The sequence below is a fragment of the Quercus suber genome, unplaced genomic scaffold (genome assembly GCF_002906115.3).
Source record: "Quercus suber isolate HL8 unplaced genomic scaffold, Cork oak 2.0 scaffold_384, whole genome shotgun sequence".
Taxonomy (NCBI): Eukaryota; Viridiplantae; Streptophyta; class Magnoliopsida; order Fagales; family Fagaceae; genus Quercus; species Quercus suber.
In genome coordinates this window covers 488126-559580 of record NW_027069836.1, presented here as the reverse complement: position 1 = coordinate 559580, position 71455 = coordinate 488126, and the positions used below count along the sequence as shown (strand labels likewise).

Genomic DNA, 71455 nt, shown 5'->3' with positions numbered 1-71455 from the left:
AAAATTTGTCAAGCCCAACGTTTCTTAAGCTTCCAAATGGTGCAAAATGGAAGGTAGAATTGACATGTCACAATGGTGAGGTTTGGTTACAAATAGGGTGGAAAGAATTTGCTGAGTGTTGCTCTTTAAAGCAAGGACACTTATGTTTTCAGATTTGAAGATAACTCTCACTTTCATATGCTCATATTTGATGAGAGTGCAACTGAAATAGACTATCCTTCCAATAGACCCTATAGTAATGAGCAAGGTAAGGTTGATGAAGAATGTGAGAGTGAAAGTTCTGTTCAAATCTTATCTAACTCTCCTCAACACCCAAAAACAAGGGATACATCATTAATCTCACAGTGTCAGGGGCAATCTCACAAGAAGAAGATGAAACGATTGAATGGCAAAGATGAAGCGCTTAAGAAGGCAAGCGGGTTCAAATCGAAAAATCCTTATTTCATGGTGGTCATGCAACCATCTTTCGTTAAGGCATGGTACATGGTAAGCTTTCAATTCAAAGCTTGCATACTATTGGGTCTAATATGCAAGCTTTGAAAAATCGAACCATGTAATTTAAAAAGAAACAAAGTATCGCTTATAGTTTCAAAAATAACAAATTAAATATTTGAGTTAGTGCAATGGTGCTCTTAAAAAATATGTTTTGCACCCTATAAGTTAAGAGGTATGAAAAATTGAACCATGTGATTTCATAATTAATAAATTAAATATTGGAATTTATAAAAAAAGAAAAGAAAAGAAAAGAAAGTATAGCCTATAGTTTCAAAAGTAACATGAGTTATAGAATTGTCCTCATAAAAAAAATATGTTTTGCACAATATAAGTTAAGAGGTATAACAAATTTTTTTTTAGAGAGTTTCAACCTATGGTGTCCGCTTCTGATGATAGCTCTTTATCATCAGATTAAGACACCAATCAGTTTTTGGTGTAAGTGAGGATTGAACTCTAGATCTCTTATGCAACCATCAGAGACTTTACCAATTGAGCTAACTGGAACCCACAAGAGGTATAACAAATTGAACCATGTAATTTCATAACTAATAAATTAAACATTGGAATTTTAAAAGAAACAAAGTATAGCCTATAGTTTTAAAAGTAACATAGTTAAATAATGGTGCTTAGATAAAAAATATATATGTTTTACGCACACCCTATAAGTTAAGAGGTATAACAAATTGAACCATGTAATTTCATAACTAATAAATTAAACATTGGAATTTTAAAAGAAACAAAGTATAGCCTATAGTTTCAAAAGTAACCTAGTTAAATAATGGTGCTCATATAAAAAATATATATGTTTTACGCACACCCTGTAAGTTAAGAGGTATAACAAATTGAACCCCTGTAAGTTAAGAGGTATAACAAATTGAACCATGTAATTTCATAACTAATAAATTAAACATTGAAATTTAAAAAGAAACAAATGATAGTGTATAGTCTCTTCCTGCTGGAATAAATTGTTTGATCATATTGAATATTTAACCGCACTTGCTGAACTTTTTCAAAATTTTAGTTCTCTCACTTTCACTCGTCACTCTCACTCGTCATTCGCAGTTCGCACAACTCACAATTCACAAAGCTCTGTTTCATTCCACTCCGATGGCCTCGAACAACTAATCCAAAGAGATGAAGAGGTTGAAAACTCCTGCAGCCGTATCCAACATTGCTGTTATCGTTGCAGACAAAGCTTCGCAATGGAGTCCGAAATGGACGCACATAATCGGCTTGTTCTTTGCGACAATAAGAAGATCTGCAACCTCTGCGGTACCATTTACCAGTGGATTTCAACTGAGTAATTGAAGATTAATAAGTTTTATGTAAAATAATTAATTCAAATTAAATATTTATATTGTATTCTTAATATTTTTTAGCTTATTTGTGTGTGATGAGATCATTTTTATATTATTTTGAAACTTTTAATCTTTTAAACATTTGAATTTATATTTCAAATAAATAACTTCATTTATTACTGAAAATACAAATAACAACTTACGGAACACATTAAACTCCTAGTCATAGCATAAATATCAACTAACTGACCCACAGATAACAAAGCAACAAGGCAATAATATATTTACCATTTAAAAGCATTATGGCTCAACTAATTGGCACCTTCTGGTATGTTTATGAAATCCTGAGTTCAAATTCCCCTGTTTTCATTGTAATTATCAAATTATAAAAAATAAAAAATAAAATAAAAATCATTTTAGAACTATTATTCCAATCAATCCCAATAAAAAAAATTGGAAAATATTTTTCAATCATTAATTGAATTTTTTTAATTTAAAAAATTTGAAGAAAATTTTATAAAATTGAAAAATCAACCACAACATATAACAAAAACTGATAAAAAACCTTTATTGAATAAACTTGAAAGTTAGAGAACTGAAATGAACAAAAGTAAAATTAGAGGACTGAAATGAAATCTTAAGAACCTGAGGGTTAATTTTACAATTTACCATAAAATTTACTACGAAAATGTTTTGAAAATATAGTATAAACATCGTACATGCGCCACTCTTACTTAACCGCACTTGCTAAACTTTTTCAAAATTTTAGTTCTCTCTCTTACTCATGACTCTCACTCATCATTCGCAGTTCGCATAACTCACAATTCACAAAGCTCCGTTCCGTTCCACTCCGATGGCCTCGAACAACTGATCCAAAGAGATGAAGAGGTTGAAAAACTCCCGCAGCCGTATCCAACATTGCTGCTACCGTTGCAGATAGAGCTTCGCGACGGAGTCCGAAATGGATGCACATAATCGGCTCGTTCACCTCGATGATAAGAAGATCTGCAACCTCTGTAGTACCGTTTACCAGCGGATTTCAGCTGAGTAATTGAAGATTCATAAGTTTTATGTAAAATAATTAATTCAAATTAAATATTTATATTGTATTCTTAATATTTTTTAGCTTATTCGTGTGTGATGAGATCGTTTTAATATTGTTTTGCAACTTTTAATCTTTTAAACATTTGAATTTATATTTCAAATAAATAACTTCATTTATTACTCAAAATATTGATAACAGCCTTATGGAACACACTAAACTCCTAGTCATAGCATAAATATCAATTATCTGACCCATAGATAACAAAGCAACAAAGCAATAATATATTTACCATTTAAGAGCATTATGGCTCAACTAATTAGCACCTCCTGGTGTGTTTATGAAATCCAGAGTTAAATTCTCTTGTTCTCATTGTAATTATCAAATTATAAAATTAAAAAAAAAAAATCATTTTAGAACTATTATTCCAATCAATCCCAAAAAAAAAAAAAAAAAAAAAATTATTTGAATGCTTTTTTTTTTTTTTTTAATTTCTTACCCATGTACTTATCAAAAAAGATTATGAAAATTTGAGTATATTAAACACATAATCCACAAGTGCATGCGGAAATTCTTTTTTCTTTTTTTTTTTTTTTTCTTGAGAACCATGTGGAAATTGAGTTGGTAAAAAAATTCATAAGGCAATACTTTATTAGTTTACTAAATGGGTATTTTATTTTGGATTTGATAGTGACTTTAAAAAGTAGAGCCTATAGTTTCAGAAGTAACAAATTAAATAAAATAAACATTGGAATTAAAAAAAAAAAAAGTATAGCCTATAGTTTCAAAAGTAACAAATTAAATAAATATTTGAGTTAGTGCAATGATGCTCTTAAAAAAACATGTTTTACGCCTTATAAGTTAAGAGGTATGACAAATTGAACCATTTAATTTCATAACTATAAATTAAACATTGAAATTTAAAAAGATACAAAGTATAGCCTATAGTTTCAAAAATAAGAAATTAAATATATTTTTTTGTGTTAGTGCAATGGTGCTCTTAAAAAATATGTTTTGCACCCTATAAGTTAAGAGGTATGAAATATCGAACCATGTAATTTCAAAACTAATAAATTAAACATTGGAATTTATTTATTTTAAAAAAAAAAAAGTATAGCCTATAGTTTCAAAAGTAACATGAGTTATAGAATTGTGCTCATAAAAAAATATGTTTTGCACCCTATAAGTTAAGAGGTATAAAAAATTGAACCATGTAATTTCATAACTAATAAATTAAACATCGGAATTTTAAAAGAAACAAAGTATAGTCTATAGTTTCAAAAGTAACATAGTTAAATAATGGTGCTCATAAAAAAAAAATGTTTTATGTACACTTTGTAAGTTAAGAGATATAACAAATTGAACCATGTAATTTCATAACTAATAAATTAAACATTGAAATTTAAAAAGAAACAAAGTATAGTGTATAGTCTCTTCATGCTGGAATAAATTGTTTGATCATATTGAATACTGTTTATGTGCTTTTTCTTTTTTTTGGTCAAGTGATTAGCAAATAAATGATTTTGTTCACCGCCATCCACATTTTTTTTTTTAAATCCACATCATCATTAGAAGACGAAGAAACAAAGCCAATAAAGGACTTCGAATTGGAAACCGAGCCAATAGAGGAGGCATTGGGCTTTGAGCTCTCTATCATCGTCTTCTTCTTTGTATCATGCGCATGGACCTTGTGGAATTTCAAATCCTGACAATGCCAGTAAACAGTCCTGCAGAGTCGGCATTGCTTAGAATCCTTGCAATGAAAGCAACGGTTGTTTAGTTTAGTTAGATCTGCTACTATAATTGTGTTTATAAGGCGTGTCGGGTGTTCAGAGTTTTGGTCGGAGTCGGACTAAAGTATTTTGGACGAATAATGATTCCTAATTTAGGTCGGATTATTTAACAAGGATTGGGTCTATACATTCAAAGCCTAGTAGGTTTTGCTTTTGTCTCAAGTTTAGTAGATCGTACAACCCAGTGATAATATTCAGGATCTCCAACATAATGTTACTTCGAATATGCCATGACCCATGCTTGTGCTAGGGCTGTCCACGGTTAGAGTCTAATCGGGTTTGGGCTCAATTTACATCTAACTCGAATGATCGGGTAGAGCTACCATCAACCCGCCACTGATCGGAAGGATGATAAGATCAGGCCGGTCAGAGCTTCAACGAAAGTCGGGTGAATCAGTCAGGGTTGAAAATTTGAAACATGGTGAGAATCCACCTATGAAAAGATGAAAAACAGCCGAATACCGATAAGAACTGGTGAGACTCCATATAAATAAAATCTCTTCCATGATACCAGGCTTATAAAACATGAGGCAAGAGGCTAATTGAAGGATCAATTTGGTATGTGCAGTTGGGTTGAAGGATGAGAAATTTGAAAGAGTTTGTTCTATAGATTGGGATTCTCCACCAAATTATGATGTCTACTTTGATGATGATGATATAGGAGTGAGTACTTCAATACATATTAAAGAAACAATTCAGCAAAATAATATGCAAGCCCCAAGAGTGTTCTTTTGGATATGGAAGGCTTGCATAGGCATGTTGATTTGAATAATCCACTAGTGCCTGTTGAAATTTGCAAGAGAAAAAATTTATTGGAGATGGACACTTTCACTTGGACAGATGTGAATTTTTGTTATAAGTAATAAAACTTCATTAAAAATGTGAAAAAATCATACAAAGGAACCAAAGCACACAGGCAAGGACTAAGGAAACAACATCTAAAACTATGGTGCATGGAAAGTACAACCAACAGAGAACCACATCTCAAGAAGCAGAAATAATTATTCAAATTTCCCCTTCCCCTTTTCTTGTAGCCAAAATTTACAATGAAAAAAAAAATTCTATTACAATAATATACAATATTTTGAAAATGAATAATAAAGAAAAAATGCTATGCATAAATGCTTTTCAAAAAAGAATGTCTGCCGACAATAAATTAAAATACATAAGAACAAGAATATAGTAAAGTTCAAAGTACAAATGAAAACACTAAAAAAACCAATAGAGTTGCATAGAACTCTAATACTGTTTTTTTATATATAATAAATCTTCATTGAATGAAAATAATCAATTACAAAGAGCAAAAGCACACAGGAAGTGTGCTGAGGTAAACATGAAAACAAACAAAATATTGTGCCAAAGACACAAAACACCAAAGCAAGTTTTTGTGTATGAACATATGCACTAACCAGAACAACCATGTTTAGTTAATTTCTAAGAAAATAATTAAGCTGAGGAAAAGAAAAGAATTTTGCTGGTGACAGAAACTTAACCGTGTGTAAGAGTACTTTGTTAGAGGCAGAACTTGGGTTATTGAAGAGAGAGAGAGGATAATTTTTCTGTTCTCAATTTATTTTGCAGAAGGACTATTAATATACAGGCACGACAGTATACCATCCTGATCCAGTATTCTTGTGTACTAGTAGGATAATCCAATTTTTGTTCAAATTTAAACAAAACCCAGCAAAAAGTAATCCAATAAAAAACCAATTTTTGATTGAATAATTAAAATGATAACTAATGCCTTTTGCATCAATATTAGACAGTACTCAAATTGAACCCTATTCTCCATCTATTGGTGCAATGAAAATAATTGATTAAAAACATAAGAATGAAGAGAACCTATAGATTGTAGCAATTAAAACGAAGAGTGCAATTCAATAAAATAGAAAAAAATAAAGATTGAGAAACTGAGGCTGGGCCTCATTGTAGCATAACTTCGCTGCAAACTACACAAGCACATCTTAAGACAAATAGTTTTGCATACATTCACTAGCTTATTTGATGCACTTCAGACATACCAAAGTGGGGAACAAAAGAAGGAAAGGGATTGGCCAGAGTAAAGTGGCTTAATTGTGGCATTTTCCATGCTAAACACGCCCATGTCAAACCCTCCACCCTTATGTGTACAATGAAAAAGGGGTAAATCATCATCTGTAACATAGATACTATGGCAAGACTTTCGTCTCAGCCCCTAATCAGGTATTGTCCTCTTTGGAAACGATATTGTGCATATCTTCAAGGGTTTGCTCAATCTCACATTGGGAAGAAACGCCTTTTTGTGGAAGGACTTTTGTCTTGGCTCCCAATCAGGTATTGTCCTCTTTGGAAACGGCGTTGTGCCTATCCTCAAGGGTTTGCTCAATCCCACTTCGGAGAGAAACGCTTCCCACTCATGCTTTATAAGCTTTTGGCCTAAGGATGAGTGTACCACTACTACACATGTACACATAAAAACAATTAAAAACAAAACAAAAGTTTAGAATTGACAAGATACTTACATAATCATGTATATGAAGACGGATTTCCAAGTATGAAGGTATACTAGTGCAAGAAATTCAATTATTATTAGATTACAATCTATACGAGTTCACGTAATCATAATTGTATTAAGATTACAATTAAGAAAGGTCATTACTTTTATGTTAGTTTCGCCAAATCAAAAGTAACAGTTAGGTTAGAACATTCTGGTTGGAGGGACTGCTCTCAATTATCAAAGCAAGACACTTTTTTTTAATAGTAGGGAACTAGATTGTAGGACCATTCAAACAACAAAATCATTCAAAGAATAGAACTTGTACAAGTTCATTTAATCATAATTGAATTAAGATCACAATTAAGAAAGGTCATTTCTTTCAACAGTTAGATCAGAAGTAATTAGAAGTAACATTCTGGACTGCTGTCAATTATCAAAGCAAGACACTTTTTTTTCTTTTTTTCTTTTTTTGTATTTTAATAGTAGAAATTCTTAACTCCTAGGCTCCTATATAGCAGAATGTAGATGACAGGACTATTCAAACAACAAAATCATTCAAAGAATAGAACTTGCATAGAACTCTGATAAAATAATTCAAATAATATTGTTCCCACTAACCAAAATCAAGAACGTTTGGTTTCTATGAAATAAAACATGTTTGTGTTTTATTTTTTTATAGATGTCTAGTGTTCAAATTCTGGTTGGACTTGGAATATAGAAATATAAAAGAGGAACCGAAAAACAAGAATTCCTAATTTGGGTCGGATTTTTTTCATTGTCAAGGGTATGGGCCTATGTATTAGGCTATTCTTTCAATTTTAATGGAACTGTCAAAGCCAAGCCTTTAAATTTTTATTTTTTATTTTTATGAAAGAAATCTATTGAAGAAGATTTAATTAAGTTGGGCTTATAAAATGTTGTGCCTAATCCAGCTGTATAAGGGGAATGGCCCGAACTCAAATATGTAAGAAAATTCTAATTTTTTTCTATATTTGATATTTGAGAGAGAGAGAGAGAGAGAGAGAGAGAGAGAGAGAGAGAGAGAGAGAGAGCTAGGATTTTTTGTTTGGGAGGCCAATTAATATTTTGATACTAGAATATGTCATAATTTACAAATATATTATATATAAAATTAACAACTTTCACATATGTATATTTGCAATATAATTTTTTAGGTGAACTTATCATCTTTTAATCTCCGAGTATAAAAAAGTTGTTTTGTTTGATATTAAATATGCATAAGAATTAATTTTTTTTATTAGGGTTTAACATTGTTGCAAATTGAAATTTTAAAATATAAAATTTCATTAGAAAAATAGGATTTGTTTTAGGTACGTCAATTAAATGTTTATTTCATTAGGAAAATATGATTTGAGTGTGTCCCAACAATGCTTGGTACTTTAAATTTTAAATAACTTCAATAATCTCTCTTGAGATTTTGGAAAATGAATTAATGAAAAGAAGTTTGCTGAGACTTAGGAGAAGTTTTCTCAAATTTTTTTTTTTAAAAATTATTTTCACACACTTGTTTTATTCTAGGACAGTAGGACTGTATTTATAAAAGGATTCCTAACTTGATATCATAAAATAAAAAATAAAAAGATTCCTTACTTTGTTAGGATTTTAACAAGGTGGCAAAATGAGTGTGGGGGCTCAATAGTGATAATAGGCCCAGATTTGTAATACGCAATTGTCACTTCTAAATTAGCATCTGGGCTGTCCAATGTTGTGGACTTGGGTTGGACCAATAGTCTCAAAACAAATCTAATTGAGTTGGACTTGCGCAAGGTTTGGGCCTACTCCACCTGCGCCGAGGGGGGATGGTCATGGCCTAGACTCAAAGTTTCTGTTCAAAACAATAGAAGGGACTCATTTGACAATGTTTCTAGTTTCATGCAAATTCTTAATTTTGATGTATTTATTTATTTCGTTAAACATTATATAATTATAGTTTATCCAACAAAAAAAGGCTTTTGTTGTTTTAAATTTTAAAATAATGACTTATAGCTTATCAAGTTTATTAATTTAATAAATCAATGTATTAATGAATATAATAGCAACTATCAATTTTTTATCACTCACAACTTGACACCTTTATAAGTCACGAAAAGAAATGTCTAAAAATATTTTAGGGGATTGTATAAATTTAGGTATTGATTCTCACATCCCTTAGTGTACACGATTATTATACATCACTCATTTCACTTTATTTATTTATTTATTTATGAAGTTTCAACTTATGGCTTTCTGATGGTTGTGCTATTTATTATCGTATCAAGATACTAATCGGTTTTCGGTGTAGGCAGAAATTGAATCTCAGATATCTTATTTAACCATTAAAGATTATGTCAGTTGAGTTAATTGGAACCACCTCATTTCATGTTTTAATGTGAACATCAATAATAATAAAAAATGACATGACATATGAAATTATAAATATTAAGTATACATTTATTTACATTTGTAAAAAATTATAATAATAAAAAAAATACATTAGTTAATAGTATTTTAACTCAATTGTTATTATTTTTATAATTCCTTGAAAAGGCCTATACTAGTCTTATCTCTGTCTTAGGGTGGTGTGATCTAAGTCCTCTGTAATTAAGCTTAAATAGAAGGAACTAGGTCCTTATCAAAAAAAAAAAAAAAATTAGTAGGTAGCATGTGTTTTTTTTTTTGGTTGCTGAATGTGTTATTTACGCTAATGTCTCCCAAGATATGGTAGTTCACATACATAACTATCACACTACTCTACACTGCACACAAACGCACACGGGAAGAGAGAGATAATGAGTGGAACAGAAAAGGTGGTGTGTGTAACTGGGGCCTCCGGTTACATAGCTTCATGGTTGGTCAAGCTCTTGCTCCAACGTGGATACACTGTCAAAGCCACTGTTCGTGACCCAAGTCAGTACACACACACTCTCTCTCTCTTTCTCTCTCAAATTTGGTTTCTTTCAGTTTTCAGTTGCATCATACACTGTTTTGGCATGCTTTAAATTCTGGGTTTGGTTCAACTTTTTCATTGATGGAATAATCACCAAGTTTTAATCCATCTTTGGATGTGTCAAATGTTGTCTTTTTTAGCTAAATAAAATATTGTCCCTTTTATTAAGCTAATAGATACCAATTTCATAAGTAATCTATACAATTTACTTATTTCCTTCCTTTGAGTTTAAATTCATGGGATAGTTTTGAAAATTGTTAACTTTTATTTTTGAAAACAGTACTTTAAATGACAGTTTCTTGAAAATTGGGGTTTGGGGACGGAGAGAGTTCACACGGGAAGAGAGAGATAATGAGTGGAACAGAAAAGGTGGTGTGTGTAACTGGGGCCTCCGGTTACATAGCTTCATGGTTGGTCAAGCTCTTGCTCCAACGTGGATACACTGTCAAAGCCACTGTTCGTGACCCAAGTCAGTACACACACACTCTCTCTCTCTTTCTCTCTCAAATTTGGTTTCTTTCAGTTTTCAGTTGCATCATACACTGTTTTGGCATGCTTTAAATTCTGGGTTTGGTTCAACTTTTTCATTGATGGAATAATCACCAAGTTTTAATCCATCTTTGGATGTGTCAAATGTTGTCTTTTTTAGCTAAATAAAATATTGTCCCTTTTATTAAGCTAATAGATACCAATTTCATAAGTAATCTATACAATTTACTTATTTCCTTCCTTTGAGTTTAAATTCATGGGATAGTTTTGAAAATTGTTAACTTTTATTTTTGAAAACAGTACTTTAAATGACAGTTTCTTGAAAATTGGGGTTTGGGGACGGAGAGAGTATCAGGGATATTATTTTCCATTTGTACTAAAAAAAAAAAAAAAAAGGTTTCTGAAAAGTTCAGTGTCAAGGGTTAACCAAGGGATTGGTCTAGTGGTTTTCAGGCCATCCATGAGGTTCTGATTCAATTTTTGTTCTAAATAAGTATTTTATGATGTTAAAGTAAGACAAAAATATTGGCTTGACTGCAATAAAAAAGTAGTTTCTTGAAACCAAAATGCAAAAAGATTTTAAGTACAAGTAGGAAGGAAAAGCTTGAAAACAAAAACTTTTACTAAATCCCATTAAAAGCACCAAGTTTTCACTTTATCACTTGGGCAGGGTTATTATAACGTATCTTTGAATGTTTTGGCAATCCTCTTTCAGAATTTCAAGCAACAGTTACCATTGTTTCAAACACATAATTACCTGTCATTTACTTACTTTTTTACTTGACCCTATCATTACTTTCACTTTATAACAAAACGTTAAGAATCTAATATAGTCGCTTTCTAGAAAAAGGAAAAATGCCTAAGCAAAAGAGCCAACTTTTAGAGTTTTTTTTCCTTTGATGGATGTTTGATACCCAAGTAAAAAGCAATACTTAGTGCACCACAGAAAGAAATTCATGTTATGTTATATCTGTGAGTCCATACTTAAATAAATAAATAAAAAAACCAAAGAAACCCTTCATATGCCTTCTTTTGGTGGTGTCCTAAAGGACCTAAACCAAAGTCAGCCCCTACAGGCACATCACAATTACATCTATCTGAGGAGGCAATTTAGGTTCAACTTCATGTACATTGCAATAATACCATTGTTTGTGGATTGGAGGCCTAATACCAGCCAACACTGGTAGATGTCATCAAATGGCTTGAGACCTTGCAAGTTGCAACACTTAAAAATATTTTATTTGTCATTTCTTTAGTTTTTACAAGCTTGTCATATAAGAATGCACTGAAAGATAGCATGCCAGACAGTAGTTGTTTCCCATCACCATATAGCTGTCTAATTGTGAATTTTTGGGGCCAGCATTCATGTCATGCTCAAGTATTGGCCATAATGGTAAATCTGTAATTCCAGGACGTAGAAATGCCTGAAAAAGGCTTCTGTGTTATTCATAGACCAACAAATAAGTGTCTGGTGAAAAAATAATAATGCTTGATTACTGACAAGTAGCAGTATTCCTTTTCCTAATAAGTAAATCAGTAAGGCATATTTTGTATGGTTCTTTTCATGTATGTTTCAATATGTTTACTAAGAAATCATTTTTCCACGAGTTCACATAAAAGGATAAAGATAATGTGAACTCTCATTCTAAGGGTATGCTTCATCTTGATTAACCATTTTGGATGTTGAAGGAAAAAAAATCAATTTGTGTATATATGTATATTACTTGAAAGTGTCGTTGTTGAACTTTCATAATTCACTAGTTATGTTTGTATATTCTATAGATAATCCAAAGAAAACAGACCACCTACTTGCACTTGATGGAGCAAAGGAGAGACTTAAGTTGTTCAAGGCAAATTTACTGGAAGAAGGATCTTTTGATTCTGTAGTTGATGACTGTGTAGGTGTATTTCATACAGCGTCACCTGTTTTTCTTGCAGCCAGTGACCCACAAGTTCATCTTATAGCATTTTTTTTCCTTGAGGCAAACTCAATCAGTTAATATATAGTTCCAATTTTTCTGTAAATATGGTGATATTCACATTCTTGCTTCTTTTTGTATGGTTGGTGCTCCATGTTGCTTTAATCAATTTACAATAACTTAGGGTCCGTTTGGATACAACTAAAAATTGAAAACTGAAAACACTATAGCAAATAATTTTTAAATGTGTGAATAGTACCGTGAGACCCATTTTTAATGAAAAAGTTGCTAAAAAGTAAAATTTGTGGTTACATGAACAGTGCACTGTTTATGGACAAAAAGTCAACAAGTGCGGCTACTGTTTATTGAACAGTAGCCGCACAGTAGCCCGTTACTCCCTCACATGCCTAAAAAAGAAAAAAAAAAAGTCCAAAACGTGAAATGAAAACGCAGCCGCAACATTCATCACTATCCAAACGCTCACTTAGAGTAACATGCATGATTACTTGATTTAGTAATCTGTGATTCTTACTTTGTGCACGTGCCCTGGCCAACATTTCAAAGGTTGTGGTGTTGATTTTATTGAAGCAAATAGAGTTTGGGGGTAAAAAGTGAAAGCCAAATTGAGCAACTAGAGTTGACTTTGGAGAGAAGAATTGCCAAGCCTTAATACTGAGTAGTGTGCTAAATAAAAAAGCTCCAAAAAAGAAAAGTTATAAGGTATGGTTTACTTTCCTAGTGTTGATAGATAGTGTGTGTGTAGAGGCAAAGGTCACAATGGTTTCATTCTTACAAAATTCTCATTCCAAGGTGTTGGCAACCAAAACTGTTTGAAAAGTTAAATGGGATTAGTTTTGATTGCTTAATTTTCCACTTTTTCCCATGTTTCAGACAGAGTTGATTGATCCAGCAGTGAAGGGAACACTTAATGTTCTTAAATCATGTTCAAAATTTTCTTCTATCAAGAGAGTTATTGTAACGTCTTCAATTGCTGCAATCATGTGCAGCAGAAAACCTCTTACCTCTGATGTGATTTTGGATGAAACTTGGTTTTCTGATCCAGTTACTTGTGAGGAATCAAAGGAGTGCATAGGCTCTACTCCCTGAATTCTTAGTATCCCTTGTTATATTTATCCCATATAGAAACTCTTATATTTTAATTTAAACACTTTAATTGGATGTTTGTTCATATGTATGAATACTACTAACTGACAAAAATCATTCTTGTAGTCCTTTGTTCATATTGCGGATATGGTAGAATTCTTTTAGGATCTTCACTGTTTTAGATACATTTTAAAAAGATCTACATGATACAGTTAGTCATTGCAGTGAAGTTGGATAGATTCACATTCTAGTGATAATATTAAACAACTTTTTAAATAGAATATAATAGATAATGCATTGTTTTTGGTCCTGAACTTAACCCTGGAAGAATCTCTCTCATTTAAAGTTTTTTTTTTTTTTTTTTCCAGCTTTGGTATATGCTCTCAAAAACCTTGGCTGAGGAGGCTGCTTGGAAATTTGCTAAAGAGAATGGGATTGACATGATAACAATGAATCCAGGGCTCGTTATTGGTCCTCTCTTACTGTCAACTACTACATTCAGTGTGGACACAATTCTGAATCTCATAAATGGTACTCTTTGCAACCCATAAGGATATTGTGTATTTTCTATTCTACTACATGACTTTTAAATGTTCAAGTATCTGTTTTGCTCGATCTCAGAAAGACAACAAAAAGTGCAGAATTAGTTCTTTTAGTGTTTGAACTGCCTTATCTAATAAGGTAGCATATGGTCTAAGCATAATTAGTATTGATATAGGGCTATAAATTGTAAGTGCTGGAAAATTTTCTCTAATACTAGGATCCTTGGATCTAATATTCTAACTTTCTGGTTTGGTTGTTTGAATGAACAATAACTGTATCAATAGTCGAGCTAGGTAAATGTTCGTAAGTTCCTGATTTTTTTGATAGGTATAAGTTCCTGATATTTTGTTATGATAAAAGGTTTATTTCTTGGGATACCTTATGCTACCATTTTTTCCCCTATTCATTACTGAAATCTAGTTCTAATAATATGGAATGTAAATCAATTATAAAGAAAAAAAATAAGGTGAAATATCACCTGATTTTTTTAGAATGCACCTGAATTCAACTATTTTGACCTGCAAAGTGCCCTGCCTGAAATACGTAGATCAGGATTATCCTATATTCCGTGGATAGAAATAACTTGTCTCAAAATACAGTGCTCAACAATGTGCTTTTTAGCAGATATTTAAATTGTATAATCTGAGATTAACCAACTTAACTTCTGCATATTAGCAGATGCACCTACTTTTCTCCCCCTTGCACCTCCTCTCTTTTTAGCTTCAATCATTCTGCATAATTCTTCAATAATTTCCTGTATTGTTTTCTGGGTGCAGGATCGTACTCTTCTTATGATGGAATTTATAGATTTGTTGATACTAGAGACGTGGCAAATGCACATATTCAAGCATTTGAGACTCCATCTGCTAGTGGCCGATATTGTTTAGTTGGAAGAGTTACACCCCATTCTGAGACTCTCAAGATATTGCGTGAACTTTTCCCTGCTTTGTTCCCAACCCAAGAGTGAGTTATGTTACTTACATGGTATGGAATGTTCCTCTTTGGTGCCGTAGACAGAGGCAACTAGGTTCAGTTTGCATATTTTACTGTTCCCTGCGAGGTAATGTTGCTTGTTTTTGATTTACTGGTTCTCTTTATATCTGACGAGCTGTTCCCATCAAGCAACAGATTAGATAGAAGCCATGCCCAACCATTTTTCTAGATCTTTTTCGATTTCCCTCCAACATTCTTTAGCTGTCAAATACCCTGGTAACATTGAAGTTTTTTTTTAGTTTATATGATTCTGACTCATTACAGGGAAAAGTAGCATGGGTACTTTGATCGTGGTAGCCACATGTTATTAGGAATAGTTAGAACTTAGAACTTCTTCATTAATTTGTTAGAAGAAAATTGTGCCAGGGACTTTAAGTATAAAACTGGATATTACAACATGTCTCATAGATTAGGCACTATATTTACAAAGTTTCTGTTGATGCTGGAGAATGAAAACTACAGGAGTTGGCCATATTTCCATTGAGATTTAGAATGGTTGAAACAAAAATCTGTGAAATAAGTTTAAGCTGTCTGAGGAAAGCTGAAGAAAGACAACACAGTTTGGGATTGTACATAAAAAACTAGTGGCGAATTTTGACCCAAGGGCAGAGGAAGGCCACAATGAGTAGATTAGCCCATGGTTCAACTACTATTTAACATGGATAGTGCTGTGCGGTGAAAAGGTATTCTTGTAATTGAGCCTACCTAAGATATGACATGAGGCTCTATTTAGATTCATCAATTTGGTAATGTCACTGGGATTATGATATGATTTCCAGGAGCTATGAGGTCAGTGAGGGCACAATATTTGCTTCTTTGAATGGTTTCTGTAACTTGTGATGTAACGTACATTCTAAGACGTTTTGACCCCGAAACAGAAACCTGAAGTAGTTCCCCCCTCTTGGGATTCAATTGGTTTGCAGCTGCCAGCTTTGATGTCTAAAGCCTGAAATTTATTTCAAGGCACTGCAAACCTGTCATTCAATGGTACATGGTCTGTAAGAGTACCATTCTGGTCAAAGGAATATTTTTCTTCTGTAATATAATCCATCAATATGTTTTTTAATAGAATGCTTGAGATTGTCGGATGTCTTGTTAATTTGTGTATGTAACTGTGTTGGAGAAAAAGTGAATGACACAAGTTATCATAAAATCGTTTGTACACTTGCAATTTTGGGAGTATATGTGAGGACATGCATATAGAATGATGTTTTTCGGTAATGTCTAACATTCTTTTTTTTAAGTAGTAATGTCTAATGTTCTCAAAGGGTTTACGACTATGATTCAACTGTCCGTATAGAAAAAAAGGATAACTTTTTTTTTTGGCTTACAAATTTTTCTCTCTTTCTTGATGTTGATGATGTCCTCCATTATCCACTTCATACCTGCATCAAATTTTTGTCCTAAAAAGAATTCTTGAGTTCCTCTTATTTGGTAATTCCAGCCATCTTCCAACAATTCTTGAGTCCCTCTTCCAACAGCTCAATCGATTGAAGTAATCACACAACGGTAATACTGTGCAGCTAAAAGGCTACAATTGAGCTAACATAGTAAGAATAAATTGTGCAACACTCTCTATTTCTATGCGAAAAGGTCATCTTTTAAGCACCCTATAATCCTTGATAGTGTCTTAATTGGCAATACAGTAATTGAGGTATTGAAAGTGATCCTAAACTGATCTACCAGAAAGAACTAGTGATGTGAGAAGGGTGAAAAATTGAGAGAGAGAATTTTTTTTTTTTTTTTTTTTTTGAGAAGAAGAAAGAAATTTTTTGATTTGGAAGGAAAATGACAAAATAATTTATTAGAGAGCTATAGTGAATTTCACTACCATGTATCAGATACATATACATCTAGCACCTCAAATGCATACCATCTTTTTTCCTCACTCTGAGAGTTGTTATAATTAATTTTAATTTTAAGAGGGTTGTTGATACCCATTTCTGTGACACATTTTCTACGAGCCCAATTCAATCAAGCCCAACTTCTTTGTGAGCTCAATTCATGTATTATATTATATTTTATTTTTTTAAGCATGATCCAAGCCCATGTGACTTATGGGGGAAATTGAGGAAGTGTGGTTTGGAGGGTATGGATCGGTTCCTTTCGGAACTTTTGCATGAGTCTAACTCATGCGTGCCACCAAGTGGGCAAGGGACATTGGCAACACCTCAGGCTCATGGAAGAGGTCTTGTACCCAAAATTTCTACCTTAAAAGAGTTTTCATGCTCTGGGTGACTGAGCTCCTAATTTTCAGCCCATCTCCATTTTCCACACCAAAACACAATTGACTCTAAGAAAAAGGCTGAACAGCCTAACCCACTCAGCCACCCCAATGTAGTTTTCCAAGGCCTGCAAAGACCAGAGATAGCAGCCATGAAAAGGAAACAACTTTGTTTCCAAAATTATGCTAAAAGCATGTGAAACTCTTTCCTAAACAAAAGCAACTCAAGCCAAAACACCAAATTAGTATCATGGGGGATGAAAACCTCTTCCACTACTCAAAAATCAGTTATTAGCAACACCCCAAACTCTATATAAAACTCTCTCATCAGTTCAAAAAAAGACAAACCACGTTCTACCTAGAGACCTGAAACTTCAGAGCAAAAGCTCATTTAGCTAGTCAACAATCTCACAATTCCGAACTTTAGGGGTGGAAATATGGATACAGGAGAACCTTTCCTCTCTTCCACACGACCTCTCTCAATTTCCTCTTCTCAGTGACTGTAAGTCAAAGTTTCAGATCTGTTGAATCACGTTTTCCCCATAGAGCTAAAACTTGAGAGCAAAAACACACCGAGTCAGGAAACATTCTCACAATTCCGAAATTTAGGGGTGGAAATATGGGTATAGGGGAACCTTCCCTCTCTTCCTCACAACCTCTCTAAATTTCCTCTTCTTGGTGACTGTGGGTCGAAGTTTCAAACTTGTTATGTTTTTATACTTTTTCTACACTTTTGTTATTAGCATTTTGATTCTCTCTTGTTAAAGCACCATTAGTCTTTTATTTATTATACATTTGGAATTTTGGGCTTGATTATCCACAATGAACACTTCTAAAGAACCCAAGGGGAGATTTTGGTCATTCTCGCATTTTCGGCCCTTGTCGCATTTTCGGCCCTTGTCGGGGACGTTTTGTGACAAGGGTCTTATAAAATGAGAGTTAAAAGTTATAATAGAGGCTAATTGGAATAAGGTTTTGGTTTATAACTTTGTAAAAAAAGAAAAGAAAAAAAAAAAGCTAAACCGACAATATTTTTACAATATTTTTTTTTTTTTTTTTTTTTTTGATTGGAATTTTACACTTCTTTTGTTTTTAGCTTTCGTTGGAGAATATTAAATGTGGTGGAGATAAATGAAGGGTTTGGATTGTCACATGCATATAAGTTTAGGGTTTAAATTGGCATAATAAAAAACATATGGTGAAACAGACCTAATAAAAAACAAACGTAATACGATGTACTATTTTGTTTTCCCTCTCCCAAATATTTAATTCATTTGCAAAAATAATTTAAAGCTAATTATTTTTTTGGACTCCTGCCCCAAAAAATGATGAGCTCCGAAATTTGATTGGATTTCTTCACAATTGTACACCGGCTCATTACATTACAGTAGCAGTTTCCCTATTTCATCACCTTCAACAAAGCTTTTGCGGTGAGTCTATGTTTCTCTCAAGCGTTTTTAGTGTTGTATGTGACCAAAAAAAGACATCTTTTATTGTATACTACAAACCAATAGATGAGCTTTGCTAATACTAAGTAAAATTGAACCATTTGATTGCTAATTTGGTGGAGTTAATGAGGTTTATTGACTGGTAGTTGAAAATAATTAATGGGTTTTGTGTGAGATGGATAGATTGAGCAAAATTTTTGGTCATATTTTGATGGCCAGAAAATATCATTTGAAAGGCTTTCAAATGATTGGGTATAAGCTGGACTGTGATGGGTTTAACATAAAATTTTAGAGTTACTTCTTAAAAAATGATAAACAAAAAAGTTTAGAGCTTCCTTTGGTGTTTGTGTAAAGTGAGTGTTTATTGGAACTGGTATTGAAAACCCTCCAATGTTTTGGTGCTTATAGCCATACGAGCTTAGATACTCAGGGGATAATTCACTGAATATTTCCAAAATGATGGACTTTAAAAATAAAAAAATAAAAAATTTATGTACATGAGTTATTCAAGGTGATACTGATTCTCTAGCAATGCAGATTTGTACACATTTTTTGTTTATATCTTATAAGGTGGTACATCTTTGAAGTAAATGGCGTGTAAGGCTTTGTTTGTGGTTTTGAAAGAGTTTTTTTTTGAAATGGCAAAACTTCTACTAATCTTGTGCTTCTACTACTTGAAATACATATTTGATAATTGTTTAAAGAGTATCAACAATGAAATGATGAATTATATGACATGATGTGAATTGTGAAGTGTCTTCTTTTAAATTAGAAAATGCGAAGGACATGTTAAAAGAACAAGCTTCAAGTGTCTATGATCTCAATAAAGTTGGCTTTAGATGGCTACACATGATTGATATTTGATCACTAATTTGCTAGCAGGACCAGTTTGTAGGGAGCTTAAGGTGACAATGGAAAGCCAGGACAGAGATGAAATTCATAATTGTGTGATCAAGCTGGTAGTTTGCATTTCTTTCCCTTCAATTGCTTTCATTTTGGTTGTTGTTCATTTGGTATGGAGAAGCAGTGGAAGAGATGAGTATGTTGAACGTTAACTGCAGAGAGTTAATCCTCAAAAGCGAAGGGAGAAGGTTTATATTGGCTGTGGAGCTGGGTTTGGAGGTGACAGGCCAATGGCTGCTCTTAAGTTGCTTCAGAGAGTTAAAGAGCTAAACTACCTTGTACTGGAATGCCTAGCGGAGCGTACTCTTGCTGAACGGTATCAGTTTATGGTGTCTGGTGGCGATGGTTATGATTCTTGGAGTATGTGTCTGCTATTCATACACGGTTCTAAATTCTAATATCCTTTTCAATAAAGTTCATATATAGTCCACCTTCAATCAACAAATTTTTTTAAAGCTCAGTGACATTTAATTAATGGTCTGGTTTATGTCCCCTCTAATGTTGCAAAAGTTGGGATGTGCACCACCTAGCATAACCATTGAGAGGAAGTCTAACCTTTTTGCTAGATTTGTGGACTCCTTTAGAAGTAAGTGTTCAGTTGTTTGTAAATAGGCAATTTACATATCGAGAGTCCAGGGTTTCGTAAAACTCTATGTGTGTTCACTCTTAATTGCAAAATACGAGGGTTATATCATAAAAAAGCTATGACATAAATCTGTAAGTCGTCCATGCATGTCTTAATTTTGCTATGCTAACTGTATCTAGTCAGTTTTGTGATATATAGTTCTTATACTTTTTTTCCCTGGGGTTATTCTCTGATACTTTTTGATGGTTTTGCAGTTTCGCATTGGATGCATTTGCTTTTACCTTTGGCTATGGAGAGACGAACTTGCTTAATTACAAACATGGGTGCAAGTAAGAAACTAATATTAGCCAATAAGCTTTAACTTAAATGGCACATCTCCTCCTATTGTAAGAGAAAGGTGGAGGGTAAGGTTATGGGTTCAAGATCTATTGGGTGCATGTGTAACTTCCTATAATAAAAAAATTATAATGCACTTTGCTTGGTACTTCTTTATGCTTTTAATAGATGGCTTATGTATTATTCTTTGCCTTTTGAACCTTTCTCGTTCCCTTTCTGGAAAGTTGATCCTTGTGGTGCCCAAGAAAAGGTTATGGAAATAGCTAGCAGCCTGGGGCTTAGTGTCTCTATTGCCGTGGCTCATGAGACTTTTGTCAAAGAATCAGGTACTCTTAGTTGCATAAGAGAATGCTAAATGAATTATATAAAGATTGTCACATTACTGAAAAACCACTATCGTGCAACCTTTATATCTATCAAGGTCAATTAGGAAATTGAATTGAATACCATGCAGATGTTTCTTTCCCTTTATGTTTTGATGCAATGACTTTCAACTTACAACCCAATTATTTTCATTATATATCCAGGATCACCATCCTCACTCGAGAAATCGTATTTAATGGAAGGTGTAAGATTCTTGTCTTGCATGTTCTCTTCATTAGTATTTGATGTTCAAATAACAAAAACCTTGTATACTCCTTTTTATTTTTAAAATTTTCAAACTTCTGTTGTTACATGTTAGCCACATACAGTGTAGTCAAAGGCCATCTGGGCACTCGCCTAGACTCTTGCCTTCTAGGCAACCGCCCGAGCACCTTAAACAGACTGTAAGGCATTTGAGGCCAGAGTCTCAATGAAATTCAGCAAAATGGAAAAAAAAAAAAAAAAAGAAAAAAAAAAAAAAGGCAGTTTTGTAATTTGGCAAAAAAGGATAGTTATATACTTCAATTCAAGTTAGTGGGTGTGTCTTTCTCTTGCGTTCTTCTTTCCCACCTCTCTTTCTTACTGCATCAATTTAGAAATATATATTTTTTAGATTTCAATCATAATCTTTTAGCTTTAATAGTTGGTTATCTCCTTTTTTTCTTTTTTTCTTTTTTTGAAATTGTATATATGAGATTACTGTAAAGTTTGAAAAATTCGAACCGTGCCTAACAAGCATTAGATACATACAATTTATAAATTATATTTAGAGTTCGGTACCTTGGTTCACTCAGGTGAGCACTTTTTTGTCAACTCACGAGGATGTGCCTTAAGGTCATTTTTTCCCTTTGACTACACTGGCTACATAATCTGAGGCACCTTTTCATTGGCATGTGATGCTTGCCTAAATAAACCTTTTCTTTTAATGAATTATTTAATCACTATTGAAATTCCCTCTTTTTTAGTACTATGTTGTAAATCTGAATCTTATCTTTTTGTCTTAATCTATTAAGGGTGCTAGTACATATCTGGGAGCTGCTCCTATTGTTGAATGTTTGGAGAAGTACCAGCCAAATGTGATAATAACTTCCCGGGTTGCAGATGCTTCCTTATTCTTAGCACCAATGGTATAAAACCTAATTTCTTCATATCTGCTCTTCTATATCCTCTTTTTGAATAAATTAGTAACATGTTTACTGAATTTTCTGAAACTGATTTTTATCAAATTTGTAATGTCGTTTCATGCATGCAATATTGTTTCAGTTTTAAATACTACAAATGATACCATCTATCAACTATGCTGCTGAAATATACCAGTCATCAGTGTGTTCAATGATTGTAGTTTTCTCCCCCTTCTCTTTTGGTCCAGATTATAAGTTGAAGTTAATGTTCTGATATATAACCAATTATTGAAGATGAATATTTGTTAGGTTAACATAATTTGAATACAAAGATCAAGTACAAATAATTTCTTACTTCCTAGAAGAATTTTGCAACTTGATAAAGACTTGGGTTTACACATGATGAAAGATTGTTGTAGTTTGTACCATGTAGTCAATTATTTGAGTAGCTATTGACCTTTTTAAGTTTTCCACTGCAGTATGGAATAATTGAGTCCTCTCATCTTGTCAACATCGCTGTTCTCTAATTTCCTTTTGGATAGTTAGTTTAAAATCACATTGGTACATGATTAGGTCTATGAACTAGGTTGGAATTGGGATGACCTACAGCATCTAGCGCAGGGGTCTCTGGCTGGCCACCTTCTTGAGTGTGGTTGTCAACTCACAGGGGGGTACTTTATGCATCCAGGTGACTTTCTCTTTTAGCTTGAGGTGTAATCAGGCGAAAGTGGTGTTCTAGTATGAGTTTTATATGCGTGTAATGTTTTTCATTTTTGCTATTGCAGGAGACAAGTATCGAGACATATCTTTCCCTCAGCTCCTAGATTTGTCACTTCCTTATGCTGAAATTTGTTTTGATGGAAATGTATGTGTGGCAAAGGCAGAAGGTAGTGGTGGGGTATTAAATGTCAGTACTTGTGCTGAACAACTTCTTTATGAGGTTGGTGATCCAGGTGCTTATGTCACCCCTGATGTGGTAAGTTGGGTGTGTGTGGAATCAGTTTTTATGATTGTGGATATAAATGTGAAACAATTAAAAAATTGTCCTTGAACACAGATCATTGATATTCGGGATGTTTCATTCCACCCATTGTCAAGCTCTACGGTTCTATGCATTGGGGCAAAACCATCTGCTGCATCAGTGCCTGATAAACTCCTGCGGTTGGTTCCAAAGGTATCTCTAGTATGCATTATTCTGATTTGGTTATATAGGAGTTAAATGATAATTTAAGGACCAATTTTTTTTTATGGTCTTTGATGGAGTAGAACATTCTGCCTTTGTAATTAAATAGCATATGTTGAGTGCATTGTTTGATTGGATGCATGCTCTAGGCGGTATCCTCTCCATGTCTTTTGTTGATTTTATTGACTTTCTTTTCTTTTGAGTTGCACTCTTTGAAAAGGGCTAGTGCACATCCATTTTTTTTGTCTTTCCCTTTTATTTTTCTAATAAAATTTTTACTTATAAAAAAAAGGGACCTATTTTGATGATTATCACGTTTCTAGCTTGCAAGTTCAAGTTGGCTGATCTGATGCTTATGTACAGTCTTCTCACTTAAATTATATCATGTGTTTGAGTGATGTCCCAGCACATTCCTTTGTTTTTTTTTTTTTTAAGCATTCCCCTTGTTCTTAAGTCATATATATATATATATATTTTTTTTTTTTTCCTTTTTCTAATGTTTTAATATTTCTAGTTTTCAGGACTGTGGATGGAAAGGATGGGGAGAGATATCCTATGGAGGATCTGAATGTGTTAAACGTGCTCAAGCAGCTGAATTTCTGGTAGATAAGCTTGCTAGCTTTATATCTTTTAATAGTATTTTGACATAATTTAAGTGTGAACTAAGTTAAATTTGACTTCTCAGAATGAATCTATATTGATTCTGCTGTTTGAAGGAGACTACTTGGAACATCAAATTAGTTTTGCTTATACCTTTTCTGAGAAGTAATATTTTTTTAATAATTTATTAGGTTAGATCATGGATGGAAGAAGTATTTCCTGGTGTTAACTGCCATATACTTTCTTACATAATTGGACATGATAGCCTTAAGGCAACCAGCATCGATGACAATGCTTCATTGTTGAAAACCATTGAAGATATTAGGTTACGCATGGATGGATTATTTGAGTTTAAGGAACATGCAGTCCAATTTGCTAGAGAGTTTTCAGCTTTATATACAAATGGACCGGCTGGTGGTGGTGGCGTCAGGTCAGTTACTTATCAGCTTGTGCATCCATGGGTGTTACACTTAGCGTAACTCTTTGTAATATTACACCAGTCCATAATTCTTTATTGGATGAATAATTTGAAAATCCCACCATTGGTTACATGTTCTCGCTGTTCTTAATATGCATGCCAAGTTTCATGTTATTTGCTATCTGATCTACAAACTCAAGTTTTATGTATATTTTGAACGTTAAAAAAATTAAAATTTAAACATTTTATGATGAGATAGTTATTGAGCTTTAGATCATATTGATATTTTACAAGCATAGAGAGTGTATGGAGATAATGAAATCCGACTGTTGATTTGTCGAAAATACTCTTTTAGTGAAAAGTTGTGGAGGGATATAGCATCACAAAGTATTAAGAAATTTGAACTTGACCTATATATATTGAGAAATTTACTGTGAGACCTTGCTACCTGTAATGATGATAGATTCACTACTATACATGATTATTCTGTTTGTTTATTGAATGCAGCACGGGACACAAGAAAGAGATTGTTCTTCAAAAACAATTGGTACTCTTTTCTCTCTCTCTCTCTTCCCCGCCCTCCCCCCAGTAAAAAAATGAAAGTAAAAAACAATATATACATGCAGTCAAGATCACAGTGCTCCTAGGATTAATACCTGGAGAAAAATTGGTCCAAGAAGTCAATTAAGGAACATGAAACTTTGTTGTTATTAAGATATAATCTAATAGTTTTACTCTTCCTCTTATTTCTTTGAATACTTTTCATTTGCAGTCTATAATGTTGACTGTCAATTTTAATTGAACTAAAACCTGTGATAATCTTCGCTAAGCAGGTTGGCTTGTCAAGTATATTCAGTTATTGATCAAAACCTTATATTTCACTTTGACATTATGCAGTACAAGTGAAGAAATTCTTGATAAAATGTTTGGTTATTCAGGTTGATCGTGAACATGTTCTATGGCAAACTGGAGTGAAACAGTCTCTAATAATAGAATCCAGTGGCCAAGGAGCTGCCGTTGAAAGTCTAACAAAAACACATGTTTTGCATGAATCTGTATTGCCACCAAAGACACATGCTGATACTAGTAACCTTTTCATGGATTTACCGTCTCCCAAAATCAACCACTCTCCTGCTCCATCTGGCCAGAAGATTCCACTCTATGATGTAGCGCATAGTAGAGCCGGTGACAAAGGAAATGACTTGAACTTTTCCATCATCCCACATTTTGCTCCAGATATTGAGCGGTTGAAGTTGATCATAACACCCCAATGGGTAAAGGAAGTACTCTCAACTCTTCTAAATACCTCCTCATTTCCTAATTCAGATTCCAATGATGAGGACAAATGGGTCGATGAACATGTCAAGGTGGAAATATATGAAGTTAAGGGAATACAATCTTTGAATGTTGTGGTACGAAACATTCTCGATGGTGGTGTCAACTGCTCTCGAAGGATTGACCGGCATGGAAAGACCATCTCAGATCTCATATTGTGCCAGCGAGTTGTATTGCCTCCCTAATAGGGTGGTGCAAGCTACAATGTAGCACACTTTTTTCTTATGGGGTGAACAATCTGCAATATTACCTTTCTTCCCCTCTTATTTTCAGTACGTTTTACACAATACAATGTTAAAACTTTGTCATACAATAAGTGTAATGGAACTTCGGAGCTGCTATTTGAATGTTTAAGTACACTGGATCTTGTTTCTGGTAATTTACCCTATGCATAAAAGGGAATTAAATTTTTTTTCGGAGTTTTTAAAAATTCACTACTGTTAGTGAGGTTCAGAGGCCTTTTGTATTTTTCTTCCATTTTCCCCCATAGGATACATTCTAGTATGGGATTTATTATATAATTATCATGAAAAATTACTTAAGAGTATTCCCTTGCCCCTATTGAAATTATTATGCAATTATCATGAAAAGAAAAAGTGGATGTTCTTAAACTTTGATTTCTTAGTATTAGTGCCTCTCCAACTGTTAATTGATTATAGGCAGTTGGTAACTGAAAAAGAATAAAACCTTTATTTCTTTTCAACCAATACACTTGTCATCGTTTTCTTATTTCATCTTCATGCTTTCATTGATGTTACAACAAAATTATAAAATATGTGTATTAAATTTTATAAGTTGTCTTTGAGATTTTTAATGGTCATAATATAATCAAATTTCTCATGTGCCTTGCACTTAAACTAGTTTTTTTTTTTTTTTCACCTAGTGGCACACTTTTTAATGCTAATATACCCTATTAGCTATACTTTTTTTCCCCCTTCAATGAGTCAAATATTTTTGAGGAATTTAATAGAATTGCAATGTATGACATCCGTTCCATGATAATTCCTCTTTTTCAGCAAGTTAGGATATCAATTGATTGATGAATTAGAATTGGCTATACATTCTTTTGTTGCTTCTCTAAAACTCTACCTTGCAATCTAGGATGCCTCTCAAAGTACCACACAGTTATTGCTTGTGGAGGGAATTTCAAGTTAAACTGACTGGAGAGTAAACTTTTGATCTATGTGATTTCACTGCTTTACCAGAAACCGAGCATACACAGGCAGATCAAGGGATGTTGGTCTTATTTCAGAAACTAGCTAGTCCAAATTTCAATCTAAAAAACGCCAAGAATAGTAATCCTATTTGTATTGAAAAGTAAATTTCAAACATTGGATTTGTGTCAATTTGGAAATAACTTATTTAGTTTTTGGCTGAAAATGTGTTAAAGTATACTTGTACTTTGACAAAGAAAAAAAAAAGATTTTAAAAGGCTATAAAAAATAAAATAAAAAACAAACTTATAATCCAGTGCCAATTGCAACCTAAATCTACGCAGATTTTCTTGCTGTAGCTTAGTTTGTTTGCTCTAGCACTTCTTGCAAGTTACAACCCCTTAACGTTTAATGGTTGTACCTTTAGAATACAACAAAGTACACCCCTAAAAATCGAGGAAAGAGTGGCAGCAGATAATAGCAGATAATATGAGACACAATTATCTGATCAGACGGTTGGCTTTCCTATGAAGTATGAACAGTCTGGAGTGACTCACACAATTAAGACCGTTCGCATATTATGACACTCAAAACATTTATCTATAGCAGACGTAACTACCTACCAAATCAGCCAATAATAAAAACAGTTGGCTTTAATTTTTCATCCCAAATTTTTTTTAACCATTGACAAAGTCAGAGTACCTACCTTATTTTGCTCCATTCATTCTGAGTATCCACAATTACAGCAATAAATTTCCATCTTTGCCTCGTAATAATGGGATCTCCAGTCACTTGTCCACCATGAACTAACACCGATTAAGGATCCGTCATAATCTGATATAAATGAGTTTTGTTTAGAAAAATCAAAGACTTTGTTCAATCCCATTTGTCTGGGGTACCTATGACCGTGCTTTCCTATTGAACCTCCCTTTGATCCTCAGACAACTTGAAATATATCAAAATATTTCATTTTAATATTTTATCCTCATCTTCAAGAGCATTCAGAGTTTCCTATCTTTGCCTAAAAAGAAAAAAAGAAAAAAACATAATGGCATTTACAGGAACTCTAGATAAATGCAAGGCTTGTGACAAGACTGTGTATGTGGTTGATATGATGTCCCTTGAAGGGGTACCATATCATAAATCATGCTTCAAATGCAGCCACTGCAAAGGATTTCTTTCGGTATACATCTTTTATCACAGTTTTCTTATTTTGGTTTCAACTCCCAATATTCCTGTAATAATTTAGTGTACCCGATCTTCCAATGTTTAATGATGTTTCTTAACCCCCCCACAAAACAATTATTCTATTTATCATATAAATGTGGATCCCATATGCATAACCCACAAGTGTATCCACCTTTATGTAAGAGGATGATAAATGCATGATTCACAAGAGAGGATGCTAGTTATGGACCACAAAAAAAATAGCTATGACAAATAGGCATTTGGGTTGCTTTTGAAACTAAACTGATTTTCAATTCAAAGATACTTTAAAATTTCTTGTTCATATGGTGTTACTCTGACAAACTCGCGAACCAGTTTAAAAAAATTTCAAAAGTAAAAGCTTCAAATTGATTTTTACATTATCCTGAAAGTGCAATGATTCAAATAATTAAAGAGGGGCTAACCGTCCTATGGTTGACAGATGAGCACCTACTCCTCCATGGATGGAATCCTGTACTGCAAGCCTCATTTTGAGCAACTTTTCAAGGAATCCGGCAATTTCAGCAAGAATTTTCATCCAGGTAAGACTTTTCTTTTAGGCCATTATATTTGCTGTTTTAAAAATTTTATACATATTTTTTTTCTTGGTGGCTAACTATAAGCTGTATTGTGTTGTGTTCAAAATTGCAGGAGCAAAGTCTGCTGAGCAGATGGTATGTTTATCCTTCACTCTATTAGCTTTTGTGTTTGAATGTCCTGTGAATTAAAGGTCTTTATTTTTTCTTTTTATGGGGGTGCCTTTAAATGCTATAAAAGATCTCAAGGGACATTCAAATACACCTACAAATTTATCATTTCTGTTTGCTTTTTTACTAACAATAACATATTCAATTTGATATCTTTATAGGCTAGGCGTCCAAGCAAACTTTCTTCCATGTTCTGTGGAACCCAAGACAAATGTGCCGTTTGCACAAAAACGGTGTATCCTCTAGAGAAGGTTGGTTTTACTTTCCCACTTACATTATTACATCCCATCTTGCTTGCAAATGGTAACAAAAATGTGAACATTGAGGTAAGTTATAGAAATCATAATAGTAAGGCATGCTAAAAGAAGAGAAATAAGCCATTGTTCAAGTAAATGTAACAGAGTAATTTGCTTGAAAACTTTTTTTTTTGATGAACATTTGCTTTAAAACTTGGTTGATGAATAAGTGGATTGTAATCTGACCCTGTCAAATAACTTGGTGTAGTTATGAAGCTGGTTGATTATTATTTTTTTCTCCACCCAAATCAACTGTCTAATTTTCTTGGTTTCCAGGTGACACTGGAAGGAGACTGTTACCACAAGACATGCTTTAGGTGTGCTCATGGTGGGTGCCATCTAACACATTCTTCCTATGCTGCTCTTGATGGAAACCTCTACTGCAAGCACCATTTTGCTCAGCTCTTCATGGAGAAAGGAAACTACCACCACGTTCTCCAGGCAGCTGCACACAAGAAGAATGGAGCCACACCACCTACTCCATCAGCAGACTCGGAGCCAAAGCCGGAAACCGAGAGCAACGTACAAGAGCAATCGTCTTAGAAAGCACGTACTATGAATGGTTCCTCCCTATCTTTCAGAGTTCTTCAAAAACAAACGTAGAAAAAAAACAAAAAAAGGGTGCTGACCCTCTCATGTTGTTGAAATTCATGTCAAACTTTGTTTACAAATTATTTTCAGTTAGTAAGCTTATATGAGAAGTTATTAATGTCCTTAAAACAAAAACAAAAACAAAAGAATGGAGCAATGTAATTTTTTTTTCTTTTTTTTTTTTAAAACTGTATGTTATGGATTAATAATCAGCTTTAGTTTTAATTGAGTTTAGATAACATTATTCAATTTCATGTCAACTAGGGGCAGAATCAGAAATTTTTGTTTGGGAGAGCCTTGTTGTGATAGTAAGTACTAATACTTTAGTCATGATAATCTTGAGGGTTCCAAAAAGTAGCAATTTAAACCTCAAACATAATGGGTTGAAGTTTAATATGGTTCCAAAAGGTAGCAATTTAAACCTCAAACATAATGGGTTGAAGTTTAATATATTACTTTTTGAAATCTCAGAATTTAATTTGTTACTTTTGAAACTATAGGGTATATTTTGTTTCTTTTTGAAATTCCAATATTCAATTTATTAATAAATGCTCAATATTTTAACATACCATGACCCCCCCCCCCCCCTCCTAAGTTGATTTTGCTGAATTTCTATGAAATTCCACTTCTTGCATGTGAAAAAAGAAAAATAATTTAGAGCTACTATACTAAAAATAGGGAGTTCATTGCAAGCATAGATCTTTGGTCTAATCCATATATGAACAAAATCCAAAACTAAAAATTTAAGAAAAATTAAACTGACTGATCAAGTTATCTGAAATTAATTTGTGAAACAAATGTTGTGGTACTATTTTGTATTATATGCAAGCTTATATAGATCATGTTTAGATATTAGCCATAACTCTGTACTTCGCTGGCATGGGAATGAGAAAGAATAGGTAAAATTCAAATCCCCCTTCCCACTTTTCTGTCATGCGGGGCCAAAAAATAAAAATAAAATAAAATAAATTAGAGTTGTTGATGTTGGGCTGAGGGTGAGGGAGGAAAGAGAAAGCGGAAGTAAGGATTAACGGGCAGAAAACCCTAAACAACTACAACTTTTTCATATATGGAGCCATTGTGTTACAATGAGACCATTAAGGGTAAGTGTATATAGAAAGTCTAACCCTAAGTTAACCTTAAAGGCTTAAACTTATCCTAAGCTATACTAAAAGTTAGGATATGCAGTTTGAGCTGTACAATTACATTGAATCTGAACTATCATTACTCTATTTCTAATGGGTAAATACTAGTACACGCAACTTATTTCACATAAACGTACATACACAAAAATGTGGGTCCTTTCTGTTCCTTTGATTTGTTATGCAAAAGAGGAGAAACATAAAAATTAATAAATTCTCAAAGATAGAGTTACTCATTTCTATATATTAAGAGGATTTAGAAAGTTAGTTATAATTTCAAAAAAAATTAAAAATATCCCTAATCTAATTAGATAATCCTTAATTTAAAAAAAATGGGGTAAAAATTGTAATTCAATAAAATTCAAAAAAAAAAAAATCAAAGAAACTTTTTTCCTAAAAATTAGCACACTCTAGGATTTGTTGTAAAAATGTTGTGAACATATCATTTCTCATTTAAATATATCTCATGCACGTTTGATATATTTTTTCCTAAAAACTAGCACACATTAAATCCAGCAGTTTACTCCATTTCAAATCTTAAATTTTAGTTTCTTAAAAATTATTTCATGTGTTACCTTAATAACAATAGATAAATTCAAATTGAAAAATTACATTAAACTCAAAATAAAAAAAAAGAGCCTAATCGCACGTGTGGAGTGCGTGTGATGAGGCTAGTGTATTTGAGATGTAATAATTCATCCAGCTGAAGAAGTGTTTTTTGCTGGGACTTTTCTAATTGAACTGTTGGGGCAAAAAATAAATTGTTTAGCAAAATGAGGGCTTTCTGCTTGATGAGGCCTGCTGCTGCAAAAGTGATGGATAACAATGTGTGAGAGCTTACTGTTGATCGAACCCTTTGTTGCTGGGCTGCTGGATAATAATAGATTTGCCCAGGTGTATGAGGGTTTGCTGATAAGGCCCTCTAATGTTAAACTGCTGGGTAATAGTGCAGCCAAAGAAGGGTAATCTGTTGCTAAGACCCTTTACTGCTGGAGAGATGAACATGTCCAGTGATAAAAAGGGTTGCTGTCGATGAGACCCTTTCTTATTGAACTACTGGGTAATAATAGATATACGCAGCTATATGAGGCTCTCTCTTGTTGAAGAGATGAATATGCCCCGTGGTAAAAGGAGTTTCTACTGCTGAGTCCATCTGTCATTGGAATGATAGATAATGATGGAGACCCTCAGCGGTAAGAGAGGTTTCTGCTGCTAAGACCCTCTATGGCTGGAATGACTGATAATAGCGAATATCTCCAGTGGGAAGAGGGGTTTTCTGCTGCTGAGGCCCTCTATGGCTGGGATGATAGATAATAGTGAATATCTCCAGCAGTAAGAGGGGTTTCTACCGTTGAGACCCTCTATGGCTGGAATGATGAAAGAACTTCTTTGATGGAGTCAATAAGCTCATAATAAGAATGTTGCAGCCGTGGAGCTTCTCGAATGATAGAGAGACAAGTGGAATAGCATTTTCATGAATAATAATGAGATAATATTATTATGACTCAGCGTCATGAGCTGCTGGATCAAGTGATTTTGATTATTGGGAGTCAAGTTCTCCTTTATGACATGTAATTCTAGACTTGGGGGGCATGATACAACAATACATGCAACATGTGGTCTCTTTCAGTTACCCAGCCACGTGTGCTCCGTTGGAAGGATGACCTTATTAGGCCCAAGTTCTTTTTGGAGAGTTGCGTCCGAAACTCAACATTAGGCCACATGGTCCAACGGCTATCGGCGTACTTTTAAGCCTACAAAGTCATTAAAGCCAAAGTCTAAGAATCACGATAATGGTTGAATAAATATGTAATATGTGTTTGATATGATAGTTTTGATTAGTAATTGTAATAGTAGTTGAAATAAAGCAATTTGTATTTAAAGGTGAAGTAACCATGGAGTCAATGATGTAAATTTAAAGATATGGAAGTAAAGTCACTTATCTTTGTATGGTTTGTAGCCCAGCTATGTAGCATCAATGAGCTGACAGGATTCCAATAGAATGCCAGCGATAGAGGCTAGTTAAGCTTACCCCTCTTATCATGCATTTAAATGAATTTAAGCATTGATTAACATTTGTAATAGTAGTTGGAATAAAATAATATGTATTTAAATGTGAAGTAGTCATGTAATGATATAAATTTAAAGATAAGGAAGCAAAGTCACTTATCTCTAATGGTTTGTAGCCCCAGCGGTGTAGCATCAGTGAGTAGACAGCATCCCAGCAGAATGACTCTGGCGGTAGAGAGGCAATTTGCCATAATAACTTCAAGATTGAAGGGGAAAAATGGGTGCAACTAGAGGGAGAGAGAGTATGCCCAGCTGTGTGTAGGGGCTGGTTAAGTTTGCCCCTCTTATCATGCACTTAAATGAGTTTTTCCCTTGACAATGCTCTTTTAGTTGTTGTGAAGTTATAAATAGTGTTGTCTTCCATGAGAAGAGCTTTTGTATGGAGTACTTGTGCCTTCTAAGAGAAGAGTTTTATGTAAGATAAATTTGTGCCTTCTATGAGAAGGGCTTTGATATGAGATCTTGGTGCCTTTTAAGAGAAAAGGATTTAGTAATAAAAGTTTATGGCTTCCATGAGAAGGGCTTTAATATGAGTGTTTGGTATCTCTTGAGAAATGTGGAGATAGCAAAAGATATAGATGCTTTGTGGGATGTAGCATTTGTAATATGTATGATATATGGAAGTATGAGAGATATGTAAATTAAAGATAGTAAAAATATAAGATTATAATTGCTAGAGAAGTTGTAGAAATTGCTTTCCAAGAAGAAAGATTTTGTAAGAAAAAAGTATGAAGATGTGTTTAGGCATTTGGAGATAGGACCAGTAAGATAGGTGTAGAAGAGTATTGAGATGTGTTTATGGGCAGCAAAACAGTATAATTTCAGAGTGAGAGAGTATGAAAGTGGAGTTTAGAAGAGTTGTGGTGTGTTACATATAATGGTGTAGTAAGTGTGTATAAGATTGTGTAAGAGAAGTGAAGAAATGGATGCTTAAAGATATGGGCAGCAAGATATATATATTTTCAAAATATGGAGAGTGAGATAATGAGTATAAGAGAGTAATAGTATTGTAGTGTGTTTAGCAAAGTTACTGGGATTGTATAAAGGCTTATGAAGGGCATTTATGAGCTAAGGGTTGAAGAGTTTAGTTCCTAATTTAGAAACTAAAAACCCAAAAGCTCAGTACTTCATTAAGAGTTTCAGAAGATCATTCAAGGGAAAAAAAATAGGGAAGCTTATGAGAGAGTTGTTCTCTCCATTGGTGTCCCTTTGAGGTGTTGATGAAAGATCCCTTTTAGAGTTGAGTTTAAGGGGGTATTTTAGCAAATAATCTTAGCCAAAATCTGTCCCAACTAGCAATGAATCTTCAAAAAATCCCTCTTAAGATTTGGCCAAGAATGGTATGTTTAGCTTTAATGTATTTTTGCTGTTTCGGGTAAGGGTTGCTGGGGAAAAAGTAGCAGAAAATGAAAGTATTTTAGCAAGAGAAAGGTAGTTTCTTTAGTTGATTTTGGTTTTAGCCAAATGAGGAAAAATTAGTAATGCTCAGGCTACTGGGTCAGCTGTCACAGCTGTTCTGAAAAGGCTATCCCAGTTGTCAGAAAAAACTGTGACAGCTATCACGAAAAAGCTGTCCCAACTGTTAGAAAAAATTGTGATAGCTATCATGAAAAAGCTGTTTGCTTTGGGCAGAACCAATGAGGTCAGATGGGTCATTTCAGACTGTTGGAGAGGTCATTTCAAGGATTTAGCTAAAAAATGGTAAGATCTCTTTGAAGGGTATCTTACTATTTTGGGTATAGCAGCTCGTTATTGGGATTTCAGCAGTAAATGGCTAATGACATCAATTCCAACCAGGTGTCAAGTGTTGAATACAATGCTAAGGTTCAGCTAGAAATGTTTCCTTTTTCGGGTGTTTGTGTTTTCGGTCCAAGGTTCAATTACAACACATTTTTAGCAAGTAATAGAAGGATTGGTTGAAAGTTAATGAAACTTTAGAGAACTCGTCAAGGCCTCATTGTGTTGTGACATAATATTGGTGAGTAAGAAGAGTGTTTAATGCTTTGCTCTAGCAGCTAGCAGAGAAATATATGGTCTAATTGTGGCAAACAACAGCTGGGTATTAGAGATATCATGAATATTTTGTATAAAGAGAGATAAAAGATAGCCAATCAAATTAGGCCACGTGTTTGAGTTAGATTTTAGCTGAAAGAAGTAATGAGATTTATGTAGAATAATATAATGAAATTTCTAAATTTGTATAGCAACAGCTGGGGATTAAATGAACAGATATTTTCCCAGCAGTTAGATGGCTGGGGATATTGAGCATTTGTCATATGATGAAAGTTAAGTTTTAGGAAAAGAGCAATAGAGAATTTTATCATCTAAAGTGCTATACGATAAGAGATGCTTACCATATATTACTCGCCACACACGGACTTGTCAGAATTCAGGGAGTTAGACAAGACACGCCAAGCAACATGCCTCTTTTATCAATTTTAAACCACTGAAACTTTACTGAACATACCTCTTAGCTCTCCAAATCACGACTCCCAAAATTTTCCAAAAGAAACTTATGAGCTTGGATCATAAGCCGAAGATGAGATGACGTACCTTGGGTTTTGTTGTCATTTTGTGTAAATATGGGCTCTTGTTGAAGAAGCCTCTTACCATGAGTGTAAGAGAGGTAATATGGGCCGTGAGTTTTGATTCATCGTTTAAGCCCGATCCATATGTTGATGTTGATGATGTCGTGGGATTATAATCCCAATTGATAAAGAGGAAATGTGGACCATGAATCTGCCTCTTGAAGTAAGGATCTCGTGGGCCATGTGAGCCCAATCCATCTAGTTGAATGAGATATGAGCTTATTCTAGGCTTTAAAGAGATTTACCCAAAAAATCAATAATATGTTGATGTGGCATGGGTTGCCAATGAAATAATGTCACGTGGCCGAAAAAACGGTCCTCAACAATCTTCTAACAGTCACCATGCGGCATTGTTCATTCGTCACTATGTACTATGCACTATGCAGTCACTATTCACGCAGAGATTCTGTCACTGTGCAAGAATATAGAAGCTCATAGCAAAAAAATTATCAATCATTTTCCCTCTATCAGTCCCGAAAAAATCCTTCCTTGTATTAGAAAAAATAATCCCTATATCAGAAAAATCATTCTTGTATTATTTTAAAAATTTTGAATAAGCATCAGTTTTTGGGATATTATTCAAGTAAGTTTTAATCTTGTCAAGATAAATTTTCATTGTCAGTTTTTATAACTATGGTTTCTACAGCTTTTTTTTTTTTTTTTTTTTTCCAAATAACAGAAGGAATTTTCTATGTATGCGTTTGGATAAAGATTATCGCGTCTACGTTTTGGGGGGGGACGCTTTTCAGCCTCTTTTTTTTTTATATTTTTTTTTCCTTCTGCATGCGTTTTAGCTGGGGACAAAAGTTACTGTTCACGCATTGTTTTGTACTGTTCATGCGCTGTTTATGTACAGTTCACGCACTTTTCAGCCACTTTTTCATTAAAAATGGATCCTACTGCACTATTCACACATTTAAAATTTATTTTGGTACAGTATTTTCAGTTTTTAATTTCAATTTCAGCAAAATTAAGTTATATCCAAACGGATATAAGCTCGTCTATACCATTTTGCACATAAGTCAACAAAAGCTAGGGTGGTTTGCAAAGGTGGATAAGTTTCCAAAATTTTAGAAAAGTTAAATTATTAACCGTTACTACTATCGATGTGGATCAGATTGAGATATAAAATTAGATATATGTAAAATTAAAAGACTTTGTTACACCTGATTTGATTTTTTAAGAAAATCGATTTCAAGTAAAACCATAAGGTTAGTTTTGGAAATAATGTAAAAAAGACATCAAGTGTCATATTCTATTATTAGGCATGTAGTGCACTAGATCATTAAGATAATAACATGTGTTCAAAAGTAGATACGTATTATAATTTTAATGGGTCTAGTACAACTAGACACTGAACCCAAACCTCACCCCATTTTTACAGACACTTTTACCCTAGGTCCTAATAAACTTCATTTTGAAGTTTTATCCTGAGATTCAATATAGACAACGTCACAAAAGTCAATACATTTTAAAAGTATTCTAATTTGATTTAAAAAGGAATTAAATTAAATTTTTTTTATCCAATGATTTCTTATTTTAATATGTATCTTGACGGCAAAAGTAATATTTATTTTTGGCCTTGTTAAAAAAAGTATTTTATTTTTTTATATAAGTTTATTTTTTATATAAGTAAGTGATAGGTAACATGTATTTGTAGCCTTGTTCATGGAAAAAAAAGTATTTTTTTTTACTATACTATTATTCCATTTTCTACTCATAAGACACTTTGAAGTGTCATGAACCAATAATGTAATGGATTGAATTTGTAAACTTTGAATTTACGTTATGAGCCAATCAATGAGTTCACCACCCAATTATCTTGTGGAGAATAAAAATATTAAATATGTATCTTTAATTCTTTACATTGATCACTGATGAAATTTAGCCATTTTTGTGCTACTTAGTCTTTTCATTTAATTGTAATTTTTTTTTATGTTTTAAATAAATATTCAAAATTTTAAAGTTTGTATTATTTAAGATTATATAATTATATTTTTGCTCAATTATTTTTTTGTACAAGAAAAAATCATTTAAAATGAGCTATGCTTTTTTTGGGGATATTTTCCTTTATGTTTCGTGTAGTTCACAATTCTCTTGCTTACCTTTAAAACCAACCAATTTCATTCTCTATGTTTAGGAAATGAGTAAATACTCTCAAAAAATTACATTTTTTTAGTTAAATTATTATAAATGTAATCTAAGAAAATAACAATACCATATAAAATTTTTCTCTTTCTCAATAAAATTAGGTGCATTTGTTCATTTTAAAAAAATAGTTGATTTAAAAAATAAGGAAATAAATTGGAACTACTAAAATAAACAAAAGATTGCGTTAACAGCAACTTTTGACTTTTTTTTTTTTTACAATTTTATCTTTTTCTATAGTTTTATGTCATATTTTTTCGGTGTGGAATCAACTTTATAAAAAGAAAAAAAAATATTAAAATAAAGATAAGGATTTGTTTTACGTTTTTATTTATTTATTTATTTAATTTTTTTATTAAGTAAAACCCACTTTAATACGACTTTAACAAGCTCCTATGCTGCCGCCACATTTGCCATAAACAAATAGCTCCACATAAGGATGATGTGTACTCTTTTTTTTTTTTTTTAATTTTAAAAGGATGATGTGTACTCACTATCTGACTATCGTAAGTACCGTTTCTTTGGAAAGATTTGGCAAAAAAAAAAAAAAAAATAAACAAGAGGTTCAGCTCACGCGCTATAGAGAGATTGGTCTAGCCCCCTGGTCCGTGCTAGGACAAAATACACTGTCCGAGCTTATTTCGAATGCATTAGCCGACAAGCTCAGTCAGGCAGCACAGCTCATTGCACCATTGGACGGTGTCCTCCACGCGCATCCAGGTGCGCGTATAAATTTCATATCTCAAAGAATATCCATCAGTATATATCTGCGTCACCTACTATTTGAAGTATTAATATCACGCATCCAAGCCCATTCTCGTAAATTCCTTCCACAATTAAAAAAAAAACAACTAACCTACCAATAACCACATTTTCTCAGCTAGCTCTCATTTTCTTGCACTTTCTCACCTTCCAAACAAACAGAGCGAGAAAGCAAAAGCTACAGAGACCAAAAAATAAAATAAAATAAAAATAATAAGCAAAAAATTTGTAATCGTTAAGTATTAAAAAGCGAAGTCCAAGTATAAAAGGTCAAGTCGATTTGTTTTCAGCTCCGTCATTTTTTCTCAAACACTCCGCCACTGATTTTCTCAGCTCGATCCTTCGAAGTTGCTCTGTATGATCGGTTAGTCCAGCACATTCGTTTACATATGTATCTAGCTATGTATTACATGCATGTATATGTATTTGTACGCATGAATGTGTAAATATATTGTTTAAATTGGATTCAATCACATTTTTAGTTTATGTATTGTTTGAATACATGTATTTAAGTATGTGCGAGTGTGTGTATGATATATCTCTATGCTATGCATGTATACGTGGTTTTTAGGGTTTAAGAAAATTCAGTTTTTATGTCTAAGTAGTGAGGATTGGCTGCGTTGTACTGATTATTCGTTTTTTTGTTTTTGTTAAATTTAATTTTGAATCACCAGGTTGTTTTGAGTAGAGGAAAAAGTGAGTGTGTGAATGGATTTTAGTGGGTAAAGTGAAAGATTGTGCACTGTAGAGTATTGGTCTCACTACTAAGGTTGAGAGAATATGGATATTGCCTGTGGTTTTCGGCAGCCTAGTGTGTTTCATGGCTGTGAAGGCATGAGTTGTAAGACTTTGAATCGTTATGATTTGCATTTGCAATTTAAGTGTAGAGGTTTCGGGTGTAACTTTCTGGGTGATTCGAAAATTGTTTTGAAACCGCATTTGAGTAAGAAGATTAAAAGGAGTATTGTTTCTAGTGGTTATAGCAATTCAAGTACGGTTGCTTTAGGAGACTTTGATAGTCAATTGTGGAGGTCAAATCTGAGACGTTCTTTATTTTGTAATTTGGACAATGTTTTTAAAGGGTCAAGAACAGTTCGGTCGTGGTGTCAGGGTAATGATTCTTTAGCATATGTAAATGGGAATGGTCGAAATGTGGAGTTCATTGAAAGTAGTGATGAGAGCCAAGGGGTTGATGGTAGTGAGCTAAATGATTCTAGAGAAGAAGAGGGACGGGGAGAAGAAGTGGATGTGCTTAGTCTGGATGAATTGAGGGAATTGTTGCAAAAGACAATAAGAGAACTAGAAGCTGCACGACTTAATAGTACCATGTTTGAGGAAAAGGCTCAGAAAATATCGGAAGCTGCAATAGCCTTGCAGGACGAAGCAGCAAGTGCTTGGAATGATGTTAATTCTACCCTTGATACTGTTCAAGAGATTGTGAATGAGGAGTGTATTGCCAAGGAAGCTGTTCAAAATGCAACAATGGCTCTTTCATTAGCTGAGGCAAGGCTTCAGGTGGAAGTAGAATCTTTGGATGCCGCAAAAAGAGGGAATGATTCTTTGGAAGGTTCTAGAGAGAGTGATGAGGAAAATAATATTGATGAAGAGAAGAAAGCACTTTTAGTTGCTCAGGAAGAGATGAAGGAGTGTCACAAGAATTTGGCAAATTGTGAGGTTCAGTTGAGACGCCTGCAGAGTAAAAAGGAAGAGTTGCAGATGGAAGTGGACAGGTTGAATGAAGTTGCAGAGAAGGCGCAGCTGAATGCTTTGAAAGCGGAGGAGGATGTGGCAAACATAATGCTTTTGGCAGAGCAAGCTGTTGCCTTCGAACTTGAGGCTACACAACGTGTGAGTGATGCAGAGATTGCATTACAGAGGGCAGATAAATCTCTGTCTGGTTCTTATCTTGATTCTCAAGAAATTATCCAAGGACAGGTCTTGAGTGATGAGGTTATTGTTGAGGAGGAGAATGTGGTCCAAGGAGTTTATGAAGTTTCTGTTGAAAGAGACAGTGACGTGCCACTTGATGGTGAGTCTTTGGTTGTCAAGCCATTACCAGATAGCCCATCTCAACAGAGTTCTGAAGATTTGAGTCAATATGATGATCTGAGTGATCATGAGAATGGAAAGTTAAGTTTAGACTCTCCTAAAGAAGCTGAACTAGAAGCTGAAAAATCAAAGACTGCGGTTCAAATGAAAAAGCTGGACACACAGAAGGAGACTTCACCCTCTAATGTTCCCAAGGCATTATTGAAGAAATCTTCTCGCTTCTTTTCTGCATCATTTTTCTCTTTTACTGTAGATGGGACTGAGTTCACACCAGCATCAGTTTTCCAGGGTTTCATGGAATCTGTGAGGAAGCAATGGCCAAAGCTAATTGTTAGTTTGTTGCTATTCGGTGCAGGGTATGTATGAGAATTGCAACTTCTTGTTTCACTTATTATTACTATATCTTTTGTTTTCTTTCCTGTACTACTGTTTTACTAAAGGATAATTCATATGTCATTGTTTGCATTCATGAATCATCTGATCTAATGGCATTGCATTTCTGTGTTTTAAGCAACTCTGAGAGAGTGAAGTTTAGTTCTTTACGAATATTATGTGTTGGTGCTTAGGATAGACTATTTTTTATTCTAATAAAATTGATCTTGTTAATTTCATCATTTCTTCATATTTCTAGTTTTTCGATTTGTGCTTTCTGTTGTATAATTCTTGGGTCATTTACTTGGACTATGCCCTTTTGGTGTTTTCTAATAAGGTTTTTACTTGTTAAAAGAATAAAAAAGGAAGAAGTCAATAGTTGAATGGCTTTACATATATAGATTTTTTTTCCTCAATTCTTCAGAAGGCCTACTTTTTGCCTTGATTGTTTCATTAGGGTGTTATGTACAGTGTAAAAGGTGGTCTTCCATTGATCACAAGATGCTGAAATTTATCACAGGGTCACCTTTTTTGCTAATCGAGCAGAGAGGAATGCTCAGCTGCTTCAGCCTCCAGATGTCATCACCACCAGTATTGAAGCTGGTATTGAAGAAGTTTCCTCAAGTGCAAAGCCTCTGGTTCAACAATTACAGAAACTACCGAAGAGAATTAAAAAACTAATTGCGACACTTCCTCATCAAGAGGCATGCAATCATATTTCTCTTCATTACTTCTGCCTTTTGTTCTTAAGTCCTGCACATCTAGCACTTTGTGATCTGACCATCAATTCAATTATTTCTTAGGTGAATGAGGAGGAAGCTTCCCTGTTTGACATGTTGTGGTTATTGCTTGCTAGTGTTATATTTGTGCCGATATTTCAGAAAATTCCTGGAGGTATTTGAATTCATACATACATTTCACTAGCCTTGGAATTTTTATTAACATTATTGAATTTAAGAATTTGAATGCATTTAGTGCAAGATTCCATATATCAATGAACATAACTATTAATCTTTTTTAGTATTCAGTACCAAAATTTTATATATTGTTACATTGTGGTGTTTCTTATCTGCTGCAACGTATAGGAAGTCCTGTTCTTGGGTACTTGGCTGCTGGCATCTTGATTGGGCCCTATGGTCTCTCGATTATTCGTCATGTGCATGGGACAAAGGCAATTGCTGAATTTGGAGTTGTTTTCTTATTGTTCAATATTGGCCTTGAGGTGGGGTTTATTTTTATAAGTCTTGCTGTTGCCTTCGCATTTTATGTGTCCTCATGAAAAGAATTAAACTGAAGCCTTGAACTTGATGTTTTAGCTCTCTGTTGAAAGGTTAAGTTCCATGAAGAAATATGTTTTTGGATTAGGCTCTGCTCAGGTGATTGGGAAATATAATCTTTTTTTGGTTATTATTTGTGCCTGGTGACACCTTAGATTCTTAATATGCTTACAAATGCAGGTTTTGGTGACAGCAGTGGTGATTGGCTTGGTTGTTCATTTTGTTTGTGGGCAGCCTGGCCCTGCTGCAATTGTCGTTGGGAATGGCCTGGCATTATCATCCACAGCTGTTGTCCTTCAGGTAAGAGGTAACAAAAGGTTGAAATCTTGCTTCCGTTTCCAAGACATTCCAGTTTCCTCGTACTAGGATTTCCTCCCCTCCTTTATTTATTTATTTAAGAAACAGATGTTATAATAAGTTAATACCTATTGTGATGTAAGCCTTCTAAACCAAACATTTCACTAGAGTAATATGCTAAAATGTCTTATACCATTGAATAGACTGAGTCATTATTTGAATTATCTTACATGTTTCCAATATCTGATGTCTTGCATAGTCCTTTAAAACCACTTGTTTTACCTGATCCATTATTACATAACCATGTGGTTCATCACTGCCTCTGATGCCCCTTGTTGTACTTGTCAGTCACTGAATTCTGTTTCTAAATCAGTCAAACCTGCACGAATATACTATTTGAAATTTTTATTTAATAGATAAGTTAATTAAATTTTGTTGAGTTCCTTTGCAGGTGTTGCAGGAGCGAGGTGAGAGCACATCACGACACGGACGCGCTACATTTTCTGTCTTGCTTTTCCAGGTTGCTCTACAGTTTTGACATTCTTTTTTCAAATGCATCTTGTCTGGAAGCAAATGCCATGTGCAAGATATTGCAGCTCTTTTATTTAGTCAATATGCCTGACAGAGCCGCTTCTTACTTGTTGACATAAATAATGTCACTTTCTCTACTATACTGGTGTGTGTATCTTCACAGTAAGCTTGGATAATAGTACCAAACTAAAACCTAAAGGTGCATGATTCTGTAATTAGCTTTGAAAATTAACATATGTTCACCCTATGCGTCAATATCCTACCACATAAACTTAACAAGAATTTTGTTTTTTAAGATGATTTTTATTTTATTGGTATAAAGGTTCTTTAGACTGTATTTAGCTTCCATGTAGCCCTGATTTTTCAAAATAATGTGTAGACATAGGTTCCTTGTGTTTTCATGAGCTACACTTTGCTCCTTGAATTATTTCATACATTTTGAACTTAGAGGAAAAAAAAAAAAGAATTTTTGACTCAAATGATTTGTTTTCCTTTTCTTTTGTTTCTTTCAGGATTTGGCTGTTGTGGTTTTGCTGATACTCATTCCTCTTATTTCACCTAATTCATCCAAAGGAGGGGTAAAATTTTCTTGTACTTTAATTTTCCTTTTTATCATTTTGTCAAATATGGTGATGAATGTTTTGATTTTTTTTCAACTATTGGTACTTTTATCGTGATTCAAATATGTTCTGATCAAACGTAGTTAAAACCATTATGATATAAATATATATAGGTGTGTGTGTGTCTAAAGGCTAAATGTAGTTGATGAGCAATCAGATGAAAGCATAAGAATTTTTTTTTTTTTTTGGATAAGTAAGAATGATATATATACGAAAGGCTACTCTATGCATGAAGAGCATATAGAAAACCCAAAAATTACAAAGAGAAAAAAGAAGAAGAGAAAAGACAGAAAAGAAAACCAAGCAATAGATTAATTACAAAAAAGTAGAGAGCTAAGAAAAGAGGGAAGAGAATCACTAATCATGAGTTCTCAAGCCTGAGACCAATCAAAACGAGTTCCACTAAAAGAACAAGCATCTGATCACCGGAACTATCCAAATCCTCAAAAGTCCACCGATTTCGTTCCTTCCAAAGACACCATAGCAGGCACAACATAACTAAATTCTAGATCTGAGACGAATGCTTCCCCAACCAATTCCACCAACCAAAAAGCAAATTTGGAATCAATTTAGGTATGACCCATGACAATCCAAAAGTTATGAAAACAAAGCTTCACAACCGATAAGCCATCTCACAATGAAGAAGTAAGTGGTCCATTATCTACCCACAGTGATGACACATAATGCACCAGTTTACAAAATCCAAGCCCCTCAATCTCAGGTTATCACTCGTTGGGATCTTATTCCAAGCTACTGACCAAATGAAAAAGAAAACACGCCTAAGGACCTTAACTCTCCAAATACCTTTCCAAGGAAAGACAACTGAGGGAGAATCTTGCAACTTGAATACGACCGGATGTCAAAATCCCCATTAGGTTTCAACTTCTATCTCATCTGGTCTCCAACGTCCATTGAAGGAATATTGGCTCCCAAGACATGAAGAAAATACAGCCCTTCCTCCATCTCCCAATCATTAAATTCTCGGATAAAACGAACATCTCAACTTCTTCTATCCTCTGTCCCCTGCCTTGACAAAGAAGCTTCTACAGAGGCCTTCTTGTTAATAGCAATACCATATAGCCTCGGGAAAGCCAATTGGAAAGGTTGATTCCCATACAACCCATCTTGCCAAAATCTCACTCTATTCCCCATCCCAACAAAAACCAAGTATTTTTGCTAAAATCCTCCCAGCCCATACGAATACCTACAAACTTTGAAGCTACCACCGTCCTCCATAGTTGATTCTCCTCTTTCCCAAACCGCCGCAACCATTTCCCCAATAAGGCCTTATTGAAAGTAGCAAGTTTCTTATACCTAAACCACCGTTGGCTATAGGCGCACAAACTTTATCCCACCCTACTAAATGATTCTTGCTATCACCCCACATAAAATCCCTTTGCAACTTTTCAATTCTATTAGCCACATGAGTAGGAATGGTGAATAGCGATAGAAAATAGGTTGGAAGACTAGATCATAGAAAATAGGTAGGAAGACTAGATAACTCACTCTTGAGTAGCGTCAATCTACCCCTTAGAAAAATACAACTTCTTCCACCCGACCAACTCCTACTCAATTTTTTCCAGTATAGGATTCCAAATTGAAGGAGATTTATGAGAAGCCCCTAACGGCATGCCAAGATAAGACATAGGCAAAGTTCCAACTCTACAACCCAAAATTTCAGCCAAGGCATGCACATCGTCTACCTCCCCTTTTGGAACCATTTCATTCTTCTGCACAATGACCTTCAAACCTGTCACAGCCTGAAAACAAAGTAACAACAACCGAGTGTGAAGAATTTGCTCTACATTTGCATCACAAAATAAAATAGTATCATTTGCAAACAATAGATGTGAAACACATTCCCCACCTCCTACCCTTAGCTTTAAAGATCACGGATTAAGTTAGCTCCCTCCACTCTTCTCAACATCCTACTGAAAACCTCCATCATAATCAAAAATAGTATAGGAGATAGCGGATCCCCTTGTCCTAAACCCCTTGAACTACCAAAGAAATCAGCTAGAGACCCATTAATCAAAACAGAGAATTGAACCGTGGATATACAAGTGCAAATCCACTTACACCACTTCACCCCAAAGCCCATTCTCTTCAACAAATCTAGAAGAGCCTCCCAATTTACATGATCATAGGCTTTCTTAACATCAAGTTTACATATAACCCCAGGAACCCGACTCTTGACTCTTCACTCAACTGTCAACACATTCATTCACAATAAGAATCGAATCAATGATTTGTCTTCCACCCACAAAGCTATTTTGAGTTTCAAAGATCAATTGATCTAAAACCATTTTCAAACGATTTGCCAGAACTTTAGCCAAGATCTTGTACACACTCCCCACTAAGCTAATAGGCCGAAAATCTCTAATATTAGATGCATAATTCTTTTTTGGAATTGAAGCAATGAGAGTAGCATTAAGAGATTTTTTAGACTTAAAATGTTGAAAAAGCTCTTCAAAGACTGCTAAGACGTTGTTCTCTACTACTCTCCAACAATGATGATAATAAGCCATAGTAAAACCATCCGGACTTGGAGCATTGTACCCTTCCAAGTCTCTTACAACCTGAAAAATCTCCTCTCTCTCAAACTTCCTTTCAAGCCAAACCCTCTCCATATCCCCAATACAATCAAACTCCAAACCCTCTGCAAAAGGCCTCCACCCTTCGGACTCCTGATACAATTTTTTATAAAATAGTACTACCTGAGCAGTTACCTCGGATTCCTCCTCAAAAGCCACACCATCCACCTCCAAGATCCTCAAATGATTATACCTTCTATGGGAGTTTGCCATCTTGTGGAAGAACTTGGTGTTACTATCCCGTTCCTTAATACATAACATCCTAGATTTTTGTCTCCAGGAAATTTCTTCCAAAGAAAGAAGATGATCCACCTAGGACCTCAAATCTACCCTATAACACTTCTCCCCATTAGTGAGACCAAGCTCCTCTTCCTTAGCATCTAAAATTTTCAACTCTTCCAGCAATTATTTCTGTTGACGCTCTACATTACCAAACTCTCTATGATTCCATTGAATTTTGTCCTCTTTCAATGCCTTTAATTTGTTGGCAAGCACAAAACTAGGTGTACCTACAAATGAATGCCGATTCCACCAGGATTGAACTCTATCCACAAACCCATCTGTCTTCAACCACATGTTTTCAAACCTGAAAGGACTTTTCCCCCTCACCATTCCCCCCGCCTTCAAAAGAATTGGACTATGATCTGAAATGGGACAAAGTAAAATCCTTTGAATAACATCCAGGTAGTGTTCCTCCCAATCATGAGTGATCAGAGCTCTATTAATCCTAGACATTGATGGTTGATTTGTACCGCTAGACCAAGTATAGCTACCTCCTTCCAGCAGCAAGTCAATCAAATTAAGATCCTCAATAAATTTAGAGAATCTTTCCATAGCCGGAGTTAGATGTGTCCCACCCAAACATTCACGTGGAAACCGTACAATATTAAAGTCCCCAAAACAACACCACGGTATACTCCAGTATTGCTGAATACTGACCAGCTCATCCCACATGTGTCCCCTTTCATTGTTATCATTTGGGCCATAAACCCCAGAGCATTACCATATAAAACCATCCACATGGCAAAGTCAAGGTAATTTATTAGTGGCATCCAATATTTTCATCTCTGTTTCCCTTTCCCTCTCCACGGAATTTTGTTGGCACTGCATCTACATTTCATTATCAAGGGAAGTAGAGACTTATGGATGTTTTTTTTCGGGTCATACATGTTTAGATGCCAGGAATTACATGCAGCCTCTGTTGTTGTTCCTTCTATAAGCATGTGGTGTTCATAGGTCAACCCTAAATTTCCAGGTCCATCCTTCTACATTCAGTTTGATGTTGATCATAGGATGCAGATTAATGTGTGTGTTCTTTTAGAAGTATAAATCAGGACATTATGTACTTGCTTCTGTAGCTGTTGCTGTTATTATTGTTATTGACATGGCTATGCATTCTTGTGCCACTTATTCTGTCAATCTGGGAAACATTATCTGTTGTTTTTCAGATTGGTTTTCAAGCCATTGCTGAAGCTCTTGGACTGGCTGCTGTTAAGGCAGTAGTTGCCATTGCTGCCATAATTGCTGGTGGACGCTTGGTAAGTTTAGATATCTCTGAGATTAATATGACATTGGCTGTAGGCACTACTTTTCAGTGGATACTTCTGGCCATATTATGACTTAAATCTGCTATAGATCTATGAAATGCTAAAGTTCAGAATTAATTTTGTAGATTTGATATGGGGTTATTTGTTACATTAAATATTATCTTAGGAGATCTTGATAAAGTTTCTTTTTAATTTGTTGAGCCATTTTTATTTTTATAAGTTTTATTGTGTTGATCCATTGGGAATTTGGGATTTGCAAGTGAAAAATGTACCTCTTTGGGTTATTGATGTATGAATTATGATTTGGATCAAAATCCTGTTGCTAATACTTTTGCTCAGAACTGTTAAAATAAAACAAGGATTACTTCTCCTTTTTGTGTCTATTCATAAGATGATGTCTGGGATGGTTGTCTTTCTGTTTAGCACTTTGATTACACTGGCTGCTAATTTTTATCTCTATGATATTTTCATATAATGAAAACAGCTTGTGTATCTCCTTTATTTTCCTTTTCTGTGGTTTTTGCAGTTGCTTCGACCTATCTATAAGCAAATTGCAGAAAATCAAAATGCAGAGATATTCTCTGCCAATACGCTCCTTGTTATTCTGGGGACTAGTCTCCTCACAGCCAGGGTATGACTCTGCATTTTATTAATTGTTTTATTGTATTCTCTTTAAGTAACAAACTTCCCTATTGTAGCGCAGGCTGGGCTTTCCATGGCATTGGGAGCCTTTTTGGCAGGTTTACTTCTTGCAGAAACTGAATTTTCCTTACAGGTTGAGTCAGATATTGCACCATATCGTGGCCTTTTATTAGGTCTTTTCTTCATGACGGTAGGTACTTTATGTTGGCATTCTTTTGAGATCTTTTTTTTTTGGGGCATTCCATAAGCCTTGTTTCTATTGATGATAAAGCTACTTGTTGATCATCTGTATTAGATAATAATTCCTAAGTGAAATTTGATGTAAAATTCTTTCTTTGTGTTGCTTAATATCTTCCAGCCTGTTGGCCATCTGTCTGTAATGCATCATTTGGTTATTTGTGGTTCTTTTATCTGATACTAATTATCACGCTTCAGCAGCTAGAAGAATGCTACTTGGATATTTGACTGGGACATTGTTTATGATTTGAGCCCATTGATATTGTTAATTTATTGAGCAGCGATGCTTTGTTATGTGCACTTAATGAAATCAATTTGTGATTTTCAGGTTGGCATGTCTATCGATCCAAAACTTCTTGTTTCAAATTTTCCGGTCATTAGTGGGACATTGGGTCTCCTGATTGGTGGCAAGATGTTGTTAGTTGCTTTAGTTGGTAGAATTTTCGGTATTTCAATCATATCTGCAATAAGAGTTGGTCTTCTTCTTGCTCCGGGTGGAGAATTTGCATTTGTGGCCTTTGGTGAAGCTGTTAATCAGGTTTTCCTTCTTAAAAACTAGAAGTTTTATCTGCAAGACTTAGTGGTTTGCATTTGACAGTTTATCCTGCTTTACTACAATTTTCAACTGTGTCCTCTCCCCCCACACCCCCCCTCCCAAAACCCTTTTTCTCTCCACAAAAATGAAAAAAAAAGAGGCTAGCAGAGTAACTAGTTGAGATAAGGGAATATAGATTGTTTTCTTTTTCATGACTGTCAATAATACAAGTTCTGTAAAAAAAAATGATATTCTTGCTAGCAGAAGTTCTATTTCTCTAACTGGTATTTGCTGCAGGGTATAATGTCTCCTCAGTTATCATCATTGCTGTTTCTGGTAGTGGGAATTTCAATGGCCCTCACACCTTGGCTAGCTGCTGGAGGCCAGTTAATTGCCTCTCGATTTGAGCAGCATGATGTTCGAAGTTTATTACCTGTTGAGAGTGAGGTAAATGTCTAATATGAGAACACACTACTATTGGTTGCAAAGATTGTGAAGCTTCAGCTAAATTGGGTATTATCACTAACAGTACATAACTTCATATATTGTTTCAATAGTTTAAAATTAATGGATTCAGTGAATTGCAATTAATGGAGCCCAGTCATATGTTGACCATTATGATACATTTAAGTGATTTTCAGATACTTGAGAAGATAAAATTTAACTGATTCCATGTAATCTAACTATATTAAGTGCTAAGGGAGGGGCCAAAATAATGGATAGTTTACAGATTGACCATTTTGCTTAACTGCATTGCTATAGCATTGTCTTGATCTGCTCCTAAATGCTTTCGTTTTGAGGTTGTGGAATTTTTTTTTGTATCCTCTTTACAGAAGCATATGCCCTTTTTGGAGTTTCAAATGTCCTTAGCTGTGGTAAATCAGTAAAAGTACACTATGAAAGTACTCGATATGTAATCTAATTCAGGTCCATACATAGGGTAAAATTCCCTTCTTGGTTTGTTGCTGGTACTAGTTCATTGAAGTAATGAACTGGAATTATTGTACGTTTCAGAAATTCTCTAACTGAAGTGCTGGCTACAAAACTTTTAATTGTACTTCTAAAGAGAGATGGTACTTATCGTTTGGGGGGTGGGGGGGGAGGGAGGCAGCAAAAGTATAAGTCCATGAACTGTTGTCAGTTTACTATGATCTTCACTTGTATATGAATAATCTTATTGGGAGGTTGGTTGGATTGAGTTTCTTGATAGTAGGTAGGGTGATATATCCAACTTTAAGAAGGAAGTTTCTTTCTTTTTTTCCTTCGTTTTTTTTGCCCTTAATTTATGAGGTATGCTCGTGACAAGTCACTGGTCAGTCATGACTTCCATGCTTTCATAGGTCCAGCCACACAAATGGGCTCCAACAGTAATTCAATTTATGTGTGGGCTGGGGCTCTGTCCCATTCAAGATCTGGAAGTTTGATTGGCTCTCTATCATTTTCTATATTTTATTTTTGACGACCTAACATTTTGACATCTGACTAGTTTTCTTAATCTTTGCATTTCAAATGGTAGTATGTTCTCCTGTTATGTTTTATGTAATTCACCCTTGATTCATTTGATTTTATTATTCTTTTTTTTACTTAAAATGGTGACTGCAGTAGCCATATTATTTGTCCATATTTTATCTGTTTGACATGGCAATTATATAGATATATTAAGTCATTAGTCTTGATTTTATTTTTCAGACAGACGATTTGCAAGATCACATTATCATTTGTGGATTTGGACGGGTTGGTCAGGTATAGTCATAATTTGCAGTTATTGTTTTAATAAACTTGTTTTAAATCATTGATGTGGCAAATCTACCATGTAGAAGAACATACGAGCTTTCATAACAGCACTATCTTTTTTTCCTTCTTTTGGTTCACAGATCATTGCCCAGCTTCTTTCAGAGCGATTGATTCCATTTGTTGCTCTTGATGTAAGGAGGTAACCAATTGACTTTTAAATCTCTTAGGCATTATATTGGTCATTGCTCTTCCAGGACTAGTAATTATTATTATGTTAATGTGGTATTGGGTTGCCAATGAGTTCTAGATCAAATGGTTCCCCTCCGGCTCCGCCCGTGTAAGAGCAAGGTGGACTGGAAGGTGAGGTTGTGAGTTCAAGACCCACTGGGTGTGTACGTTACCAATAAAAAGAAATATTGGGAATTGGATTGTGTGGACTTGTGTCTTCTCTATTAGAAAAGGATACATTCATAATGTTGCTAAAGTAGAATTCTGACTTAAATGTGTTGGTTTAATAGCATATATGTGCCAACTTATATGTCACAGTCAATTATGTGTCTGCATGACTCTGCTTATCTGAGAACATTATATCTTCACATGTAGGGGAATTCAAAAAATAATGTTTCGTGATATTTCCTTTAGCCTGAAATGTTATAACAAGTAGGTGCCAAATAAAATATTGCTGAAAGTAAATAACAAGGATTGACCATTTGAGGACTGCTAATTTTTTTTTCTTTCAAATTTTTCTTTTTACTATGCTCTTCTGTACCATCTTTAAAACCTTGACTGAATACAACTTTGAAAGAAAAGGCAAAAAAGTGAATGTGATTTTTCACTTATGTTCTCTATTGTCTTCAGTGATAGAGTGGCAGTTGGACGTGCCCTGGATCTTCCTGTGTATTTTGGAGATGCTGGCAGTCGAGAGGTATGGCAAATTGTATCAGAAAGTATCTTATGTGCATGTTCATTATCTGACTTGCTTTATATTGGTTACTAGGTCCTTCATAAGGTTGGTGCTGAGAGAGCATGTGCAGCTGCAATAACTCTAGATACCCCTGGTGCAAATTATAGAACTGTTTGGGCTCTGAGCAAGTATTTCCCCAATGTGAAGACCTTTGTCCGTGCTCATGATGTTGATCATGGCCTTAATTTGGAAAAGGCAGGGGCTACAGCTGTAAGTTGTCTTCTGCCCATGATCAATCAATTAGTTAAGCAAAGAGGAAAGGTTGTTCTAGATTTCATCTTCCCTACAGAGCTCATGCTTTCAAATAACTTACAGGTTGTCCCAGAGACCTTGGAACCAAGTCTACAGTTAGCAGCTGCTGTTCTTGCTCAGGTAAATAACTTGAATGTCTCTATAGTGCGTATAATTAGTTGCTGCAAAATAAGTACTGGTTTTTCATTGGTGCTTTGTCATGTTTTTTGTGTTGTTGAGTGATGGCATGCAATGTGCAACGAATTGGGGTGATGGCAATTGTATGCAGTTGATTGAGTTGCATATTTTATAATTGATGGAGGAGATATTATTCCCTTCTTGTCAGTTATGCAGAGATTCTGTCTCATGGAAAGGAGCTGTTACCCACAGTTCTCTTACTAATATTGACATTATGATAAATGAGCAAATTGATCAGGTTTTGGGTTTGATGGTCCAATGATAAGTATCAGTTTTCTATGATAAATGGTAGGATAGCTCATGCCTATTAGTTCAAGATTGTGTGTGTTTAAGAGGGGGGCAATGGTTCTGGCAAAAGGAGGAAAGGGAGAAAGGGGGGGGGGGGGGGGGGGTGTTGGTGCTAAGAGGGACTTAAGCTTACTGTAAGATGTATTGTTTATCCTGATACAATAGAGCTGACATTGGGGGAGGGGGAATTTGAACCCTGGTTCTTTTCATAAAGGAGAGCATACAATGCTATTGAGCTATAAGACTTTCGGCAAAGGTCTAATTTGTCATTTGGTCACCTCAATATATTTTTTGTGTCATTTGAACATCGCTCAAATAAGGTGAATAGGAAGCATATGCCTCCATGAATAAATTAGGAAATTCCTTTTAAAAACCTTTTCTCTTCTAAAAGCAAAAACCTCCACTTTAAATAACATTAATTACGATAGAAGTAGCTTAAAAGTAGAATGGGCTTCACAAAATTTTTAAGTTGGCTATATTATCGAATATTGATATTCTTATTTGACAGTATAAGTAAATTATGGGGAAATCATCCCTCATTGATGCATATTTTAAGAGAGAAAGTATTCAAGATCCAAAGGTAATGTCAAATAAACTATGGATACTAAAACCCTTCAAAGTTTCAAAGATTTGAACCTAAATAAATAGATTATTACCTCCTTGTAACGTGATTCTAGATTGAGACCACATATTTTTAGCCATTAAGATTGACAAAACAAAAACTTCAGAAAAATGTGGAAAAGAAAGGGGGGGGGGGGTGGTGGGTTTTGTGTGATTGTTTTAACTGTGTATATAAAAAGATAGATTGCTAGGAAATTTAGTACAAAATTAATTATAGATAATTTAGTACTATAAATGAATGTACAGCTCAACTTTCTTAAGCTAACACTGAACAATTTATGGAAGAAAATATTTGTTTGAGTCACAGGAAGGTTATCTTCATACAGGTTTTACTATAGATTAAATAATAACATATATTGAATTGTGTTAAAAGACATGCTTTGTGTATATACCCACACGCATGCGCACACACACACACACACACACACAAAATATCACCTCTCTTGAACCCTGCAAAAACTGGGAGTTTTGTGCACTGGGTACTGCCTGTTTTATACAATGCATGCACACTGCTCTGACACTGAACAAAACTGTGGTTTGAAATATGAAAGAGAGGAAAAGGTCTCCTTTTAGCCCTACAGAAAAAGGTAAGATTTAAGACAATGATGTCGTGCAGATGAATGCTTAAATGTCTCTTTCTGGCGAGCTTGTTTCTTTCATCTTAGCTTTTCTTGTTTCCCTTCAGGCAAAACTACCCATGTCAGAAATTGCAGCGACGATCAATGAATTTAGGTCCCGGCATCTTTCAGAGCTGACTGAGGTAATATTTTTCGCCAAATATATATTACCATATTCAGTATGCCTTTGACTAGGAAATGCAGAACCATGTACTTTGTTTGTCTCATATAAGAGTGATTTCTGAAGGAATATAAGTAATTTTTAACTGAATGAAGGGATATATTTTATACTTATAATTTATGGTTTTGTTTGTGCAGCTATGTCAAACTACTGGAAGTTCTCTTGGTTATGGATTTTCTCGGGTTGTGCACAAGCCCAAAACTCAATCCTCAGATTCCTCAGATGAGAACCAGATCACAGAAGGGACGCTGGCAATATAGAGAAATATAAACCGAGTAGGGAAAAAACTAGAAAAAGGGAAGAAGAAAAAAAGAAACATAAAGAACTGTACAGCGGATTACATGTTTTTGTAAATTGTACAGATATATACTGAAAAGAAAAACACAGACATACTCTCCATTAATCATTTTTTTTTTTTAAAAAAAATTCTAGAATTCCCGATAAATTTTGATATACTTTTGTCATTGAAGTTTTTGTTTTAAACGGACACGGGACACCTTTCCTTCTCGTTACCGATACTCGTTTCTATATAATCATCCTGTTATTTTTAGTTACCACGAAGACGTAGGATTAGGAAAAGGGCTATAAGTCTATAACTTGGAATCGCAGTGTCCAGTTCAGACTCAGAATTGAAGAAGAGTTATAGAGAAACAGAAAGATGAATGGACAGATAGGTAATAGGCTATCTGTAAGTGCTGTGGAGGAGTTCAACCAATTCATCAGTAAATTCCCATCCAGATAAAACAGAAGATGCACCTAAAAGATCGTTCTATTCTTGTGGCAGGGGCATGCGATGCATGAGGGTTTATTGTTTTTATTTTTATAAATGCAATATGCGATATCAATAAAAGAGGGGGAAATAGAAAAAAAAAGAAAAAGAAAAAAAAGGAACAAATCTCTTGGTTTGTTTTGTTTTGTTTTTTCCTATTGAACATTGTTATATACATTTTTTTTTAGAAACCAGACAAAGACTTTATTCAAATTGCAGTAAAATTACTGTCATACAAAACAAGAGGCAAACTGTAGCGGCACGGTTTACAGCCTAAGCCTAATATGCATGGGGTTCTGGGTTAACGAGCCCAGTACAATAAATTTGTAGAGGGTGAGTTGGAGAATTAGGTCCTAGTGAATCTAACAACGGCTAGGATAGGTTTGAAAGACCATCATGCAAGAGCAAAACATGTAAGGCTAGGTGTATGTGTTGTCCGAATAGGCAAATATTCTTATAGACCAATGGAATTGATTGCAAGTGTAATTCTGGTTGCTACAATGTTCTTTCTCTATTTTTTACTGATCCCACTTCTCATGGAGGGTCTCTCTTATTATATAGTCCATCTTGGATAATCTTTACTTTACACTTGTCGATAATTTGGGTTGCTACTTGAGTACTTGTCCTATCAGACATCTCCTCTGGCCTCTTTGTGAGTTGCGGTGACCAAGGAAACACTATTCAGGGGTCTTCTTTACATAAATGCGGCCAAAAGTAACTGCAGTATATTTAGTGTGCGTTTGGAAAGCGCGTTTTGCGCTTCCCACGTCCATGTTTTGCGAACCAGGTGACACTGTTTTTCCAACCGGGTGACAATGTTTTTCCAAACAAACTTCTTGGCGTCTACATCCTTGATATTTGCCAAGGGCTCGGCTTTTACCCACTTGGTGAAGTAGTTTGTGTCAACTAGCAGATATCTCTTGTTTCCTGCGGCTTTTAGGAAAGGGCCTATGATGTTTAAGCCCCATTGAGCGAACGACCAAGGGCTGGACAGGGGGTTAAGGACTCCTCCTGGTTGATGTATGTTCGGTGCGAACCTTTGACACTGGTCGCACTTCTTTACATACTCTTGTGCATCCTTTTGTATGTTTGGCTACTAGTAGCCTTGAGTGATGGCTCTGTGTGCTAAGGATCTACCTCCAGTATGGCTTCCGCAAATTCCCTCATGTAATTCTTCGAGGAGTAATTCTGTTGCCTCGGGGTATGCGTATAGTAGGTATGGCCTGGAAAAGGACCGTTTGTACAGTTTCTGATCTTCGGATAGCCAGAATCGAGGAGCTTTTCTTCGTACTTTATCAGTTTCGGACTTCTCTTTGGGCAGGGTATCTTTTTTTAGGAATAAAACAATAGGGTCCATTAAGCTAGGCCTCATTCTAACTTGGTGAAAGTGAACCACCTCCCTGCACATCTCCGTGGGCTTGTATAGGTCTTCTATAAGGTTGACACGGGGTAAGCTTTATGCTGAGGAGGTTGACACGGGGTAAACTTTGTGCTGAAGAGGTTGCAAGTGTGGTCAGGGAATCAACATGGGTATTTCCACTCCTGGGAATATGTAACAGATCGAAGGATTCGAAGTCTGACTTTAACTGCCTAACCTGGCTTAGGTACCCCTGCATTCTCTCATCCCTCACTTCAAACTCCCCTTTCCCTTGGCCGACGACCAATATGGAGTCTAAGAACATCTTTATTGCTTTTCCGCCCATTCTTCGAATCATGGTTATTCCCATCAGCAGGGCCTCATACTCAGCTTCGTTATTGGTGGCTAAGATCCTAGTCTTAACGATTTCTTGATGATGATCCTTTTGGGGGATACTAGTACTAACCCCACTCTGGAACCTTTCTGATTTGTTGCACCATCAACGTACACTTCCCAAGATAAGGGGCCCTGTTGGGAGACTATGCTAACTGATTTTCCATCCATGGGTTGTGCTTCCGTTTCTTCTTCAAGCAGGGATTCAGCAAATTCGGCTACCAGATCTGCGAGGACTTGTCCCTTGATAGAGGTGCGAGGCATGTATTTGATGTTGAAAGCCCCTAGGATCGTGACCTATTTAGCGATCTTCCCCGTGTAATCGGCGCTCCGGAGCAAAGCTCTAAATGGAAGCTGGGTTAGGACAACAACCGTGTGTGCTTAAAAGTAATGGGGGAGTTTGCGTGTGGCGTGCACGACTGCCAAAATAGCTTTTTCCAGCGGCAGATAGCGGATCTTGACTTCATATAGTGATCTTCTCACATAATAAACTGGCCTTTGTGTGCTGCCATCAACTCGTATTACGACCAAGCTTACCACATGAGAAGTCACAGCAATATAAGTGAATAGGACTTCGTCAACCTCAAGGCTGGACATAATAAAAGGTCGAAAGAGATAATCTTTAAGCTGTTGGAGGCTAAAGCACACTCCTCGGTCCATACAAACTCCTTCCACTTATTCATCAGTAGGAAGAAAGGTCAGTACCTATCTACTGACCGAGAGATAAACCAGTTCAAGGTAGCAGTCATTCCGGTTAGTTTCTGAACCTCTTTGGAGTTCTGAGGTGGTTGTAAACTGTTGATTGTCTTAATCTGGTCGGGGTTAATTTCGATTCCCCTATAGGTCACCATGTAGCCCAAAAATTTGCTTGATCCCATACCAAAGGAACACTTGGAAGCATTGAGGCGCAATTTGTGTTTCCTTAGAATTTCGAATATGTTCCTGAGATCTTCTAAGTGCTTAGATATTACCTTACTTTTTACTACCATGTTGTCTATATAGATCTCAATGCTCTTGCCTAGCTGCGGTTCAAACATCCTAGTTATCATCCTTTGGTAGGTAGACCCTACATTCTTTAATCCGAATGGTATCACTTTGTAGTGGTAGTTTCCTGTAGGAATGACGAAAGCTGTCTTCTCTTGATCATCCAAGGCCAGTGGTATTTGATGGTATCCCTGAAAGGCGTCCAAGAAGCTTATCCGGGGATGGTCTACGGTTGCATCCACCAGTTGGTCTATTTTGGGCATAGGGAAAGGATCCTTTGGGCAAACCCTATTCAGATATGTGAAGTCCATACATACTCGCCATTTTCCACTCTTCTTCTTCACCATTACAGTATTGGCCAACCATTCAGGATATAATACTTCCTTGATAGCCCCTGTCTGCTTTAGTTTCTCCACCTCCTCCCTGACTGCATCAGAGTGGTCCCTGGACGAGCGTCGAGGAGGTTGCCTCTTGGGAATGGCGGATGGATTGACATTTAGATGATGGCAGATGAAGTTCAGATCCACCCTCGGGGCTTCTTAAGCACTCCATGCGAAGATGTCCATGTTTTTTCTAAGAAACTCTACTAGCTCTTCCTTCTCTAGAGGAGGTAGTTGAGCCCTGATCTGAAAGAACTTCTCCGGATCGTCACCAATAGCAACTTTTACCAAATCCTCACATTTAGCCTCCTCGGCCGACTTATCGACAGGCAACGCTGGAGCCTTTAATTGCTATAAACCTCCTTCGGCATGGGTCGAGGTCTTGGCTTTAGGTTGGTGCCGTATGGCAACCACTAGGCATTGCCTAGTCACAAATTGATTTCCCAAGATCTCCTTAACCTAGTCTCCGGATGGGTATTTCACCTTCTAGTGCAGAGTAGAGGAGACGACTCCTAGCATATGAAGCCAAGGCCTGGCCACGATGGCTGTGTAGGGTGAATAAGCGTCCACCATGATGAAGTCTACCTCCACTATTTCTGAGCCGGTTTGCACGGGTAGTCTAATTTGGCCCTTCGGGATGACGACTTTCCCGTCGAAACTCACCAGAGGCTAGTTATAGGGTGTTAAGTCCTCAAGTCTCATGTTTAGCCCTTTATACAGGTTTGGGTACATTATCTCGGCACTGCTGCCTTGGTCCACCATCACTCTTTTCATGTCATATCCCCCAATTCTGAGGGTAACCACCAAGGTATCATCGTGGAGTTGGATGGTTTTGATTTTATTCTTGTCCAAGAAGCCTAAGACCAACTGGATTTCCAGTCTTGCCCTCTTTGGCTCTTGATTAGCGTCCTCGGTGGACAGCTGAGCCACAGACATCACTCATGAAGGGAAGGAGCCAGTCCTCCCTAGAGCAGCAAAGATGACATTTATCGTTCCCAAGGGAGGTCTCGAAGGATCATCTCTTTAAGATTCTGAGCTTGCCTGGCTCCTTTGACCACTAGAGTGGTGCAAGAGTTGTTTTAACTTTCCTTCATAGACAAGTTGGTCCAGGTGGTCTCACAAACTTCTACAGTCTTCTGTGGTGTGTCCGTGGTCTTGGTAGTATTGGTAATAGAGGTTGTGGTTGCACCTTGCGGGGTTTCCCACCATTTTACTTGGCCATTTGAAGAATGACTCATTCCTAATCTTCTCTAGAACCTGATGTATCGACTCTTGGAACACGGCATTAACTGCCTGAGGGTTGGTAGATCTTGTCTGCCCAGCAAAATCTCTTCGTGGCCGGTTGTTATTGTATCGGTCCGGCCTGAAATCCCTTATCTCTTGAGGGATAACCTTCTCCTTTCCTTTTCCTTGTTGTTGGTCTTCCTCGACTCTTTTGTACTTGTCGATCCGATCCATGAGCTGGCGTATGCTGGTGACAAGTTTGCCAGTCAGAGATGTCCTCAAACCATGCTTGGCCGGGAGGCCGAGCTTGAAGGAACTAATGGATACCTCATCAAAGTCATCATCTATTTCGTTGAACATCTCCCAGTATCTATCCGAATACGTCTTCAAGGTTTTTCCCTCTCGCATGCTTAAGGATAAGAGGGAAGCCAGTGGCCAAGGAACCTTGCTACAGGTGACGAAGTGGGAACAAAACGCCTGGGTGAGCTCCTTGAAGGAACTTATGGAATCCGCCCTTAGGTTGTCGAACCATCTCATCGTGACAAGTCCCAAACTAGACGGAAAAACCTTGCACATCAAGGCTTCGTCTTTGGAATGGACACCATTTTCTGATTGAAGTGGCTCACGTGTTCCACGGGGTTTGTTCTGCCATTGTACATGGTGAACGTAGGCTGAGTGAAGCATCTAGGAAGTTTAACTCCCTCGATTTTGCGTGCAAAGTGCGACTTGGAGATTTGGTCCAAAGCCTTGCTCATAGCGTTGTTTCCTACGCCTTCTCGAGGTGGGCTTCTAACTCTTCGTTCACAACGGCATTCCTTTTCATAGGAGAAAGATTCGCTAAGTGAGGTTCAAGAACTTCGTCTATGACTGACATCCTTTTCGTCATCAGAGGAAGCATCCGAGTTAGGAGGGGCCGCTTTCGTCGTGCATGGCGCAACTCTTTCTTCAACCGGTCATTCTCCAATTGCATGCCCTTATTACTCTTTGCATAAGAGATATGGCTTCCTCGAGGTTGATTCCTGTCAATGTGTGTGGTATGCATGCTCCTTTCACGATCATTTCTTTATTCAAGGTTGACAAAAGGATCGTCATGCTTGGATCCCAAAGATTCTGCTTCATGTGAACCTAATCCTACTATAGTTGATCATTGTACTCACTATTATACAAGTTCTTCTCACAGACGACGCCAATTGTAGGGGTACAGTTTACAACCCAAGCCTAATATGCATGAGGTTCTAGGTTAGCGAGCCCAGTACAATAAATTTGTAGATGGTGGGTTGAAGGACTAGGCCCTAGTGAATCTAATAATGGCTAGGATATGTTTGAAAGATCATCATGCAAGAGCAAAGCACGTAAGGCTAGGTGTATGTGTTGTCTGAGTAGGCAAATATTCTTATAGACCAATGGAATTGATTGCAAGTGCAATTCTGGTTGTTACAATGTTTTTTCTATTTTTTACCAATCCCACTTCTCATGGAGGGTCTCTTTTATTATATAGTCGTTCTTGGACAATCTTTACCCTACACTTGTCAATAATTTGGGTTGTTACTTAAGTACTTGTCCCATCAGACATCTCTTCTGGCCTCTCTGTAAGTTGCAGTGACTAAGGAAACACTGTTTAGGGGTCTTTTCCACATTAATGCGGCAAGAAAAGTAGCTGCAGTGCATTTAGTGTACGTTAACGCGCTTCCCACGTCCACGTTTTGCCTTTTTTTTTTTTTTTTTTTTTTTTCTTTCCAAAAGTGGTGATTGTTGACTTTGGGGTGTGAATAGTGCTCTCACAGTAACTTTTGCAACAACTATTCAGCCACTTTTCAGTAATTTTTCAGCAACTTTTCAGTCACGAGACCCACAAACTTCACTTTTTAACAACTTTTTTATTAAAAATGGGCTTCACAGTACTATTCACACATTTAAAAATTATTTTGCTACAGTGTTTTTCAATTTTCAGTTTTCAGCTGTATCTAAACGAACCCTTAATGTGGAGGTAGCACCCTTTCCTTTGATATTTTTGGATCTCCTTCCTTCTCGTGAGTTTATGTAACATGCCTCTGACACTGGTGCCTCTATTGAGGTCATTTTCGTTGCTGGAATACGTATCGGAGCAATGTTCGCCCTGTCCGAGGAGAGATTCCTCCTTGGACCGTCTTCTACTCCTTTCTTACTCACGAGGCACTGAGCTGGAATCCTTCTACTATTTGTCTCTCTTCGAACATCCCAAAGTTCTCGGATAAGACCCAAGACCTAATATACCGTTTTCGGGCCTTGTCCCTACACATACCATCACTATGGATGCCCTCTAATCAGACCTGGGGTACAAGGAGAGCTTAGCTAGTTTGGCTAAACTATCAGCTACCACGTTTCCCTTTCTATGAACATGGGAAAAGGAAAAAGAGCTAAGTTGCAAAGACAGAGCCCGAGTGTCTTCAATGACATTACCAAACGAAGCTTGACAGGCAGAGTCAGCCTTCAGGTAATCAAGGGCTGTCTCGGAATCCCCTCTTAGTTTGACATATTGTTTTAAGATGGAAATTGCTTTAATCATCATATCATTATATATAATTGACCAGAAAACATTGTATAGTTTGCTTTAAAAAATATTTACATAAATGCATAATATGCTTAAAGAAGGAGATGATATATATTAATAAATATAAATAAAAATGCTTATTCTCAAAAAGTATCTCCGTAGGCACCACCATCCTCACTAAAACATGCATTATAATAATATCCAAGGCTGCCTTTGCCCCCACGTTCACTGGCAGTACCAAAACATGCATTATTATAACTTAAAATGTATTGAAGACGGGTTTAAAAGCATATTATCAAATGGTAGACCCATCTCCAGGAGCATAGCCAAGAATAAATACATGGGGGCCGGGTTGTAACATAAATATACTATTATCAAAAACGCCAAAAGAAACGCAAAAAAAAAAAAAAAAAAAGTCGTCCCCTCATCGCAGATCAGAGATCGTAGATCCGATATTGGAGATCGCAGATCGAGCTCTGCCTCTGCTCGGTGGTCAGTGCTCGGTGCTCTGCTCCTCCGGCCCTCCCTCAAGGTAATTTCTCTCTTTTTCTCTCTAACTCTCTCTCAGTCTCTCTCTCTTTATCTCACTCTCACTGAAATGAAATTTTCGCGATCGCCGTCGCCCGTCTGATCTGCTCGCTCCGGTGCTCCCTCCGGTCCGGCCCTCCCTCAAGGTTTTTTTTTCTCTCTAACTCTCTCTCAGTCTCTCTCTCTTTAGTCTTTATCTCACTCTCAAATGAAAAATGAGATGAAATAGATTGAACGGCTCTCTAACTCTCCCTATTTATCTCACTACAAATTAAGTCAGCCAGCCAATCAGAGATGAGAGACCCACAGTGGGTCTCTCATCTCTGATTGGCTGGCTCTTTTTTTTATCTTTTTGAATTTGGCTTTATGCCTTTATCTTATCCGTTTGGGTTGGTCAGTGTGTTGGTGTTGGCTTTATCTTTTCCGTTTGGGTTGGTCAGTGTGTTGGTGTTGGTGGGAATGGGATATTGATTGTCATTTAGTGTAATATGTGTTGTGATTTGTGATTGGCATTGTGAAATTTTCTGATTGCAGCTGGCTATTGTGATTGGGGCACATGTTGTGCTTGTCTGTTGTCTGTTGAGTGGGGACCGTGGGGTGGGGAGAGAGTAGATGGGCTCATGGGGCCGAGTAAACAATAATTAAAGCAATGTAATGTGCAGCACATTACACTGCTTTAATTATTGTGCTGCACATAGAATGTATAATGTTCGGCTCTTTTAGTGTAATATGTACAAGGGGCTAAACAATATAACAAATTAAAACAGTATAATTAATGACAAATAAATTAAAGCAATATAGTTTATTGTTACGCTAAACAACAATAATTAAAGCTATATAATTAAATTAACCAATACATTATAAAAGACAAATTAATTAAATTATTTTTGTTTTCATTTGAGGGTTATTATTAATTAAAGTTGTATTAAAAATAGGTTGACTGTTTAAATTATAGTGGAATTTTTTTTTCTTGAGTATGAATAACATTCATATAACTAAGTAAAAATTTCTAATTAAAATTTTATTTTTTAAAAATTCTTTTCAGGTTAATTTTTGAGTCATATTCTTAAAGCTAAAAGAATTATGAGCAAACGAAAAACAATTAATGCATTCTTTAAGAAAAAAGATGTTAGCAATTCAGAAATTAGGACACCTGTGGCTGTAGAAACAAATGTTAATACTTCAATGCCTGATAATACCCCTCCAACGTCCAAAACTTCAATTTGAAGAGATAGATCGTGATCAGGATCACGTAAACAAATATGTGAATTTCCTATCAATAAACAAGATGAAATCCGACGAGCTTATCTCAAAGAAGTTCCATATCAACCTAAAACCCCTGCAACTCCGTGGACGTAGGCAAATTGCCGAACCACATAAATATTGTCTTGTGCGTGTGATTNGTATATATAATCTTGTATGTTTATATTTATAAAGTTCAAGCTATATTTATATATCCTTGAGATTGGATAATATAAGTTTATAAATAAGTTTATAAGGTATCAAATTATTATTGTGGGGGTGGAAGCCCAAACTTATGTATTGGGCCTAAGGCCCTATTTAAAGGATATTGTGTGTTCGAAGAGGTGAAGACTGTTGAGAAGGAGTCCGTATGAAAGAAAGACACCTAGAAATGAAGGGGGAATGGTCCGAAGAGAGAACCAGTGGTCCGAAGAGGTCATTCTCCTCGGATGCAAAAATTCTTGGTCAAGCAAATATCTAGAGGGTTCAAGTGATCTTCCTAGCGACTTCGGTGATCTGGATAAGTTTTGGGCATGCCTGGAAATGAGAAGAATGGAGAAATATCTAAAAGAAAAAGCTGCCACCACCACATTAAATGCATTGCATCTGCTTTTTTAGCCGCATTAATGTGGAAAAGACCTCTAACAGTGTCATCTCAACTACTACCACTCATAGAGAGCTAAAGAGGAGACCTGACGTGACATATACTCAAGTGGACACTTAGATGGAGAACAAGTGGACGATAAAGATGATGAGGAAGGGTGCTATATAAAGGAAAAAAGCCTCTGGAGATGGGAGAGGGGGAGAAAAGAAGTGAACTATAACTCTAGGAATTGTATTCATCTTTCATTCAATAATATTTCTCCTCGGACATCAAATTGAAAAGTTTTGAAGTGTGTTTTTATATCAGTTCATTCATTAATACCATAGTTAACTATTGTTTAGTTCACAATCAGCCTAGTCTTTCGCCCACTCTCTACAAATTCATTGTTCTGGGTTCATTGGGCTCATAATCCAAACAATTTGGGCTTGAGCTACAAAAACAGACCCTACAATTATTTATAATATAAATAGTCCATTTATAGTAAAATTATATAGTATAATATTTTGTGAATGTATTTTTAAAATACTTAGACTTTTTTTTTTTTGACATCTTAATTATATGGTACATAAGCTTTAAACTCCTCACAAATTTACACATTACCACTATTATATATATATATATAAATATGATTTTGGCTAATTTCTGCCTGAATTTATTCGCGAAAGTGCTCATTCTCTCTCTAGCAGTCAACTTCCTTCACCGATGGTGTCACAAGAAAAGATAGACATATCGAATTTGATTCTTTGGTCTGCCAATTATTTCACGTGACAACGACATCCGTATGTTTCATTAGTTTAAACTATTCTTTGGTCTGCCGATGCATGCGTACTACAAACGCTGGATTTAGCATTTCTGTCATTTGACATTATTCAGCATATATTATAAGTAGAAGCAGAGAGAGATGGGCAGGGGCAGAGCCACGTAGTGGCTTGGGGGGGCCGTGGCCCCTGCAAAAAAAAAAATTTCCCATTAGCCTATGAAGAAAAAATAAATTGGCCCCCCAACGTTAAACAGCAGCCCCCCTATCCTTTCTCCCAGCCCACTCCCAGCCCAGGAACACCCTCAATCAAAAATTAGGAAAAAAAAATTTATCTGTTCTACTTTCAAGCAAATATATTAAAAAAAAAAAAAAAAAAAAAAAAAAAAAAAAAAAAAAAATTTGAACTAAAATCTAAAAAAAAAAATGTAACAGAGGGAAGCCCACGGCAAGCCAAGCCCACGGCGAGCCCATTACAGAGGTAGCTCGCTCACGGCAAGCCCACGGATTCTCAACCAAAAAAAAAAAAAAAAACCACCGATACAGAAAATCAGAAATCAAACCCATCAGTCAAGTAATCACGTCGCTGGCAGAGAAATCCAATCCCCAATATAGCAATATATAGAGCAAAACCAAAACAAAATCCAGCAAACAAAGACAGAGGTGTTTATCAAACAAAAAAAAAAAAAAAAAAACCCAGAGCAAACCAAAACTGCCCCTGCCACTCTGCCAGCAAACAAACCCACGGACCACAGTCACGTCGCCGTCGTCGCGACAGCAGCTTGCTCGTCGTCGTCGCCGCAGCTCACATTCGTCGTGTCCCCTCATCGCAGATCAGAGATCGTAGATCCGATATTGGAGATCGCAGATCGAAGCTCTGCCTCTGCTCCGGTGGTCAGTGCTCGGTGCTCTGTTCGGCCCTCCCTCCCCCACAATAATAATTTGATACCTTATAAACTTATTTATAAACTTATATTATCCAATCTCAAGGATATATAAATATAGCTTGAACTTTATAAATATAAACATACAAGATTATATATACTTTATGAATGAACCTAAACAAACTTTGGTTGTCTCATATACTTGCAAATTTGATCAAAATCATATTTTATGTTTGACTCCTAGTTTTCGGCTTGTTTAATAAGCTAGCCTAAATTTATGTTTGAGCTTAGCTTATTTATATCTATATAGTATCTAAAAACTTGAGCGTATAATTTATTATTGCTATGGACCTATGGTCCTATTGAATTATATTAGTGTAGCATTTTGGTGCATTTCGGTTCGTTTTAGTGAAACTCTGAGAGGAAAGGTCGTCACTTCATATAGAAGGAAATCTATTAAGTGAGGAAGCAAATTTCAAATTTCAAATATAAATAACTTAATTTTGAAAACTTTAATATATTGTATTAACTATATATACTTTGTTAAAAAATAATTATATCACTTTAAGTAGGGTAAATGAATTAAACTTTTTTTTTAAAATTTTTTTTCGAAAAGGGGTCAATGAATTAACCTAAACAAACTTTAGTTTTGAATTGAAACCTCTACCGTAAAAGGACAAGATTTGTTTGAATTACATATATATAAATTAAAAAAATATTAATACCTATCTCAATATTCAATAGTAGTCTTACAAAGTGAGTATATTGAAGGATTTTTTTTTCAAAATAACCCCATTTTCAAACAATTTTGTTAGTTAACATCATTTTAAAACTATTTAGCAAACTAACATCTCGAGTCTGAAACACTCGAGTTCAATGTAGCAAATCGAGTATCATAGACTTGATTTCTATTAAAATTCACAAGAAACTCGAGTATTAAACACTCAATTTCCACAAAAGAGACCCAAGATACCTCAATCTCCCTCTGAAAAAACATCCATGACATCTGAAAAAAAGAAAAAAGAAAAAAGAAAAAAAAATCAACGACAACCATAGTTGGCGAAACACCTTAGTTAGTTCTTCCTCTTCTCCATTTGAAAAAAAATCCACGACATCTAAAAATAAAGAAAAGAAAATCAAACTTTGGACAAGTTAACCATTTTTAGAAATTTGAAAATCGGAACTAGTTTTGAGCAAAATGGAAGTGTTACCGAGAATTTGCCTCTGCCAATGGCTTGGTAGATGTGGTAGTGGTTCATTGAGCTTCGCTAGGGTTTCGATTTGGGAGAATCACCAAAGAGAACACAGAGAGAGAGAGATTGAAAATGTGAGAGATGGAGAGAGGAACTGTGTGAATGAGCGGGAACATAGAAATGAATGAAAAAATCAAATCTTAGAATTGGACAGGAACATAACGGTGATAAGGTAGGCCGTGTATCCAAACGGGAAGGACAGTAATTTGTCCGTTGAAATTTGAAAATGCGGGGAGGACGGGAGATTATGGAGGAGTTTGGTTCAACTTTTTGAATTTGGGGTTTTTAAAATAGTTGAGTTTTAAAAAAGTGTAGTATGAAAAAGTATATTTTCAAAAAGTTAAATGTTTGGTAAAAACTGTTAAAAAGTATTTTTTGAAAAAGCTAAGTGTTTGACTAGCACTTATAAAAGTGGTAGTTTGAGAGATAGATTATCAAAAAGGAAAATTTATATATAAAAAAAACTGAGTGTTTGACTAGCACTTATAAAAGTGGCAGTTTGAGTGATAAATTATCAAAAAGAAAAATTTATATATAAGATAGTTTATTTCATACTTAAATCAACTATTTCATATACTTACTAAAAATAATAATAAAATGTGCCACGTGTTCACAAATTCCTAAATTCACGATTCTTATTTCAATTAAATACATATTTTTAGTTTTTAAATAATATTATACGTACTTTTACACACTTTTTCACCCACACATATTTTAAAAAAATACAAACAATATTACTCAAACTCTTTTACTAAACCTTTATCATTTGTGTTAGTATTATTTTAATAATTTTTTTTTAAGGTTTGGTACTTGAATAGATACGGCCCACATCAAAATCCATGCAACAGACACATAATAAGAATGAAACATTAAAGTTCAGCAAACCAACAAAAATACCATAACAATTAAGAATTATAATTAATATACATTCACCGACACTTTACACACTTTTTCATCCACACATATTTTTAAAAAATACAAACAATATTACTCAAACTCTTTTACTAAACCTTTATATTTTGTGTTAGTATTATTTTAATAAATTTTTTTTAAGGTTTGGTACTTGAATAGATACGGCCCACATCAAAATCCATGCAACAGACACGTAATAAGAATGAAACATTAAAGTTCAGCAAACCAACAAAAATACCATAACAATGAAGAATTATAATTAATATACATTCACCAATACCACTACAACAAAAAATGTTTATTACAACAAAAAAAATCGTTGCAATAATATCGAAGTCATTGTAATAGTTTATGCAAAGTGTTGCAATAAAATTTGAGGTAATAAGTTTGTGCTACAAAAAATTTTTGTTGCAATAAACCTTAAATATTTTAATGAAAATTTTGATGTAATAATATACTTGCTATTGTAATAAACAATTTATTACTTCGAATATTTTGTAACAATAGGCTATTATTTCATGAATTTTATTACAATAGATTGTAAAGAATTGACAAAAATAATATGGTTTCAAATTATTGCAACAGTATATTTGTCGTAATAGTTATTTTTTCATATTTTGTCTTACAATATATTGCAAAATAATTGGAATTAGATCATTGTAATAATATATTCATTGCAACTTAATGTTTGTCATTGCAATAGATTGTAAAATAATTGATATTTTAGTTTTTGCAATGTTAAATTTGTTGCAATAAGCCATCTCTTTGAAATTTCTATTATAATATATCGCAAAATATATAATTGATATCAAGTTATTACAATAATTTCTTCAATTTAAGTTATTAAAAAAAAAATTGATTTCTTCAATTTAAGTTATTGCAAAAAAATTCCTAAATTCAATTTATTATTAAAATCTCTATTGCAACTAAAAATTATAAATTAATACAACTAATTATTATTACTATAATAATTTACTATTTTTAAGTTACTATTGCAACGACTTTTAATTTTTAGATGTGATATTATGTCTAATACCACTATACTAATTTTGTTGTATTAACACTTGATATAATAGATTTATTTTGGTGTAGTGTGCATTGCAGGCATGACCTCAGATAGGGATGGCAATTTTTGCCCGATCCGCGGGTACCCGGCCCGGCCCGACCCGACCCTAATGGGCCGGGTTTTACCCGGTCCGATTAGAAATAGAGTCGGGTATGGGTTTTAAAAAAAAAACCCGAAGCGGGTCCGGGTCGGGTCCGGGTTTTATAAAAAAAAAACCCGAGACCCGCCCCGTTTAAAAACCCGGTTGCTAAAATTACTAAACTACCCTTTATATATATATATATATATACACGTATCTAACCCTAATTCCCTCTTCATTTCTTCACTCAGCCTCCCTGCCTCAATCCGAAGTCCCTCACTCCCAGTCTCCCACCCTCCCTCACGCCTCCTTCCCTCAGTCCGACCCTCCCTCTCCCTCATTTCAGCTCAATCCCACACTCCCTCAACCTCCCTCAGTCCGACCCTCTCGCCGTTTTTCTTTTTTTCTTTTTTCCCTTCGCATAATCGGTCTCGCCCTCGACCTCTCTGCTTTCTGCTTCTCGGCGTCTGAAGGTAATATTCTTTTCTTTTGATTACTTCATTTTGATTTTGATTTAAATTTGTTAAACACTTACAAATTTTGATGTTTTGAAAACTTTGAAATTTTTTGAAAAGGTAACAAATTGTTATAAATATATTATTATTATTGTTGTTGTTGTTGTTTTTAATAATTTAATTGTTAAAAGTGGGGAACGAATCTTGATTCTGGGTAATAGGTGCATTTCACAATTTTTTTTTTTTTTTTTAGTTGTTCTCAACTTCTTATTAGATCTTTAATTAAGAATAAGTCGTCTACCAGTGAAAAGGCTTATTTGTTGGGACTTGGGAGATGATGGTGGTGTCCTTTGTGTTTTCTGTAGAAATCAAGTAGAGAATAGGGACCATTTTTTATTATTATTTTCTATTCCTTTTCTCTAAATAGAATTTGGGTTAAAGTCAGACATTTGTGCATAGTATATAACCCTTGCAGCTGTTAGAATGATGTGATCCAGAGTACCAAATAAAAAAAGTGTACCACATGTTAAAAGAAAACTGATAAGAACCATAGCCTGAACAAGAGACGGGTGTGAAAAATATTTTAGAAACAAAAGGTGCCCCTTAATCACTAACTGTTTATTATATACTTTAGAGATTGTGTTGCAGAATATAATAACTAAAAATGTACAATAACAGTGATACTAATGTATGCCAGTTTGGTTTGAGGGTTCTGGTTTTAGACCTAACCCTCTAGAAAAGGTTTTTTTTTCTATATTGTTTGGGTTGTGATGACAATGGCAATGAAATATTGTTTTTTGTGTTTGTTGGGAATGCTGAGCCTAAAACAGAGATGTAAGACAAATGAAGATGATGGGGAGCCAAATGAAGATAGTACATTTCAATCCATTCTTGATGATGGGGAGCCAAATGAAGATGATGAGAGTTGTGCCACAATTGATGGGGGTTGTATCACAATTGATGAAGATTAAACATTTTGTATTAATGTAGTAACTTTTTTAATTTCTTAGACTTGTTGAATTAATTTGTTGGTTTGTAATTATTCTAAACTTGAGGGATTTATTTTGTAACGTTTTAATTTCTTGGACTTGTTAGACTTTTGATACTTATTTTTTGGACTTGTTGAATTTATTTTATTTTTATGTTTAGCTAGTGATTTTAGTTATGATTTTGTTGATTAATGATTAAATGGTTATCTTAGCTAGGTAATTTCTTGATTTAAAATGGTGATTTATTGATTTATGATTGGTAGCCTTAGCCTATGATTTGGACTGATATGGCATTTGGGCCACGTTAATTATTTAGGCTTGAATATGCATGCTTAATGTAGGCAAAATCTGGGCTTAAATTTGGGCAAAAATTGGGCTTAAATCTGGGCAAAATTTGAGCTTAAATCTGGGCTTGAATTAAAATTTGGGCTTAATTTTTTTTTTGGTTGGGCCACAAATTGGGCCCAATTCCTAAACGGGGCCCGTGGGGCCCGCGGGGCCCGGCTGGGGCGGGTTTGGGCCCTGGGAAAAAACCCGGTATCCTAAATGGGCCGGGTCCGGGCTACGGGTCTTGCCCCGCGGGTCGGGTCCGGGTATGAAAAAACCCGGCCCGAACTCGACCCGTTGCCATTCCTAACCTCAGCACGCAAGTGTCACTACAATTTTGTCCAAGAGCCATGGAACCGTTGCAGCTCATTCTGACACTACGATTTTGCAGAAGAGAGAGAGCATCTAAGTGTGTGCAGAAGAGAGAGAGAGAGTCTAAGTGAAATACAAGACAAAGGGTGTGTGTAGAATAAGAGAGAGAGAGAGAGTCTGAGTGTAATATTTGTTGTTAGTGCACTGTTGTGGTATTGCCGTTTTGATTGATGGTCTTTTTGCAACTGCGTGCCATGGTATTTTCTTTTTCTTTTTTTGGCCATTGTGTTGTATTGTGTACACTACAACAAAAATGTTTATTACAACAAAAAAAATCGTTGCAATAACATCGAAGTTATTGTAATAATTTATGCAAAGTGTTGCAATAAAATTTGAGGTAATAAGTTTGTGCTACAAAAAAATTTTGTTGCAATAAACCTTAAATATATTAATGAAAATTTTGATGTAATAATATACTTGCTATTGCAATAAACAATTTATTACTTCAAATATTTTGTAACAATAGGCTATTATTTCATGAATTTTATTACAATAAATTGTAAAGAATTGACAAAAATAATATGGGTTCAAATTA

General features: G+C 35.1%; 5 protein-coding genes across 9 annotated transcripts; 4 read left to right on the top strand and 1 right to left on the bottom strand.

Annotated features, from left to right (window-relative positions):
- The first annotated feature begins 10388 nt into the window (after positions 1–10388).
- Positions 10389–16221, top strand: LOC136062133 (phenylacetaldehyde reductase-like). 2 transcript variants are annotated; one of them, XM_065760847.1, is made up of 4 exons: positions 10389–10520; positions 12323–12438; positions 13932–14094; positions 14883–16221. In XM_065760847.1, the coding sequence occupies exons 1-4, from the start codon at positions 10403–10405 to the stop codon at positions 15071–15073; spliced, it is 588 nt and encodes a 195-aa protein (XP_065616919.1). In that variant the 5' UTR covers positions 10389–10402; the 3' UTR covers positions 15074–16221. The 2 variants fall into 2 exon arrangements, with proteins under 2 accessions (XP_065616919.1, XP_065616920.1); XM_065760848.1 differs by lacking the exons at positions 13932–14094; positions 14883–16221 and adding an exon at positions 13351–13585 and having other exon boundaries at positions 12323–12492.
- Positions 16222–18550: 2329 nt separating this feature from the next.
- Positions 18551–25970, top strand: LOC112007687 (uncharacterized). 4 transcript variants are annotated; one of them, XM_065760861.1, is made up of 14 exons: positions 18551–18753; positions 19660–19730; positions 19833–20058; positions 20515–20589; positions 20821–20922; positions 21124–21164; positions 21973–22086; positions 22654–22768; positions 22866–23056; positions 23138–23254; positions 23785–23865; positions 24055–24293; positions 24789–24828; positions 25220–25970. In XM_065760861.1, exons 2-14 carry the CDS (start codon positions 19683–19685, stop codon positions 25799–25801), a joined length of 1971 nt encoding a protein of 656 aa, XP_065616933.1. In that variant the 5' UTR covers positions 18551–18753; positions 19660–19682; the 3' UTR covers positions 25802–25970. The 4 variants fall into 4 exon arrangements, with proteins under 4 accessions (XP_065616933.1, XP_065616931.1, XP_065616932.1 ...); XM_065760859.1 differs by having other exon boundaries at positions 19654–19730; XM_065760860.1 differs by having other exon boundaries at positions 19651–19730.
- Positions 25971–27639: 1669 nt separating this feature from the next.
- On the top strand, positions 27640–29776 carry LOC112007714 (LIM domain-containing protein PLIM2b). The gene is made up of 5 exons (XM_024040079.2): positions 27640–27953; positions 28419–28518; positions 28628–28650; positions 28845–28934; positions 29256–29776. The coding sequence occupies exons 1-5, from the start codon at positions 27819–27821 to the stop codon at positions 29520–29522; spliced, it is 615 nt and encodes a 204-aa protein (XP_023895847.1). The 5' UTR covers positions 27640–27818; the 3' UTR covers positions 29523–29776.
- Positions 29777–38359: 8583 nt separating this feature from the next.
- On the top strand, positions 38360–54260 carry LOC112007694 (K(+) efflux antiporter 2, chloroplastic). Its single transcript, XM_065760844.1, has 21 exons — positions 38360–38644; positions 38955–40685; positions 41222–41405; positions 41505–41595; positions 41787–41923; positions 42018–42077; positions 42159–42278; positions 42727–42795; positions 43319–43384; positions 47469–47558; positions 48094–48198; positions 48271–48399; positions 48775–48984; positions 49279–49428; positions 50671–50724; positions 50856–50914; positions 51574–51640; positions 51713–51889; positions 51995–52051; positions 53703–53777; positions 53953–54260. The coding sequence occupies exons 2-21, from the start codon at positions 39061–39063 to the stop codon at positions 54073–54075; spliced, it is 3648 nt and encodes a 1215-aa protein (XP_065616916.1). The 5' UTR covers positions 38360–38644; positions 38955–39060; the 3' UTR covers positions 54076–54260.
- A 4554-nt stretch (positions 54261–58814) lies between these two features.
- On the bottom strand, positions 58815–59330 carry LOC136062140 (uncharacterized). Its single transcript, XM_065760854.1, has one exon. The coding sequence runs from the start codon at positions 59328–59330 to the stop codon at positions 58815–58817; it is 516 nt and encodes a 171-aa protein (XP_065616926.1).
- Positions 59331–71455: the final 12125 nt, after the last annotated feature.

Bases quoted from the DNA above. Each gene is read 5' to 3' on its own strand.
- LOC136062133 (XM_065760847.1), top strand. From the start codon at position 10,403: ATGAGTGGAACAGAAAAGGTGGTGTGTGTAACTGGGGCCTCCGGTTAC. The intron at 10,521-12,322 runs GTCAGTACACAC...TATATTCTATAG, and splicing joins AGCCACTGTTCGTGACCCAA to ATAATCCAAAGAAAACAGAC. The intron at 14,095-14,882 runs GTACTCTTTGCA...TTCTGGGTGCAG, and splicing joins AATTCTGAATCTCATAAATG to GATCGTACTCTTCTTATGAT.
- LOC112007687 (XM_065760861.1), top strand. From the start codon at position 19,683: ATGGAAAGCCAGGACAGAGATGAAATTCATAATTGTGTGATCAAGCTG. The intron at 20,923-21,123 runs GTACTCTTAGTT...TTATATATCCAG, and splicing joins GACTTTTGTCAAAGAATCAG to GATCACCATCCTCACTCGAG. The intron at 23,057-23,137 runs GTAAGTTGGGTG...CCTTGAACACAG, and splicing joins CTTATGTCACCCCTGATGTG to ATCATTGATATTCGGGATGT.
- LOC112007714 (XM_024040079.2), top strand. From the start codon at position 27,819: ATGGCATTTACAGGAACTCTAGATAAATGCAAGGCTTGTGACAAGACT. The intron at 27,954-28,418 runs GTATACATCTTT...TATGGTTGACAG, and splicing joins ACTGCAAAGGATTTCTTTCG to ATGAGCACCTACTCCTCCAT. The intron at 28,935-29,255 runs GTTGGTTTTACT...CTTGGTTTCCAG, and splicing joins CGGTGTATCCTCTAGAGAAG to GTGACACTGGAAGGAGACTG.
- LOC112007694 (XM_065760844.1), top strand. From the start codon at position 39,061: ATGGATATTGCCTGTGGTTTTCGGCAGCCTAGTGTGTTTCATGGCTGT. The intron at 41,924-42,017 runs GTGGGGTTTATT...TTGATGTTTTAG, and splicing joins TGTTCAATATTGGCCTTGAG to CTCTCTGTTGAAAGGTTAAG. The intron at 49,429-50,670 runs GTAAATGTCTAA...TTTATTTTTCAG, and splicing joins TATTACCTGTTGAGAGTGAG to ACAGACGATTTGCAAGATCA.
- LOC136062140 (XM_065760854.1), bottom strand. From the start codon at position 59,330: ATGCGAGAGGGAAAAACCTTGAAGACGTATTCGGATAGATACTGGGAG.